This window comes from Macaca fascicularis, chromosome 3, assembly GCF_037993035.2.
Source record: "Macaca fascicularis isolate 582-1 chromosome 3, T2T-MFA8v1.1".
Lineage (NCBI taxonomy): Eukaryota > Metazoa > Chordata > Mammalia > Primates > Cercopithecidae > Macaca > Macaca fascicularis.
Window position 1 is genome coordinate 4,569,594 of NC_088377.1, and position 59,321 is coordinate 4,628,914.

At 49.7% G+C, this 59,321-nt stretch overlaps 1 protein-coding gene, 1 long non-coding RNA gene and 1 pseudogene across 9 annotated transcripts; 2 read left to right on the forward strand and 1 right to left on the reverse strand.

The window, feature by feature from the left end:
* Positions 1–1,263: 1,263 nt before the first annotated feature.
* On the forward strand, positions 1,264–6,447 carry LOC141409794 (uncharacterized). Its single transcript, XR_012431972.1, has 2 exons — positions 1,264–1,486; positions 2,428–6,447. It is a non-coding gene; the product is annotated as an uncharacterized lncRNA (long non-coding RNA).
* On the reverse strand, positions 5,312–51,752 carry UBASH3A (ubiquitin associated and SH3 domain containing A). Of its 8 annotated transcripts, none has more exons than XR_006696987.3 (14): positions 51,626–51,752; positions 49,378–49,431; positions 46,213–46,399; positions 43,074–43,272; positions 39,689–39,858; positions 37,381–37,589; positions 26,217–26,340; positions 20,308–20,407; positions 17,434–17,556; positions 15,540–15,632; positions 10,462–10,606; positions 9,638–9,902; positions 8,626–8,735; positions 5,312–5,939 (listed from the first exon to the last, which is right to left on the reverse strand). XR_006696987.3 is itself a non-coding variant. In XM_045389336.3 (14 exons), exons 1-14 carry the CDS (start codon positions 51,736–51,738, stop codon positions 5,802–5,804), a joined length of 1,872 nt encoding a protein of 623 aa, XP_045245271.2. In that variant the 5' UTR covers positions 51,739–51,752; the 3' UTR covers positions 5,312–5,801. The 8 variants fall into 8 exon arrangements, 5 of the variants coding, with proteins under 5 accessions (XP_045245271.2, XP_045245272.2, XP_073890069.1 ...); XR_012431970.1 differs by having other exon boundaries at positions 9,638–9,744; positions 15,524–15,632; XM_045389336.3 differs by having other exon boundaries at positions 9,638–9,744.
* Positions 38,401–38,498, forward strand: LOC123572609 (U6 spliceosomal RNA; annotated as a pseudogene).
* Positions 51,753–59,321: the final 7,569 nt, after the last annotated feature.

Below are 59,321 nucleotides of genomic sequence, written 5' to 3' on the forward strand. Positions count from 1 at the left end.
ATCCCTGCAACATCATGGCAAGGTATGTATGTGAGTAAATAACAATACAGTGTCCAGCTGCAGTGGCTCATACCTGTAATCCCGGCACTTCGGGAGGCCGAGGCAGGTGGATCACGAGGTCGCCTCCAGGGATGCTCAGGTAGAAGATGCTCCCTGTTCATCTCACTTCAACCCTGGGGCTTCCTATGAGGTCTCGAGACTGAGGAAACTCTTAACTCTAGTGGTAAAAACAGGAGTTCACTATTCTTACGGAATAAGCAAAGCAAGAGGACTAGCTCAGCAGATGTGAGAATAATCCGCCAGGACCTCAGAGGGTCAGCCAGGGGTGACGTCAGCTTTCCGCAGCAAGATGGCGCCCGCCAGCGGCGTCCCTGTCTGTCGCCATCTCTGCTGTCTTCTCGTAACCTCACGTGTTGGCAGAGGAGGTGTCGTTACGTGCTCGCTGGCTTATGAGTCCACGGCCCACACCTTCCAATGAAATATAAGCTCATGCAGAGTGAGCTTGTATCTGACCCACTGCGGCTGTCCCAGCCGTGCTAATGGCACCCAGGCATTCCCTCAGAAACGTCTGCTGAGTGGGTGACTGAGCGGCGGACTCCACACACGGGGGCCGCGGTGAGGAAGGATGAACTCTTCCCAGTGCTGAGCCTGAGGAGGGAGCGTGGGCGAGGAGGAAGGGTGGGCTGAGGCGGGAGCGTGGGTTGAGGCGGGAGCGTGGGCTGTGGATGGAGCGTGGGCTGAGGCGGGAGCGTGGGCTGTGGATGGAGCGTGGGCCGAGGTGGGAGCGTGGGCTGTGGATGGAGCGTGGGCCGAGGCGGGAGCGTGGGCCGAGGCGGGAGTGTGGGCCAGGAGGGAGCGTGGGCTGTGGATGGAGCGTGGGCCGAGGCGGGAGCGTGGGCCTAGGCGGAAGCGTGGGCCGAGGCGGGAGCGTGGGCTGTGGATGGAGGGTGGGCTGAGGAGGAGCGTGGGCTGAGGCGGGAGCGTGGGCTGAGGCGGGAGCGTGGGCTGTGGATGGAACGTGGGCTGTGGATGGAGCCTGGGCTGTGGATGGAGTGTGAGCTGAGGAGGGAGCGTGGGCTGTGGATGGAACGTGGGCTGTGGATGGAGCCTGGGCTGTGGTTGGGCAGACAACAGGGCGGGCTCATGGGCAATCAGGAGGGGTCCTCTGTAACAGACGCCCATACACCCTTGTTGGGAACCAGGTCGCACAGCAGGAGGTGAGCAGTGGGTGGGTGAGTGAGTGAAGCTTCGTCTGTATCTACAGCCACTCCCCATTGCTGTCATTACTGCCTGAGCTCCGCTTCCTGTGAGATCAGCGGTGGAATTAGTCTCACAGGAGTGTGAACCGTGCATGTGAGGGATCCAGGTTGCACGCTCCTTATGAGAATCTAACGCCTGATGACCTGTTACTGTCGCCCATCACCCCCAGATGGGACTATCTAGTTGTGGGAAACAAGCTCAGGGCTCCCACTGATTCTACATTATGGTGAGTTGTGTAATTATTTTATTACATATTATGATGTAATAATAGAAACAAAGTGCACAATAAAAGTAATTGCACTTGAATCATCTCAAAACCATTCTCCACCCCAACCCCGGTCTGTGGAAAAATTGTCTTCCACGACACTTGTCCCTGGTGCCAAAAGGCTGGGGACTGCTGCTCTATGAGAGGGCCTGCTGCTAGGCTGTGAAACCCCCTGAAAAGAAGGACAAATGCCAGGCTCTTGGTAATGGGAGGACATTACCAGGGCAGAAACACCCAATGTGAAGCTCTATGTGGTGAATTTCTATGTGTTGGTTAATTTCGTGCGTGAATTTGACTGGGCCGCAGGGTGCAAAGATGTTTGACCCAGCGTCACTCTGGGGGTGTATGAGGTGGTTTCTGGATGAGATGAACATTCGAATCAGGAGATTGTCAAGCAAACGGCTCTCCCCAGGGTGGGTGGGCCTCATCCAATCAGTTGAAGGTCTGAATGGAACAAAAGGCTAAGAGGAAACTCCTCATGCCTGACGGCCTTTGAACTGAGGCATTGACTTTTTCCTGCCATTGGACTTGAATGAAAACACCGATTCTTTCTGGGTCTCAAGCCTACTGGCCTCCAGACAGGAGGCCAACAGCTCCTACAGATGGTGAGGCTTCTCAGCCTCTGTAACTGTGTGAGCCAATCCCCCTCTCTCCTTTCCTCTCCCAGCCTGTATCTGTATGTTTGTATCTATATGGATGTGGGTCCTGTTTCCTACTGGCTGTTTCTCTGGAGAGCTCTGGTTCCTGCACTCTCTTTTGCTGTTTGTGGCTCTAAGTCACAGTATGTTAAAGTTCGGGTTTAAGAGTGTGCACGCTGCCGCGCCTAAATATGTGGGAATAAGTACAAAAATCCTTTACATCATCAGATGTGTTTCATCAAATGGGCTATTTTCTCTCCACAGGCTAAGCTGCAAGTTCTTTGGAGTCGAAGGACCAGTAACTTTGCCCTCACCTGCCCCCTACTGGTCCACTCACCAGGACACCAGGCAGGACGTTTGTTCCACCCTGACTGTGAGGCAACCCCCTGGGGATCCTGCTAAGACACAGCTGCTGACATGGGAGATGGGGGCGCCTGAGGCCCTGCATTTCTAACACGCTCCCAGGCAATGCCCGTAATCCTGGTCCTCAGGCCAGAGTCTGAGAAGCAAAAAAAAAATAAATAACTTATAGGGCCCCTTGCCTTTCCTCAAAGTCTGGTTATATTTTCTAGGTAATAAGTGCTATTAGTACCTGAAAAGGAGAACAAAATGGTTTAAGGATAGCTGGAGGCAAAGAAAATGCAGCGTCTTCTAAAATCACTAACTCAGAAAAACGGGCTGCCTCTCCGGGGAGACACTTGGGAGGAGAGTGAACTTCGGTGAGCTCATTCGCAGGCATTTCTCCTTCGGGATTTACATTGCTTTTGTGCGTAGCTTCTTTGGAAAATTGCTTGGTTTATTGTCCTCACACAGTTTTGTCTCATTATGGGACACAATGAAAGAGAATGAGTTAATGGTTGAAAGAAATACATTTTGGAGAGAGAAGGAGAAACATGACATTTCCAGATCATTAATTTTTTAATGACTTCTTAGAGAACTTCCTTGTTTGAAGATTTCATCAGGAAGATGGCATACGTGCATGCGTGTTTCTTAATTTATTTTTGTGGCCTTAAGTCCTAGGAAAAAATGGTACTGGACAACTGAAAGTGGCATTTACTTGAAACCACACAGGAGTAAGTACATCATAATTCTGGGAGTTTGCTGTGGCAACTTGCAAAGGCCTTTCACACAGCTGGACACCTGTCACTTTTCGTGAAGAACCCCCATGCGCTGGCAGACAGCGGCTGCACACACATTCAGGAGATTGCAAGAAGTAATTTCCAACAGCAAATGAGACATTAATTATTCAATGCAGATAAACATCAACAACGGCGCTTCATCCGAAGGAATTCCACTGGGATCCAGGGGCTCTGCGTTAAAGCTCAGTTCAGTCTTCTGCACATGGTGACCTCAGACACAGTGTCTGTGCCTCAGGCTCACCGCTGTAAAATCATGCGGCCTGTCAATGGGTCCACGTCACCTGCAGCTTCTTAGCCCTCATTCTGAGGACATGATATGCCCTCTTAGCAGCGAGCCCTGGAGGGGCTGACTTGCAGCAGTGTTTGCCAGTTCCCATGGTGAGTGGGGTGCACGCTCTGCTCTCTGTGGCTGTGCCAGCTTCAAACTTCTTTATGTTCGGACACAGAAAAACTGCATCACTAGCGAAATAAAACAAGGAGCAGACAGATGTGTCTTTTTCTCAGGAGGTCGTGTTTGATTGACTAAAACAGCGAGGAACCTTTTATTGGGTCTGGCCTCCTGTGCGTCCTACACGATGTGGGCTGGTTCCATCACAGCCCACCGTGTTCACCGTCTTTATTTCTGTAAGAGCTCCCTGTGTGTGCTGCCCTCTGCTTGCCTGGGTGCTCACAGCGGGAGGCTGAGGGTGTAGCACAGGTCCTTCCTGCCCTGGTTCTGCATTCACACCATAAAAGGCACTTACAGAGCCACTACCACAGCCCCAAACTGCAATCATGAAATAATACCTGCATTGGATCGGGGGGCTAGAAAAGATGAAAGATCGATGGACTGTCACTGCTCCATGCTAGGATCTCTGCCTGCAGCACGAGGCACCACACGTGTGGGCTGTGGGAGCAGGCGTGACCTGTGGGCTGGGGCATGAGACTCCCGACTGGGGAGACCCCATCCCCTGCTGGACCAGCTTCCTTAGCATAACCATCATGGAAAGACTCCACTTTGCTGGTGGCCCTTCTTTTGGGGCCCCGTTAAATCGGGGGAGCCTACTTCTCCCACTGGCAAAGTCCTCTTCTCTCCTGTACATGATTGGAAACAAGAATAGGAGAAGGCAAAAAAGGCCTGCAAGGGGAGTGTCTCAAATCCCTATGTCTGAGGCCTTGTAGGAGCAGCTCTGCTGTGCTTGGAAGGATTGGGGTATGTTATGGCAGGCTACAGGATAACCCTCAAAGATGTTCACGTCCTAATCCCCGGGACAAGGGAATATGCAACTTTATGTGGCAAAAGGAAATTTGCACTTGTGGTTAAGGCTCGTGAGATGAGAATTCATCCTGGGTTATGGGGTGGGCCTGATGTCAACACAAGGGCCTTTGTAGGAGGGAGGCAGGAGGGTCAGAGGCAGAAGGCGATGTGGCTGTGAAGGCAGAGATCGAGAGAGCTTGGAGACTGCTATGCCGCCGTCCTTGAGGAGGGAGGGTGCAAGTGGCCTCTAAAAGCGAGAAAAAGCAAGGAAAGGATCCTCTCCTGGAGCCTCCAGAAGGAATGTAGCCTGCTGACAAAATTCCGACCTCCGGAACTGTAGGAGAGTAAGCGTGTGTGTGTGTGCATGTGAACATGTGTGTGCCTGTGTGTGCATGTGTTTGTGTGTGTGCATTGCATGTGTATGCCTTCATGTGCGTGTGTGCGAGTGTGTGCATTTGTATGTGCTCGTGTGCATGTATGTGTCTGCATGCGTGCATGTATGCATGTGTGTGTGTGTGCTTGCTTGTGTACCTGCACGTGTGCATGCGTGCGTGTGCATGTGCATCTGTGTGCGCATGTGTATGTGCATGTATTTGTGTGTGTGCGTGCACGTGTGTGCCTGTGTGTGTATGCATATGTGCGTGTGTGTATGTGCGTGTATGTGTGTGTGAATTTTGTGTTCTTTCCATGACCACCAGTTTTGTAGTCATTGGTTACAGCAACCACAGAGACATAGTAACATGAGTGTTGACAGCACTGAACAGCAACCCAGTTTTGAGCTGGTAGACGGTATTCTGGGCCCATTTTATTGACTATTACACCTGTTTTAGCCCATGTGGATATGGCTAAAGAGTGATGGACGCAGAAAAAGAAAAAACGATTGGGAATTTAATGATCAGACCATGGAAAATGAAGTGGTTAGATCCTTCGTGTGTGGTGAGTCTTTAATTCCTGGAATTTAGAGTCCCGAGCAGTTGTGTCCCCAGCTGCAGACACTCGGTGTACGTGCTTCAGGGTGGCGTCCTCACCCAGCCATCTGCCCTGTGCTTCCCACAGCTGAGCTGGTGGAGGATGGGTCCACAGATGGGAGTTACAAAGGCGAAAGCCGGAGGGAAATATTCCGGAATATAAAAGTGCGTCTTGTGCTTTTACAAATCACATTGGGTGAGACTAAGACGCCTCTGGAAAGAGCAGCATCTCCCAGCCTCTGCACGTGGTTTCTGCCTCTCCACTCTGAGGTTATGAGAACATCACCGTGGCTCTCAGTTGCCTGAGATCCAGTTCCTCCAGTTAAATGCTGCGTTCGCCCCGTGGGTGAGGGTCTTCACTGGTGGGTTCACCAACTCCCATTTTCCTTCCTCTTTATTTTCTTCACAGAAGCACATGCCCAGGGAAGGGATCTAGAATGGAGTTTTAAATCACTTGTTAATATCTTACAAGTCCATCAACTTCAGACTATCTCCAAAGCCAATGGTCAGGTGCTCCTCTATTTTGGAGGGTCTGTGACTGCCCAGGCTGGCACTGCCACCATCAAATGGCACCAACATCTGCCCAGGTGGTGCCCCATGGGGGATGTCCCCTAGCCAGGGGACACTGGGTAATTCTGGAGACATTTCTGATTGTCACAACTGAGGATGGAGGTGCTGCCGACACCTAGCAGGCAGAGGTCCTACAAGGTGGTGCATCCTACAATGCACAGAACGACCCCCACCACAAAGGTCTGCAGGCCGAGGTGGGGATTGCTGTCCACCACTTAAGGAGTGACTTATGTTCTCACATTCAGCATCACAAAAAGACACAGACATTGAGTTTTCAGACCCAAAAGAAAAGCACAAAGTGAACCTTTCGACCTCCATCCCTTCATCTGTGAAATGCATGTGTGAGAATAAAGCTTTGTGGTGAAGCCTTTTTTTTGTCTTTTGCTTTTCTTTTTTTCCGTCCTCTTTCTAATGTCTAGAAATTCCTCAGGCAGATGAAATTTACAAAAATGCCAACGGGCAGGGGGATCCGAGCGAGGCTGGTGTTGACTCTGGGGCGATTCTCTCCTCATGCTTGTAGAGGCTGTGGGCAGGGGGCGGTGATGGGCTGGCCGGGGAGGGTCCTGAGTGCTCCCTTTCCAGCTGCCCTGATATGGGGACCTATCTTTTGGCAGAGCCCCCTTTGCATTTTCTGATACGCATGAGCAAGTCCAGCTTATTTTGGGGTGGGGGCAGGGTGGACACCACGTGATAAGAAAGTCCAGGAGCTTGGAAGTTCCAGATTGGCATCTATGGAAGGGGGTGAAGGGTCCAAGGAGCCGGTGGAGCTTTGGCCACAAAGGCTCATGGGTTTGGGGAATTGTCAGCAGCTGCCGTGTGCCGTGCTGCCACCCTTGGTTACAGGGACCCCCAGGAGCGCCTGGGGCTGGGGGCTTGGTATGTGTATATGGGGCTGTGGGAAGGCGGGCAGGGACAGGAGGGATGCACCAGAGCACGTGTGTGGGAGACCCATTTGCAGAAAGAAGCAAAAGCAGCACTTTGGGAGCAGGTGGTGCCGGGGCTGCCCGGACAGTCCCCAGGAAAATCCATGCAGACCTCTACCAGTGTGGCCTGGGGGGGTTGAGCAGCCCTGTTTGGACAATGCTCACCTGGTGGCTCAGGAACCCAGAGCGCTTGGAAACGTCTGGATCATAATTGGGACACACCACCCTGGAGACACTTTGCCGGGGAAGCCTGTTTCTACTCAGGTGCAGAGGAAAATGGAGCAAGAAAGGGGGATTCGGGTGTCTGATGCCAACTTGCTGAGTGACAATGACCCGTGGCAGGCATGCTCCTCGTGTGCATAAGCTCTCATCCAGCTGCTGAGGCAGGTGCAGCTAGAGAGCTAAGCCCTCCTGCAGGTGCCTGGCTGGCATCACTGAACTGGGCCTGGGAGTTGGGCTCCTCTGAAGCCCCCGACCGCTTGGGGGGACTCAGCAACACCCTCTCTTGCCCACAACTTATGGTGAACAAGCTGTGGCCAGTGTGGTCCTGTGGCAGTGCTGTGTGGAGAAACCAGGTCAGGGCCTCAAGCCCTTCTGATGCCAGGCATTGTCCGTGCTGCACGTGCTGCCTGGGCACTGACCAATGGACTCATTACCATGGGGAGTCCAGCCTTGAGTAGATCTGCAGGGAAGGGCTGGGCCTGGGGCGGGATCTACACTCCTGAGTTTGCCTGCCTCAATTCACCCATGGACTGGACGGCACCCTCTCGCTTTGCTGGGTGATAATCAAGGTTGTTCAAGATGCCACTTGTGCATTATCCTCTGTTTGTCATTCACAAGGCCCTTGCCAGCACCTGAGCACTCTGACAGCTACAACTAGCTCAAGCTTGTTCCGTGCTGGGTGACTCCAAGGGCAAGAGGATCAAGGGGCTCCTCTTCATCCACCAGCCACCCTGCCCCAGGTCCCCAGAAGAGGCCAGAAGTGAGTACTACTGTCGTTTCTTCCCTCCTCATCCAAACTGCTGACTCCTTCCTGAACTGTCTGTTTTTCTTTTTTTTTTTTTTGGGACAGAGTCTCGTTCTGTCGCCCAGGCTGGAGTACAGGGGTGTGATCTCGGCTCACTGCAAGCTCCGCCTCCTGGGTTCACGCCATTCTCCTGTCTCAGCCTCCCAAATAGCTGGGACTATAGGCGCCGCCACCACGCCTGGCTAATTTTTGTATTTTTGGTAGAGACGGGGTTTCACCATGTTAGCCAGGATGGTCTTGATCTCCTGACTTCATGATCCGCCCATCTTGGCCTCCCAAAGGGCTGGGATTACAGGCGTGAGCCACCACGTCCGGCAGACTGTCCATTTTTCTATGAGAGCTGCAAGGGGTTATGGTGTGAGCTGACTGGTAAAAAATTGGCAAGTGACCAATGATGAGGATGACTGACCTATCCACCAGCCCCGGCCCGAAGTCGCCCTTCACCCAAGAGCAGGTGGGCACAGTCTCCAGGGGCATGTGGATCCTGGCGGCCCTGGGCCTGCCGGACACTTGTTTTCGTTCTGAGAAGTGGATGTGATAAACCTGTGTCTTCGGGGTGCTTGACTTTGCAGCCGAAGAGCCAAGAGTGGGCACGTACCTTTCTCACGAGCTGGGCAAAATCCCCACATTCCCGGGGCGGCAGCCCGAGCAGTGGCCGCGTGCAGGAGTCCAGCGCGGAGCCGTGACTCACGATGAGGATGACGCCCGCTGTGTGAAACAAGAACACCTCCAGGTCAAAGCAGCCCCAGAGAGCACCTTTTGTTAGACCAGGGTCCCCAAACTGGTGGGGGCAGAGCTACCTCAGAGTGCCCCGAAGCCTGGCGAGACCCCCGGGCTAGAAGTAGTGTGGCTGGTAACCGCTTAGTGAAGCCTGCATCCCACCCTCGCTCGTGGATTCCCCTGTACTCAGCAGCTGCCCACCAGCCTCAGGGAGGCCTAGGAAGTGAGCTGAGCCACCCCCGTGGTGGCCGGCTGCCTCGGTCCCGTCAGCCACAGACTGGGATGTAGCGGTGGCTGCCGCCCAGGCTGACTCACTTGAGAAAGGTCAGCCGTTGGTTTTATCACACGAGCCTGCTACGACTCCTGCTTTAGATAAGAACGCCTGGGACCACGGGCCGAGTGGGCCTCGCTCAGGTGACGCGCGTGTCCCTGCCAGCTTGGGGGAAGGTGTGGGAAGCCAGTGCTTCTGCATGTGCTTCATCCAGGACAAAGCAATACGGGAGGGTTAGGAGACCCGTGTGATGGTCAGGGAAGGGGGCTCCACCTGGAAGTTGGTTGTTCTTTCTCTCTGTCTCTTTTGTTTCCCAGGAAGCTGCCTCGAATCCCTTGGACACGGGTGGTTTGTGCTGACCCTGCTGGCCTGGGTCCCATCAGCACTCAGTACCAGGATTGGGGGGTCTCGGGGCCTGGGCGGCAGGGGAGTGCATGTCTGTGCACGTGGTTACTGCAGCGGTAGCAGCAGCGATGAACACTTTGTTGCTGGAGAATGGGGGGTGGGGGGCAGGGGAAGTGGGGGCATTCATCGGTTCCGAAAATTGGCCAATTTCCATCTCAGAGGTAATTCCCCGAGCCCCAGGGGCTGTTCATACAGAGGATGGTGAGGCACTTACTGTCCTGCGGGCAGGTGTTGACGATTTGCACCACGCTCGCCGTGCACCTGTCCACGTACTCCTGGTAGCTCTCGGCCGGCATGAGGGCAGACAGGGGAAATGCGGGCCTGGAAGGAGGAGATGGAGAGGCTGCTGCCCTGGCCCTTCAGTAGGGATTAGGAGGGCGCGGCTACGGTTAGCTGGGGAAGGAGAACGTTCTTCCGGGATGGCTCTGCCTCCAGGCAGGCTTGTGGTCAACAGGGAGGCTCCAGTTTTGTGCTGAAAACTGGCAAAGCACTGACAGTCAATCTCCAGCACACATTCTTACTCAACACCAGGAGGGCTCTGCGATGGCAGAGTCAGACATGGGCGGAGAATGACAAAGACTCTCTCCTTGACCAAACTCCAGTCCAGCTCTTCTGAACCTTCTTCTCGATGAGGTCTTGACTCTTGGGCTTCTGTGTCTGTTCTTGCAGAGTGAATTTAGCAAGAACCTCTTACCCTCGAAATCTGATCAAGTTCCTTGTCCTCTACCACCCCCACCAGGTGATGTCTGATCACCTCGGCCTGCCTTTAGCAAGAGTCCCCGTTTAGGTTAGTTTAGCAAGAATGACCCACCTTCTCAGGAATTTTCCATCCACCAACTCCCACCCTGCTCTGTGGCTATAACTCCCCACTTTTCCTTGTATTCGGAGTTGAGCCCCACCTCTCTCCCCTGCTGCAAAACCCAACTGCAGCAGTCCCTCTTGAATAAAGCCTTTCTCACCACTTTAACAGTGTCATGAAAGTTTTCCTTAATAAGAACTGGAAAAGCCCCCGTGGCAGAGAACTTTCGAACAGCATACCTGTAATCAGTGTCGATGTTGAAATTTGCCTCTTTCAGCTCTTCCAGGCTCATGAGGGTTGGGGTGGTTTTTCCAGCTTCCCATTTTGTCCATTCAAAGATTCCAGGTTCCACTCGTATCTTGATTTTTTTCTCCAGTTTGAGTTCTGGACTCAACAGAATACAAGTGTTTATCATCCTCAACATCTACCCTGACTTTGCATAAATAAGTCTCCGTTTAGATCTCAGACCGTCACACACAAGTCTAAATCATACCTTTTAAACAGTGTGATTTTCTTCTTGGCAAATACCGTTCTGTGATTAGGAATAGCCATGCTATTTCTGAGGTCAACACTGATGAGCAGTGGGAAGGTATCAGAGGAGTGATGGCCCCCTGTGTGCCAGGAAGGACCAGAGTCTCCCAAGAGCTGGTGAGTGTCCCAGGCAGCAGGCTCATGCTGGGGCTCACCTGAGCACCCGTGAAACCAGCCCACCACCCGCATCCTCCAACATGGCGGATCCACCGATCAATGGACAAGATGTGACCCATCGCGAAGAATGTTGGCCTCATGAGGCCCTTTCCTGATAAACACTTGCACAGATTGGGCAAGAGGTGAACAATGGAAGGAGCCATCTTCTGGAACATTCTGACTCCCTGCAACTCACACTTCCCGAGCATTCTATATTTTGATTAAAGGAAGAGCCATAAAGTAAGGCCACCTCTTTTTGAGTGGAAAAAGGACCTGAATGTTTTCACTGGGAACTCAAATGCTGGGCATAAAATTAGTTCCTCAAATGTGATTTAGGTCCATGGAAGGCGCTCTTTCATCAAGCATGCTTAGAAAAGAGAGTTAAAGCAAGTTAATCAGGCCCCTGAGTCCTCCCCCATCAGCCAGATACCCTAGTCCTCCCACATCAACCAGGGCCCTGAGTCTTCCCCCATCAACCAGGCCCCCGAGTCCTTCCCCATCAACTAGGCCCCTGAGTCCTTCCTCAACCAGGCCCCCGAGTCCTTCCCCATCAACCAGGCCCCCGAGTCCTCCTTCCTCAACCAGGCCCCCAAGTCCTCCTTCCTCAACCAGGCCCCCGAGTCCTCCTTCCTCAACCAGGCCCCCGAGTCCTCCTTCCTCAACCAGGCCCCCGAGTCCTCCTTCCTCAACCAGGCCCCCGAGTCCTCCTTCCTCAACCAGGCCCCCGAGTCCTTCCCCATCAACCAGGCCCCCGAGTCCTCCTTCCTCAACCAGGCCCCCGAGTCCTCCCTGACTCCTCCCTGCAGTGTGTGGTGTGTGTGTGGGTGTGTGGTGTGTGTGGGTGTGTGTGGTGTGTGGGTGTGTGTGGTGTGTGTGTGGGGCATGTGGTGTGTGTGTATGGCGTGTGGTGTGTGTGTGGTGTGTGTGTATGGCGTGTGGTGTGTGTGCTGTGTGTGTGGCATGTGGTGTGTGATGTGTGTGGTTGTGTGTGGCGTGTGGTGTATGATGTGTGTGGTTGTGTGTGGCGTGTGGTGTGTGATGTGTGTGGTGTGTGTGTGGCGTGTGGTGTGTGATGTGTGTGGTGTGTGTGTAGCATGTGGTGTGTGTGTGGTGTGTGTGTATGGCGTGTGGTGTGTGTGGTTGTGTGTGGCGTGTGGTGTGTGATGTGTGTGGTTGTGTGTGGCGTGTGGTGTGTGATGTGTGTGGTGTGTGTGTGGCGTGTGGTGTGTGTGTGTGGCATGTGGTGTGTGTGTGGTGATGTGTGTGGTGTGTGTGTGTGGCATGTAGTGTGTGTGTGGTGCGTGTGTATGGCATGTGGTGTGTGTGTGGCGTGTGGTGTGTGGTGTGTGGTGTGTGTGTGGTGTGTGGTGTGTGTGGTGCATGTGTGTAGCGTGTGGTGTGTGTAGTGCGTGTGTGTGGCGTGTGGTGTGTGTAGCGTGTGGTGTGTGTAGTGCGTGTGTGTGGCGTGTGGTGTGTGTGGCGTGTGGTGTGTGTGTGGCGTGTGGTGTGTGTGGTGTGTGTGTGTGGCATGTGGTGTGTGTATGGCTTGTGGGTGTGTGTGTATGGCATGTGGTGTGTGTGTGGCGTGTGGTGTGTGTGTGGCGTGTGGTGTGTGTGGTGCGTATGTGTGGCGTGTGGTGTGTGTGGTGCGTGTGTGTGGCATGTGGTGTGTGTGGCGTGTGGTGTGTGGCATGTGGTGTGTGTGTGTGGCATGTGGTGTGTGTGGTGTGTGTATGGCTTGTGGTATGTGTGGCGTGTGGTGTGTATGTGGTGTGTGTGGTGTGTGTGTATGGCATGTGGTGTGTGTGGTGTGTGTGTATGGTGTGTGGTGTGTGTGGTGTGTGTGTATGGCATGTGGTATGTGTGGCGTGTGGTGTGTATGTGGTGTGTGTGGTGTGTGTGTATGGCATGTGTTGTGTGTGTTGTGTGTGTATGGCGTGTGGGTGTGTGTGGTGTGTGTGTATGGCATGTGGTGTGTGTGTGGTGTGTGTGGTGTGTGTGTATGGCATGTGGTGTGTATGTGGTGTGTGTGGTGTGTGTGTATGGCGTGTGGGTGTGTGTGGTGTGTGTGTATGGCATGTGGTGTGTGTGTGGTGTGTGTGTTGTGTGTGTATGGCGTGTGGGTGTGCGTAGTGTGTGTGTATGGCATGTGGTGTGTATGTGGTGTGTGTGGTGTGTGTGTATGGCATGTGGTGTGTATGTGGTGTGTGTGGTGTGTGTGTATGGCATGTGGTGTGTGTGGTGTGTGTGTGTGGCGTGTGGTGTGGTGTCTGTGTATGGCATGTGGTATGTGTGGCGTGTGGTGTGTGTGGTGTGTGTGTATGGCATGTGGTGTGTGTGTGGTGCGTGTGGTGTGTGTATATGGCGTGTGGTGTGTGTGGTGTGTGGTGTGTGTGGTGTGTGTGTATGGCATGTGGTGTGTGTGGCGTGTGGTGTGTGTGGCGTGTGGTGTGTGTGGTGTGTGTGTGGCGTGTGGTGTGTGTGGCGTGTGGTGTGTGTGGTGTGTGTGTATGGCATGTGGTGTGTGTGGTGTGTGTGTGGCATGTGGTGTGTGTGTAGTGTGTGTGGTGTGTGGTATGCGTATGTGCATGCAAGCGTTGTGAGGAGGGACAAGGATTGTGGAAGCCTTGCTTGCCCTGGTGGAGCTGCCTCTGGCCTCCGGCTACACTGCCGTCAGGCCTTTGGGGATTCCTGGGTCCTTTCGTGGTTTGGTCAAATAAGCTGATATTGTTCTTTGGTCTTCATCTGGCTCATTGAGAGCCCAGAGGGGCGGCGAAGCAATTAACATGGGAACCTCCAAGGCAAAGTGAAATAAATCTGCATTTCTGTCTTGTGACCTGAGATGCTGTGCAGGGGCCTGGGGTCCTGTGCCACAATTGGGAGGGAAATGAAAGGATGAAGCTGCAAGACTGAGGTGGGCAGAAGGTGTCTCGACATTTTTAAGTGCGTGGAAGGTGGATCATGGATGCTCCATGCTGATAAAATGGATTTCTGTGCCTCATGAAACTAGAACTGGATTATGGGATGGAAGGTTCAGGAGAGCACAGGACAGGAATGATGAGCCTGAGAGGCTCTGTGGGTGGAGTCAGGTCCGCTCCTGGCCGGGGCTTCCTGGGCACCTGGATTTGAAGGTGCTTTGAGGGAGCCTCTCTGATGGGGTAGAGGGGATCTGAGGACATGGGAACTGGCAATGCACACGTGTGCGATGGATGCACTACTGTTCCAACAGCTCCTACCAGTTGTGGCCCTAGCTCTGATGTGGCCCCATGTGCAAGCCCCAGCAAGACCACCATCTTCGGGATGGCTCCTCCATGGCCCCTCCATTCCTGCCCCTTTCCTGCAGGACACGGCTTCCTGTCTGCCTTGAGCACCCATTCCTTCCACCTGGGACTTGTCATTCCAGCCACGGCAGCCCTGCCATGGTGCAGTGCCAAACTCTGCTGTCTCCAAACAGCCCCCCTCGTGGATCTTGACCCTCACTCGGATCACCTCCTTTCTCCTGCACTCACCTCCCCCGTGCTCGGTCTCCTAGCTGACCCAGTTGGAAGTCCATGGGCACGGTCACCCTCTCACTATGCCCTCAAGTCTTCCCGTCCCCTCTGGCTCCACTGTACTCACAGCTCAACCCCACCCTTAGCTGCATCCCACTCTCCACCCACTCCCGGTCTAAGCTGGAAGAGACCCCCTAGTCCGGCTAATGCATCTCCATTTAAACTCATGCTCACAAACTGTGGGTGGGCTCTGAGTGCTGCCCAGCAGTCACCCTGCATCTCCCAGCCCATGACCTGGGCCCCCTCTCCCTGACAGCCATTCATACCTTTAGCGCACTCCAAACTTCCCACAGTCCCTGCCCCCACTTTCTGCTGGTGGCCCGAATTCCTAAGTCTCTGAGAAAGTCGAGGCAAGCCCTGTCCCTGACATTTGCCCTCCTGCTGCATCTGCATCTGTGTGCTCTGTCCTCTCCCCTGTCACCATGGAGGTCACATGCCCTCTCCCATGTCACCCGTGTTCCTGGCCACAGCCAGTCCCTGCCTGGGGACTGAGATCTCATCCCTCTTCCCAGACAAAGAGGAGCAGGACAGGGTTCAGGCTGAAGGCAGAGCTCAGGCCTCTGGGACAGGCTGCTCTCCTCTGGGCAGAAACTTTCTTCTTCCCGTAGATGGGAGCTGCAGAAGGGTCTGCCCAGGGCTTCCTGACACATATATCAGCCCTTGAGGATGCTGGACAGCTCCACTGGCGCAGTGCATTGCCCTGGGAAAGGTCATGCATTTCAGACTTAGAAGGAACCATGGCAGCTGTTCCCAGCTCTGAAGGTTTCTGAATGCTCCTTTCCAGGTGTATTTTTAAAATGTCTAGCTGATGGAGGCCAAAGAGAAACAGTGTGAGGTCAGGCCCTGGCATTCAGCTACACCAGCCCCTACTGGTCTGACGGTCCTAGTATCCCAGATACGCTCATGGACTCAACGTGCCTGCCAGCATCCTTGGAGGGCTGGCTCATACCTGCCTGATGACTTTGGTGTGGGCATTCATTGCCAGTCATCCAATTCCACCTCCACTCCCTTCCCACTCCCCTTGGAGAATAGCCACAAGGTCAAGGCAGTAGGAGAAGCTCACCGAGGTTCTCACTGACCTTCCAGGATGAGTTTGGCCGTCTGCACACAGCGGAGGGCTGGGGAGGCGAACACAGAGCTGATTCTGATACCACTGTCCAGTAGCGCGTCCCCTGGAAAATAGTGAAAAAGGCAGAAAATGACCCTTCATAATCCTAGCCTCTGATGGCAGATGAGCCACGCGCTCCCTGTGGTAGGCAGGGTCCTCAAAGGGCTCCTGGTTTCCACCCCCTAGTGTGACACACCCTGCACAGCCCCCAAGTATGGGCGGAACCTGTGACCAGGATGATCTGTTGCTCCTGGGACGGTTACATCCTATGGCAGAAGGGAGGGGATCCAAGGTGGGTGGGGCTGACCAAGTTGGTGAGCCCATTAAAAGCAGTGATTATCTCCAGCCAGTCACGGAAAAAAGAGAACTGTGAAGTGAGAAGGATTCAGCAGAACATTCTCCATTGCTGGCTGTAAAGATGGAGGGGACCGCATGGCAAGGAATGTGGGCAGCACCTAGAGCTGGGAGCAGCCCCCAGCTAATAGCCAGCAAGGAACAGACTTCAGTCCTCCCACTGCAAGGATCTGAATTTGGCCAACAGCAGAATGAGTCTGGAAGGAGACTTGAGCTCCCAATGGAAATTCAGTCCAGCAGAGACCTTGACTTCAGGCCTTAAGACCCTCAGCAGAGAAGCAGCCCTGTGGGCCTGGGCTTTGGATCTGCACCACTGTGAGTTCAGAAACGGGCCGGGCTTCACATGTGTGGTCATTTGAGAAGACTCAAGACCCACTGCGGCTCGTGGAAGGACAAGCCTGTACATCGCCTTTCCCCCTGTGATATTGGAAGCCCTGCTCTCAGGGAAATATGGGAGTCCCTACGGCAGAAAAATTGCACAGCCCCAAAGCTGGTGAGCGAGGTTCCAGTGGAGGCTCTTCTGGGTTCAACTGTGTCCCCTCCCCTGCAAAAATGTTAGAGTCCTCACCCTTGGTGCCTTAGAATGTGACTCATTTAGAAACAGGATTTTTACAGAGTGATAAGTTAAAATAAGGGTGTGCACCTCAATCAATTAAATTAGGGTGGGTTCTAATCCAGTATGACAGCGTCCTTCTAAAAGGGGAAATCTGTGCACAGAGACATGCAGAGAAGAGGAGAGGAAGACAAAAGATGTCACCTACGAGCCAGGGACAGAGGCCTGGGACCACTGTCTCCTCTCGACTCATCGTCCTGGCACCTCACAGTGGGAGCCTGGAATCAGCTGTCAGGGAGTGCAGTATTCTCACCACTGCATTCAGCAAGTGCTATAACTATAACTCTATGACTCTATAACTCTATTACTCGGGCTTCCCACCCTGCCCAGAGCAGGTGGCTAAACATTTCTGAGCACACCACTGGGTGGGGGCCCGGGAGAGTGGGCCATGGGGGTCTCTACAATTAACCATTGGGGTAACTTGCTTCTCTGGATTCCATTTTCTGAATTTAGGAAATGAAGACTTGATGAACTCAGTGGTCTCTTCTGTTTAAAAAACCTCAGTTACGTAGAAGCAGAACCGCCAGACATGAAACAGAAGCCCAAAATGACAGATTTGGAAATAAAACCAATGAGAGGATGTGGTTTTCCATTGTAAAGTGAGCTCCTTGGTGCATACAGTGGTTGTTGATTTTTCCTCCCCTCTCTCGTTCTCTCTATGCCTGTCTTTCATTCCTCCCAACTTCCTGAATCATCCATTCCTAGATCAAACCTCTGCACTGCCCCTTTCTTGCTGTGTGACCTTGGGCAAGTTGCTTAACCTCTCTGTGCCCCAGCCTCCTCAACAGACTGGAGACAAAGCTAACACTGTATCAAAGGGTGTGTACCTAGGGCTCAGGCTGGGTAATCATTGTTGCTGTTATTGTTACTTTTCCTACTATACAGCCCTCAAACATACCTGCAATTCTGGACTGGAAAATGCCGCAGGATGATAATGGGGGATCGTTTTCAAAGTCTTTGATCCCATGACTCCGTCTGGGCAGACTACAAGGGAAGTTCAGGTCTGGCCTGTAGTATTTCCCTGAAGTATAAAGAAGCATCAGATGTTCAGTTTCATCAAGTTAGAACAGATTTGTTCCACAAAACCCCCAAGACCAAGACCCACTCTAACAGCAAGGTTATTATTGAAATTATTGTCAACTGTGTTGCTTCTGAATATGCTCTGCAACGTGGCTTCAATTTGAGAAGAAAGTGCTGCTCGGCTGTGCACACAACATTTTCTCAAACGCAGAAAACTTAAGTTTCAGCCCCAGGAACTATGCAACCCTCTTTGTCCTCCCCAAATGCCCCACGAAGATTCACTCTTACATTTTGCTGATAAAGAACCTGATAAAGTATCTCCATGACTGGTTTAGCATAACTCAGTAAGTATCTGAAGTTGCCATCAATGATCCATCCCCCTAGCTTTAAACGTATCCTTCTTGCTCAGGGCACAGAGTGCTTGAACTGGAGATGCCTGTGTTGTGCATTCTTTAGTCAATTGCTTGAAGCCAGGCCGGAAGCTAGGTGGGCTCACTGGGACTCTCTCCCACCAGAGGCTGCCTGGTGTCAGGGTTCACGTGGAGTTTGACCTTGAGTTCTAAGATCTGACAGTCTGGTGGCAAATCCTAGCATCACCATCTCCTCACTGTGCAACCAGAAGCAAATGATTTCATCTCTCTTATCAGTAAAAAACAGGGAAAGAGTAGCAGTTTTGAGGAGCCAGTGAGGTAACACCCATACCCCAGCGTCTGGTGCGAGAGGGAGTGGCCAACAAGTCGGGGGGCTGGTCTCATGTCAGGGTGACTGATTATCCTCACACAGGGCACCACGACACACTGCACCCTCCAGTGCACTCTGGTTTGCCTTCACATTCTCCAAAGGGACCCCAAGCCTCCTGGCTACTAGTAGGTTCCAGCAGCCACACTGACCTTCCTGAGACCTGCTTTGCCATACATAGCAGCCCCTGCCCTTTGCATCCTGGAATATGCCAGGCCCTTTCATCCCGGCCCACTGCCTTGCACAAACTCAGAGTGGGGGTGGGGGGCAGTGGGAGGCAGCAGGGGTCAGCGGGGCACAATGGCTATTTTTCATGCCTATGTTTTAGGTTCCATGTAGGAGTTTTCTGAAGACTCCCTCCCTGGGATTTCCACGGGCAGAGACTCTTGTTTGAAATTAGAGGTGTTTATTCAATGCCAGCATTAGCTGTTGGGAAAGGTAGTTTTAAAATCAGAGAGAAAGTCCATCAATTTTATTGTATTCTCAAAGGCATCTGTGATCCCCGCCAAAATGTCAACACACTCCATTTAGGTACTTTGCTGTCATCGACACTTTAGTTGTGATCACTCTGGAGGCAGAGGGCAGAGCTCAGGAAATGACAAGGATGTGGGCCAAGGTCAGGTCCCGATGGGAGCAGAGTCTGTGTGGAATATGGGGTGAGGTGAGGGGCCCCCTGAGGTTGGTCACCTTGGAGGAGGATGTGGCTATACCTCATTGTGATTTATTAAACCTTGTAATATACAAAACTCAGACAAACTAGATGTCATTCTTTACTTTATCAAGGGCCGCTCTACCTTGGGAAAATATCCGCCAGGAGTTTCCTTTCAGTTGGGGATTTCCAGTGCCTTTAAAATATTTTCCCTTATAAGTGACTTGATCTTTTGTCCAGATGACCAAATATTTTTTCTTTTTCTATGAAGTCCAGTAAGTATTTTTGGTGTTGATTGTTTTGTATTGATTTTCCCCACCATGGACATGGTGTGTCAGTTCAATCTATAGCTTCAGTAATTCAATAGCTAAAACAATTGTTTTATTCCAAGAAAGTTTCTTATATGTTTGTTAATGCATCCTGATAGCCGCCTATTGTCTTATTGTTGCTTCTTTAAGCTCTTGTATCTTTACTTGACCTTGTTTTATAGAGGTGACCATATTATTAGCTCTGTGAGTTCTTGGAAATATGTTTGATCATGATGCTATGTGCTCAGAATCTTTTCTAGTGTGTGGTTGTCATCTGCCAATGGTTTTCCCTACTCATTTCCCACTTTCTTGGGTCTGCTGGGCTTCTGGAGGGGGATCCCGAAAGGATTCAGCTAACCTAGCAACTGTGAATTGGTTCTGTCACTATGTTCAATGCCTTAATTTATGTAATGGGTCATGGCTTAGAAATTGTGACACTATAGGCTTCCTATTAGGAGATGAGCACTGATGTGGACATTGATCATAAGTACAGAGGTTGGCTTGTGGGTATGGGTATTTATAAGCACTGTTCTTACTTCCTGGCATTCAGAGGAGCAAAGCTGGGGTGCACTGGAGGCGTGTTCAAGAATACGTCCATCTGTTAAGCAGCATAGCCAAAAATTACAGCAGTCAAGATTAGGTTGGAGAGGTTCAGAGATGAGACTGAGAGGTACAGCGTGTGCCAGAAGCGGCAGGGTCAGAGACCACAGGTTGGGGTGCATTCACTAATGAAATGCTACATATGTGCTGCTGGGATGAAAAGACCTGTTCAAGCATTCACACTAGCAGATCTGCTTCCTATTGAGAACCATTCCTCCATCATCCACAGAGAAGTTGATGGAAGATTCTTACAGACACCACACACACTCAGATGCATACATGGAACACCCCTGGAGGAAGATGTAGCAGGCACGTTTTCCACATATACGTCTACCCATGGTCATTCTACAGAATGGTGCCTCGGGGGATCTGATGCCATGTAAGGTCATTGAGAAGGAGATCTCATTGGTCAGATCTATAGTGTTTCTGTCCGTACACCCGCCTGAGCGTGACCTACCGTCAGGAGTGGAGCATTGCTGCAGCCATGATTTCCCGAAGATCTGATCCACTCTCTCCCCGTGGCGAACCACCAGCACGCTCTTCCTTGCAACGGTGGCCTGGGCAGGAAGCAAGGCACACGCAGTTTAACACTCAACTCACTGGACTTGCACCTACAGCAGCTCTCCCAGTCACCCAGCAACTGGGAGGGAATCTCTTCCTTCGTTAGTCAATAGCTCAGCCCATTTTGCCCAAATTATTAGAATGAAAGAGGATGTGAAATTGGCAATCTCTTCAATTTCTTCTGACGTTTTATTTCCTGGGCATTCTAACATCAAGGAAATGAAAAGAGACAGGATTGGCCCCTACCATGACACATCTGTTTTTCTACTTTTCTGTCTTTTCTTTTTTTTTTTTTTTTTTTTTTTTGAGACGGAGTCTGGCTCTGTTGCCCAGGCTGGAGTGCAGTGGCCGGATCTCAGCTCACTGCAAGCTCCGCCTCCCGGGTTCACGCCATTCTCCTGCCTCAGCCTCCCGAGTAGCTGGGAGTACAGGCGCCCGCCACCTCGCCCGACTAGTTTTTTTTGTATTTTAGTAGAGACGGGGTTTCACCGTGTTAGCCAGGATGGTCTCGATCTCCTGAACTCGTGATCCACCCGTCTCGGCCTCCCAAAGTGCTGGGATTACAGGCTTGAGCCACCGCGCCCGGCTACTTTTCTGTCTTTTCTAAGTCCTTATTCCCATAGAGACGTCTTAGGACATTATCCCCATCTATATTATAATATGTACTGTTATAATATAGATCATCTATCTGTATATCTAGTCTCCTCTCTTGCTGGCACACTTCTTCTGAGAAGCCCTGCAGGACTGCCCTGGTGTTGGCATGTTGAGGGGCCGTCCTTTTATGGCTTCCAGGTGTGAGTTCTGCTTCTGAGCACTGAGTGGAGAAACCCTCATCCATCCGCTTGCTGTTTTCCCATAGCTGGTCATTCTCTGTGTGGCTGAATGCTAGAGGAAAACAGTATTTTACAGTTTATTTATTTCTTCTTGGCATGAGACTGGCTTTGGTGGTGGCCAGCAGCTTCGAGCTGGGGACAGCAGCTCTCTGGCACGTTCTTCCCTGGCCTCAGGCAGCCTTGCGATGGCCTTGGAGCCTGCCAGTCACAGGGCTCGTGCCCGCCCTGTTTCTGGGAGGCCTGTGCTTTGGGGAAGTAGCCCAAGGGTCATGCTTGGGGCAGGGAGGCCGGCTATCCTTTGGGAGGGGCCTCCTCTGTGTGGGATGGTGTTGGGGGGCTCTGCCCTCAGGGGGTGCTGGGCCACCCTTCTCCCCATGCTGTGCCGGGCTGATCAAGTGGAGGTGCTAGCCTTGAGAGGAACCCACTGCAAATGAGATGGAGAGAGTGAATGAGAGCTGAGGATGGTCCCCCGGGAGCAGAGAGCAGAGTTACAGGGGCCAAGCCAGCTAGAGGCCACCAGGACAGCTGCGTGGAGCATAAGCCCTGCACCAGGACCCTGGAGGGAGACACCAGTCTTGGCTGCTTCCCTGGAGGACACTATTGTACCAGCTGACATTGGCCCCACACCGACATTCCCAGCCCCAGAGCCAGGCCCAGATTATCCAGGGGGGTCCATTTCAGAACAAGAGGTGGGGACCCCTGCAGCAACACAGGCCCAGCGGTGCTGCCCTCTGGCACCCAGGACTTGTGCCTCAGCCTCCCTGTGACACGGCACCACAGGAGGGAGCGTGTCACATGCTGGGACATGAAGCTGCAGTCCACAGCATCCCTGCTTTAGGGAGCTGCAGGTCTTCCTGGGCCAAGAGATGAACATGGAAAGATGAGTCATCGACAGAGACGGTGGGGGCAGAGCGCACAGGGCCTGCCACGGGAGGTGGGCTGCGAGGCCTTCTGGGGACCAAGTCCTGCCTGGAGCCGAGGCAACCAGGGAGGGACAGGGCAGGGAGGACCCCTGGGCAGGAGGCAGCTCAGACAGTCGCTATCCCTACCCTGCTCCCTCTTGGCCACACAGCTCTCTCTAGGCTAAAATGACAGGGCGGCCCTTGTGTGTGTTTTCCTACTGAGCAGGGTAAGGAAGAGAGGTGAGGAGCGGTGAGCCTTGTCCACGTAAACCCTCATACACCAGCCCCAGCATCGTCCTGATTCCCCCAAATCCTAGAGAAGAAAACGCAAACGCCTTTAACATCCAAACAGCCTCGGGGAGGAAGGGACTCATTTTCCACCTGGCCAGTGCAGCTGATCATTCCTGTCTGGACTTGCTTCTGTGAACAGTGATCCAGTCTCGAGGGTCTGCGCTAACTGGCCACGGGCTCTGGCAAGAGTGGTCCCCAGTGGTGTCCCTGCACCTTGGGAAGTGATTGGAAACTACTGGGAATGAAAGGACACCAGAAAGCAGGGTGGGGGCCAATTTCACCTGCCTTGTAAGCGTTCTTGGGGTCAGCACCACAGGCAGCTCCTGCCAGATCTTGTGGATGCCTTGTGAAGTCCACACTGGCCTGGACAATGCAGAATTTCCAGCTGCTGAAATTTATCAGGGCCAGACGGTTCTTGATGGCCCTGACTACATTTGGTAGGTGCATAAACTATGGGATTGGTGAACTGGCGAGAATGTTTGCAGTTGCCATGCAAACACTTTCTTAAGGGTCACGGGGCTGAGTCTTCAAAATGGATAGATGGTGAGGCCAAGTGAATAGTATTGTTTTCCCTTATTGGAGAACTTCAGATGTGTGTTTCAGGATAGAAACACTCATCTGGGGAAGAGCTTCAGGGGAAGGTTTGTCTTGCTGTCTTGCAATTGTGAAGTGTGGCTATGCAGAGGTTGCCTACACTGACACCGAGAGGCAGCACCGACTGCCCCGTCCCAGAATGAATATTAAAACATCCTAGCCCATTAGCCTGTAGAGCGTTGATCTGCAAGTAGGTTGCAAAGCACGCATGTGCTTGGAACCTCATTCTGCCCGGTAACAAAGTCCCCGAAGTTTTGGATTTGGGGTATTTTCTTCCTGGAAGAGCTCAGAGCATTTAAAATGCTCTTCTGTGGCACTTTGCCACAGGAATATGATGGTAAAGCAAAAGAAAGGCCTGTGGGGAGTGGAATGGACTGACCCCTGGGACCTGTGGAATGAGGCAGGGCTGCATACGCTCTTACATGGAAGGTACTGCATTGGTGTCCTGGGGCTGCCGTAACAGGCTGGGTGGTGCAAAGCAACAGACATTTATTCTCTCACAGCTCTGGAGGCTGGAAGTCCAAAGTCAAGGTGTTGGCAGGGCCGTGCTTCCTCTGAGGTTCTAGGGGAGAATTTATTCTTTGCCTCTTCCAGCTCCTGGTGGCCCCAGGCGTTCCTTGGCTTGTGGCCGCATTGCTCCACTCTCTGCCTCTGTGGCTGCATGGCCTTCTCTGCTGCTGTATCAGATTCCCTCTGCTTTTCTCTCATCAGCACACTCGTGATGGGGTTCAGGGCCCTCCTGGATAACCCGGGATCATTTCCCCATTTCAAGACCCTCCACTCAATCCCATCTGCAGAAGCTCTCTTTCCTAATAAGGTCACATGCGCAGGTTCCCGGGCTTAGGGCATCATCTCTGGGGCCATGATTCTGCCTCCCACAGGTGCGTTCTACCAGACCTGCGGCCAGTTGTCTTTCTTATTATAGGGAAGGGATGAAATCCTTATAGAGAAGACCACGTGAGGGGGGTCAGTTCATAGGCAGACGCATGTTCTGTTTTCAGCCATTGAAAGCACGGTTTAGACACAGGCTGAGCTACGAGCGGAGACATCCATTCCAGGCTCTCCCCCTCCTTCAATCCAGAAAGTAGGCCACAGCCCTGGGGAGTCTCGGCTCTCCCAAGTCTGGGCCTTTCTCGCATGGTGAACGCTGATCGCCATTTCACATACACCCAGCTTCACATACACCCAGCTTCACATAACCCAGCTTCACATACACCCAGCTTCACATAACCCAGCTTCACATAACCCAGCTTCACATACACCCAGCTTCACATACACCCAGCTTCACATACACCCAGCTTCACATACACCCAGCTTCACATACACCCAGCTTCACATACACCCAGCTTCACATACACCCAGCTTCACATACACCCAGCTTCACATAACCCAGCTTCACATACACCCAGCTTCACATACACCCAGCTTCACATACACCCAGCTTCACATAACCCAGCTTCAGAGACACATTCTCGATTTCTCAAGAAAAGGCCTCCTCACCTAGCCACCAAGGCAGCAAAGACCTGCCAAGGCCACTTAGCTTTGGCCTGATTTGCACCAGCTGCCAGGAGGCGCCAACAGCGACAGGGACTCTACGTGTGGGTTGACTGTTTAGCTTCCACAGTAGGAGTTTTCTCTGCCACAGTCCTGGAGGCTGGAAGTCAGACATGACGGCGTTGCCAGGGCTGATTCCTTTTGAGAACTCTCTCCAGGGCTTGCAGGTGGCGTCCCCTCCCTGTGTCCTCACAGGATCATTCCTCTGTGTGTGTCTGTTTCCTCATTCCTTCTTCTTATAAGAGCAGTGGTCAGATTGGATCAGATTGCATCATCTGTGTTGCCTCATTTAACCTTAAATACCTCTTTAAAGGCCTTGTCTACAAATACAATCACATTGAGTGGACTGGGGGTAAGCACTTCGAGATAGGCATTTCGGAGGCACACAATTCAATCCGTAACAGAGGGTGAGCGTTGACCTTAAGGTGAGCCCGTGACAAGTCCCGGCAGGGCCTTCCTGTGGTTGTTCTGGAGATTTATGGACCAGGCACCAGGCTGGGCCCTGGGGACTAGGGGATAAGCCAGGGTCCTGCGACCCCACCCTCTGGGCACAACAGTCTCTCCGCACCAGGGGCCTGGCCGTGGTGGGCACTGGATGGCCCATCTCATGTAATCCTGCCAACAATCTGATGGGAGGGTGGTTAGGAGTCTGTGTGCTCTCCGACAAGCTTCCTAGCCTCCATGAGCCCCAGTTTTCAGATCTGTGAAATGGGTAGGGGGCAGGAATAGCACCTGCTGTGTCGACTGGGGATAGCAGGGATGAGAGATCCTAAAGTAACGTGTGCAGCACATGGCAGGGCACAGGCGGGCGAATTTGGGAGCAACAAGGACAGAGAGGCACTGGGTAGCAGGGATGAGAGATCCTAAAGTAACGTGTGCGGCACATGGCAGGGCACAGGCGGGTGAATTTGGGAACAACAAGGACAGAGAGGCATTTCCACCACTGTGGCAACCGGACAAAAGCCAGCAGCAGGTGCAGCCCTTCTTGAGGGCTCCTCTGTAAGGAAGGTGAAGCTTCAGATCTTCAAGGATCAGGGACGCGGCGCCACTTGCTTGCCTTCAGGGAGGCGCTGCCTGCTCCTTGGTGTCCCTGCCTGGCGCCTGCACTCCTGCATGTGCCCCGTGAGGGTGGCCGGCTCGGGGTGCCCTGCTGTGTCCTGGACCCTGGCCTGAGTCTGCTGACCCCCCAGCTTATGCAGAGTTTTGCCTCAAAAGATGAGGGGCCAAGGCATCGGGGCAGGTGACGTCTTGGGGGCCGCTTGGCTCATGAATGAGGGAATGGGGTGAGAACTCGGGATTCTGGGTAGAGCTGTGTCCCTGCCTCTTCTGTGCCCCGTGTCCTGGTGCCATGACTGAAGCTGCCTTGAGGAGCTCGAAGGTGGGGCGTTCTGCTATGGAGGGGTGGCTCCCTGTCTGCCCAGAGCAGACAGACCAAGGCAGGAGCCCCTGGCACCTCAGCACCGGTGGGAGGCTCCCTTGCTGACCTACACCTGGGTCTGTGCTCTAGGGCAGCAGGGAGCATGTGTCTATGGAACAGAAGCTACACCCACGAAGCTGCATCCACCATGAAGTTAACACAAAGTGTGGTTTTGCTTAGTTTACTAAAAAGAAAAAAGGGAATGTTTTATTACCTGCAAGGCCTGTAAGCTGCTAAGACTCCTTGCCGTTTGTGGAAGAAATTCCCCACTGCATCTGCTGCTGGCTTCACTGTCCTTTCTGGAGTTCAGGTCCGTGGCTAGACTGAAGGTGTACATCCTGCGGGGGAAGGAAAGCACGGGTTGAACAGAGGTGAGACCGTGTTGTTGCCATGGAGACCCAGCATCTGGTCATGTATGTACTTGAGAATGTCCTGGACAACCTCCCCAGAAAGGTTCCCATGAGCACAGAATGAAGTAGCGTGTGCGAAGTGCTCAGGCCCCAGGAAGTGTGGACGATGTGGTTGCTTTATTACAACGATCACTATCTATGATGGATAATTTTACGTGTCAATGTGACTAGGCCACAGTACCCAGGTATTGGGTCAAATGTTATTTTGGATGTCACTGTGAAGGTATTTTTTAGAATGAGATTAACGTTTGAGTCACTATGCTGAGTAAAGCAGACCACCCTCTAGATGATGGAGCTGTTGGACTCCACGGTGCTGGCTCAATCTTGTTAAACTGCTAAAAGTCCTTATTAAAAACATTTAAAGCTTTTAAAATCAGAAAATGGTCCTTGAATGACTCAACACATCACTGTGGGTGGGTCTCATCCAACCAGGTGAAGACCGTAAGAGAAAACACACTGGGGGCCATGAGGAAGGGGAAATCCTGCCTCCAGTCCACCTTTGGACTAGAGCTGTAACCTCAGTGCTTCCCAGGGTCTCCCATCTGCCAGCCTGCCCTGCAAACTGTGGACTTGCCAGGCCCACAGTCTTGAACCTTCAACTAGATTTCTCTCTCTCTCTCTCTCAGTCACTCTTGGTCTCTCTGCCTTTGTCTCTGTCTCTGTCTCTGGGGCACCGTGACTAGTACACCATCCCATTTGATCCACTTTCTAATACAGTCAGAGGTGTACAGATGGATGTAGCTGGGATTCAGGAATGAACGAGCAGTGAACAGCCACATTGAAGAGCTCTGCTCACATCTGGAGGGAAGAAGATGCATTTAGTGGAAGGAGTTGCAGGCAATGAGGAAATTGCTGTGTTCCAACGAATCGAGAAACGTGGCATGGGGTGGACAGGCACTCGGGTGCTTGGGGACCACTGAGGGGAAAGACGCCAGCAATTAGCAGCAGTGAGAACTCCAGGCTCTGGAATAGGAAGGGGGTGATGGTGGGGTCCCCAGAATGAATGTGTCTGGAAGAAACAGGCAGAGCGGTCAGAGGAAGATAGTGAGAATGAGAAACAGAGACCCAACGGCCGCGGAAATCCTCCTAAGAACAGCAAATGATCGATTTCCCCAAGGGAGAATTCATTCCATAAAAGGAAAGATCTTTGAAAATTCTGTTTAAAAATTATACACGAGCACAGTCCAGTGGCTACGCAGGCATTTCTCAGCAGGAGCTCTGCGGGATTTCTCTGGGTTGAATTAGGCATAAAACATCCTTTGCCGGCCCAACATTTTCTACTAACACTGTGCTCTTGCTTTCAGCGAATTCTAGCATTTTAAATTCCCAATTCCATTGGGAAAATTCAGGATACTTTGTTTCTTACAGTTATTAGAATGTGGAAAATACAACAAATTTAAAAAGATGAAAAAGTATCTGCAATCCTCCAGCTCAGTTAACCATAAAATCTAACCCCATTTCCCTCATCCACCCACATTTGGGAATGCTGCCTTATGGCTTTTTGAATTTGAACTGCTTTTTCAGGAAAAGCAAATTGTAGTCTAGTAGAAGGTAAGGGGAAATGGTGCCTCATTGGTTTAAAATTCTATTTTTTTTTTTTTTAAAGACAGGTTCTCACTGTTGCTGAGGCTGGAGCGCAGCGACACGATCCTGGGTCACTGCAGCCTCGACCTCCCAGGCTCTAGTGATCCTCCCACCTCTGCCTCCCAAGTAACTGGTACAGGCATGCACCATCACGCCCCACTAATTTACTTTTATTTTTTATTTTGTAGAGACAGGGTCTCGCTATGTTGCCTAGGCTGGTCTCCACCTCCTGGGCTTAAGGGATCCTTCTTTCTAGCTTGGCCTCCCAAAGTACTGGGACTACAGGCATGAGCCACTGTGCCTGGCCGGGCTTCCCTTTTTCGTGCAGTCTTTTATTACTAATGAACAGGAACTCCTTCCCCCATTTATTTCTCTCCTGTTCATGTTCTTTGGCCATTTCTTCTCTCAAAGCCTCAGTGTTTTTCTCAGCAAGTTTTGAATGTAGTCTTTGAAGAGGAAGAGTCCAGGAGACAGTTTCTTGGTCAGTAAGTGAAAAAGGCAGGCATAAGTCACCTGGGTACCAAAAATGTCCAAGGGCTAGCAGCATCCAGGGACCCCGGGTCACCGTTGGAGGGACGGGGGCTGGGGCAGGTAATCGGCTCAAGTGGATGACCCACTGGGGACCGTCAACTTTATAAATATCTTCTGAAAAGCACTGTTGTCAGCTTGCTCTTTACAGCGTAGGGTTCTTTATGATGTTTAACCTGCAGAGGTCTTTGAGTTTAAGCATTTGACAATCGTTATTAAAGACAGGCCTGCTAAGTCTCACTTTAAGATCCCTTCCACTGCTTCTGACCCTTCAAAACTCTCCCCAGTCCAGAAATCAGAAATGCATTCATTTAAATAGTTCTATTTTTTTTGAGATGGAGTCTCGCTCTGTCCCCCAGGCTGGAGTGCAGTGGCATGATCTTGGCTCACTGCAAGCTCCGCCTCCCAGGTTCACGCCATTCTCCTGCCTCAGCCTCCCGAGTAGCTGGGACTACCGGTGCCCGCCACCACACTCGGCTAATTTTTTGTATTTTTAATAGAGACGGGGTTTCACCGTGTTAGCCAGGATGGTCTCGATCTCCTGACCTCGTGATCTGCCCGTCTCGGCCTCTCAAAGTGCTGGGATTACAGGCGTGAGCCACTGCGCCCGGTCTAAGCAGTTCTATTTTTAAAATGTTTTTCTGTTTCTATTTAATCCTTGTCTCTGCCAGGAATTGATTTCAGTGTACAATGTGAAGGGATATGAAATACTGTCTATTTAATTAATGTTTTTTTTTTTTTGGGATCTCGGTTCACGGCAACCTCCGCCTCCCAGGTTTAAGTAATTCTCAAGCCTCAGCCTCCAAGCAGCTGGAACTACAGGTGCACGCCACTGCGTCTGGCTAATTTTTTATATTTTTAATAGAGATGGAGTCTCGCCATGTTGGCCAGGCTGGCCTCAAACTCCTCAGGTGTTCCACCCGCCTCAGCCTCCCAAAGTGCTGGGATTACAGGCATGAGCCACCACGTACGGCCAGTACTGTCTATTTCTTACCCATTTCTGTCCCTATCTCTGATGCGCCCTTGGTCAGATGTGACCTCTCCAGGACACTAGACTTGCTCCTCCGATCTCTATCTTGTCCCTCTGATCTGTTTTTTAACCTCCTTTAAGCCAGGACCATATTGTAGATTCATAAACTATTTTCAACATCTGGTTGGGTAAATAACTCATTTTTATTTTTCAACGTTTTCTCTCAGGTCTTCTCTCCTGTTTATTCTTCCAGATAAACTTTTCATGCATTTGGTGAAGTTCCAACAAATGGTCCCTTTGAGATTTAGCCTGGAATTTCATTATACCTGGAAATGACTATGGGACGAATTGCCACAGTTTACTGTTCTCAGCCATGCACAGGGCATGTTTCTATTTTTCCAGCCTATTTGCAAATATTTGCATTTCTCCCATAGAGGTCTTAAGTCCCCACATTCTCATAAAACCAGCAGTAGCTCCTGTGCCTCCACCGAGACCCTTCCAGAGCCAGGAAGGTCATCTTTTCTTTTGCATCTCAGCACCCACCCTGCACTCTCTGAATATGCACCCTGGACCACCCATCCCCTGCACGGCATCTTGATTTAGTTCATGTGTTTCTTGAATCATCTGCACGTTGCACCTGATCTTCTCACACTATTGCCTGCCCTGTCTCCATCTATAAACTATGGCAGGTCCAGGCCAATTTACTTTGCATCACCTCAAGCTGTCAGATGCCAATAGATAGGAAATGCACACTTGAGTTGATCCTAAGTAGACCAAGAATATAGTCTCATTGGAACAATCAAGCGTTTCCTCTTCAAATTAACATGCTCAGAGCAGCGAGGCCCAATTCATAGCCCATTAGCACAGGAAATGTTGGTTGGTTTCCCCTTCCTGAGGGCAAGGCGAGGGCACCCACACCCTCCCTGCGGCTGGCTCTGCAGACGGTAGGGCTTTGCTATCAACTGATGACATCTGTGAGGTTTACAGAGAGAAACGGAGTGCATTTTGCTGGTCTTTCAAATGAAATACGATCAAGATTACACTGTGAACATGGGTGACGGGAGGAGAAAGAAAAGAGCTTAGCATTTTCACGTTTCCATTTTTCTCTTTAACTTAAGAGAGTCTCTTGATCTCTTGTGAAACAGATGTGTTTCATCATAAAACAGACGTGTTTGAATTCTCCCTGGTTCTTTTTTTTTTTTTTTGAGACAGAGTCTCACTTTGTCGCTGAGGCTGGAGTGTAGTGGCACTGTGTCAGCTCACAGCAACCTCCATCTCTTAGGTTCAAGCAGTTCTCCTGCCTCAGCCTCCTGAGTAGCTGGGATTACAGGCGTCCACCACCAAGCCTGGCTAGTTTTTTTAAAAAATATTTTTAGTAGAGACGGGGTTTCACCATGTTGGCCAGGTTGGGCTTGAACTCCTGACCTCAGGTGATCCACCCGCCTCTCTCTGGTTCTTAAAAGGACACAGTTGCCATCTGGGGGCTGCATCACCAGGTTCCTGTGTTCATTTCCTGGGGCGGTCATAACAAAGTCCCACAGTGGCTTCAACGACAGCCACAGATGCTCTGATAGTCCTGGAGGCTGTGAGTCTGAGGTCAAGCTATCGTTAAGGCTGGTTCCTCTTGAGGCCTCTCTCCTTGGCTTGTGGACAGGCATCTTCTCCTCGTGTCCTCACAGGCTGTCCCTCTGTGTGTGTCTGTGTCCTCATTTCTTCTTATAAGGACACTGGTCATATTGGATCAGGGCCCATTCTAATGCCCTCATTTGAACTTAATCACCTCTTTAAAGACCCTGTCTCCAAATAAGGTAACATTCTGAGGTATTGGGGGTCAGGACCTCCACATATGGATGTTGGCAGGATGCAATTTAGCCCTTAATTGTACCTTTCTTACGTCTGAGATACTTGCTGTAAACTTGCTGTGAGGTTTTTGAAGTAATCCTGCTGTGTCTGTCTTCAGTTTCGGGAACGTCCTCATCTTGACTGGGGGATGGCACTTATTCTCCTGAGCCCTCACACTCAAGCCTCCCTGTTCTCTGTCCTCCAGGGGCGCGCCCTCTGCTCTCCTGTACAGAGGATTGGAAGCTGCGGTGGTTTGTGAATACGGTCCTCCATCACCAGTCTCTCCAGGCCATCTCTGATCTTCAAAGCAATGGACAAACATCATAGTGTGAGTTTGCAGTAGGTAAGTCCAAAGAATCCCAGCACTATCCGGCAAGGAGGTTGGGGTCATTATGGTGGTGATGGGTGATTGATGTGTTAATTGACAGGTACTACACATTGGAGCTGCAGACTCGTACCTGGAAGGGCGCCCTCTTTGGTGAGGAGGGGGATTCCTGCTGGTGCACCTGCAGGTCTGTTTCCAGGCACTGTAACGCCAGTGGTTCTGCTGCTTGGATCGCGCAAGTGTGAGTCCTGATCAGGGCTCGAAGGAAGTATTTATTAAACATCTGCACAGCTCTCTGTCCGTCCATGGGTCAGTTGGCCTCTGGACGTTACCGTTTGACCACATTTTCCACTAATGAATACATGAGTGATGTGTGGAGACATTCAAGGATGATTTTCTGATTTTGAAAGCTTTAGATGTTTAATAAGGACTTTTAGCAGTTTGAAAAGATTTAGCCAGCACAGTGGAGTCCAACAGCTCCCATCGTCTGCCTCACTGGCCCGTAAGCACAGGTCACAGCTTGTCAGGGTGCCTTGCTGCTCCTCCAGCCACGATGAGGGTGCTTCCAAAGCAGGACCAATCAGACACCCCACAGCACCTAGCCCGGTGCTTATTTCTCTTTCCTTTCACTGCAGTTTTCATTAATACATTCCAGCATAAAAGCCGGAATGGTTATGTTGATAGGCAGGTGTCTAATGTATTCACTGTGAAATGAAAAGTATCATAGCCGCTGACTCATCTTCTGCAGAGTCTTTGTGGTTCCTCTGTGACAGTGAAACTCTCCCGTCCTGGGCAGACAGCGAAGGACATGCTGAATGATGCAGGGGCACAGGGGAGCCCCAACCTTCCTGAAATTTAGATGGTTAGTTAGGGTACAGCCAGCATCTCCTCTCTATTCCTTAAACTGTGGATTGGATCGGGTGATGAACTGAGCTTGCAAGAAAGCAAGAACTCCCTTGATTGTACATCCCTTGGCCTCCTGGGCCTGAGTCTTCTCAGCTCTCCAGCAGGGGAGTTGCCTTAGGTTATCTCTACAATCCCTTGTGGCACCCACATCCTGTGATTTTGATGTGGCCCCTGGACCCATGGACATGTCTATGTCACAAAGTGTATTTCTCCTGAACTGCTGGTCTGCACACGTCTGGGATGGCCATGGTTGTTGGTTGAACGTGTGTCCGTTTTCTTATTGGATGTGGGAAAGCTCGGAGCTGGGAGCTCACAGCACACGCAGTGTGGACAAACCTCAGCCCTGACTTTGTCTAGCTTTTCCACCTTTATTCTCCCTTTGACCCAGCTTTCTTATATTCTCTTCTTAAAATTTAAAATGGATTAATTTATGTTTTGAGTAAGTAATGCATTTATATGCTTCATATATTTAAACATTATGAAATGTTCGTGTTTGAAAAGACTCCCTCCCATTTCTGTTCCATTCTCCTGGCTCCCACTCCCAACACCCACAGGTAACCATGATTAGAAGTTTCCAGACATTCTCCCTTCCAGGGAACCTTTAGGAATACGTATATGTAGAGATACATATTGTGCACATGTATTTACAGACGGTTATGTGTGTCTCTCCCCTTCCCCCACAAGTATATCATGCCAGACACATCATTCTGCAACTTATTTTTTTCATTTATCAATCAATCTTGCATATTTTTTCAAATAAATAACATAAAATTCTCCCTTTTAATTATCTTAAAGCTGCAAATATTTTATTGTATGGATGTGTCATAATTTACTTTATGGACTTATTTTTAAATTTTAATGATCTCTTCTATAGGCAGTTGAGGTCAGATTTGAAAGCCCAAGTGTGGGATTAGGTATGAGGCTGGAATCCTGTTTCCTCTGCTCACTTGCTGTGTGAACATAGGCAAGTGAGTTGATCTCTTTGTGTCTCAGTTTCATCAACTATAAAATGGAGCAATAACGGTGCCCACCCTGGGGGTACTGGAGAAGTAAATCAGTTAATAAGGGAAATGCATGGCACAGAGTCAGGCACAGAAGGTGATGTTAGTGTGCAAAGCTATTGGGCATCTCTTAAGCTGCCTTAAAATAGATTTAAGTGGATTAGAAGTCAACACATCAATAAATACATGTGACAACGGCTGCATTTTTCATCCCATATTTGCATTTTGTGGTCCTAAGTTCTTATTCATTAGGGTAAGAAGTTAAATGGCCTCAAGAGAAGATGATATGAAATGTCATGTATGCACAGCTGTGGGGCTTTGGCTGGAATCTGCTCTCCTTCAGTGTCAAGTGGCTACTATGTTTAGTGGGGGGGCCCAGGGACATAGGTGCTGTCCCTGGCTCATTATACAAATCTCAGTGTATGAATAATTAGCAAAAAGAAATATAATACCTAAAGAAATCAGCCATAGTCACCAAATCTCCTTCTATAAATATTTCAGACAATACTTTCATTATTTTTACTACTATTTCTTGCAAATTCTAATCATTTCACCAAGAGCTTCTATCAGGTACTATTAAACCATCTTTTCTTTTTTGGGGGGTTTGGATAAAAATGACCAATAAGTAATCATTTATTTCAGCTCTTCAAAATATATTCTTTCTTAATTTACTCAAAATGTTAGTCTTATTAGATATCCATATAACCTCTGACAATTTTTAAGTAGTTTTTAATGACTATTCAAATAAAATGTCACAATTTTCATAGTTTTGCCTTATATATGAACCTCAATAGGAAGGGTACAGAAAAGAATTCCCTGGATGGATATATTCTGGAAATAGATGTCCACAGCAAATGTCCAGCACAGATCTGAAAATCTGTAGATTGAGTAGATGCTGATACATCTGTGTTCAACTTAATGATTTATTTATTTGTCTGGGTGGTGGGGGGAACCCTAGAGAAGCTGTGGAACATTTTAGGAGAGAATTAAACCAATGAGTGAAATATATGGTTTTAAGACCTCCTGCCTGGAGACAGAGGAATGGCCATGATGGTGCTTTTCCAGGCTCTCTTCCCCAGCCACACAGCTCTGAAGGTGCCAGGAAGCCCAGAACCACAACATAGGGTTTTTCTGTGTATTTCTGCCCTGCTCCTCCCACTCTCATCATTCAGTTGTTCCAACCATCAGTCTTGACACCTGCAAGAGCTCTACCCCAACATACACACCCATGAGGCTGAGCAGTTTTTCTCCTTTTTCACCCTGTGTTCTCTGACCTCTGCCTGCTCTCTCCACTCTCCTAACTGGAACCTGGGAGAAGAGAGTGAAAAAGCTCACGAGAGCCACCTTAGCACTTTGTAATGGCTTTACGGTGTGTGTGGCAACTTGGCCAGACTGAATGACAGTCCCTAGACTTCCTTTTTAGCACATGTCTGATCAGGGTGGGCCACAAGAGGCATTCTCATGAGAGCTAGAGGATGGAAGGGAGGCAGTAGTCATCCTAAGCATCACACACAGCCTTCCCAGCTAACCCATCAAATGCTAGTCTAGGTGCTGCTGCAAGGAGATTTTACAAATGTGACTAGAACCCCTAATCATATGAACTTAAATTAATCAAAAGCAAGGTTATTCTGAGCAGGCCTGACTTATGCAGTTGGAAGGCATTTTTTAAAAACTTAGGCTTTCCCCACACTCAGAGACTTCGATAGCAGCTGTATCTGCAACTGCTCTCCCATCCCCTGGGTGGTCCTTCCAACTGCCCACATGAGGACAATAATCTTCAGCTTGCCCGTGGGTTTTCAGCCTGAGTAGGATTCTCCCTTCCTGCCTGTCTGTCCTTGCTTAGCTCGCCACAGTAATTCCATAAGGCAATTCATTGTAGTAAATCCATATAGATGTGTGTATATATACACCTTTCCATGTATATATGTGTGTGTGATATATGTGTATATAATACAAAATATTCTGTATGTACAGTCAGCCCTTTGTATCTGGAGGTGCTGCATTTGTAGGTTCAACCAACTGCAGGCCAAAAATATTCAAAAAATTAATTGATAAAAAATAGCAATACAACAATTTAAAAATACAAATAAAAACAATACTGTATAACATCCATTTGCATAGCATTTATATTGTGTTATGTATCATAAGTACTCTAGAGATGATTTAAAGGATCCAGGGTGATGTGTATAAGTTGCATGTAAATACTACAGTGTTTTCTATCAGGGAGTTGAGAACATGAGGATTTGGGTATCTGTGGGGGTCCTGGAACCAATCCCTTGCCAAATGCAAGGGACAACTGTACGTATATTTGTATGTATTATATATTGTATGAAAGTGACTGGTTCTGCATCTCTGGTTAAACTTTTACTAAATTTGGTATCAGGAATGGGGTGCTGTTCTAACAAACAGGATGCTCTTCAACTTCAGATGGGGTTACGTTCCAACAAACCCATCATAAATTGAAAATGCATTTAATGCACCTAACCTACTGAACATCACAGCGTGGCCTAGCTTACCTTAAACACGCTCAGCACACTTACAGTAGCCTACGATAGGGCAGAATCATCTAACACAAAGCCTATTTTATAATCAAGTGTTGAGTATCTCATGTAATTCGTTAAATGTTGGACTGAAAGTGTAGCATGGAATGACCATATGGGCACCTGAAGTACAGTTTCTATTGAACCCATATCACTTTTGTACCATTATGAAATCCTAAGTTGAACCATTGTAAGTTGGAGACCTTCCGAACTTAAAATGTAGAAACAACTTTGGGACTTGGCAGTGAGTAGAGGCTGAGAGACTTTTGAGTAGCACGGCAGAGAAAGCCCAAATCACCATGAACAGATTGCTAGTGGAAATAGGGATGCTAAAGGTGAATCTTCCGGGGAGAACTCAGAAAGGAATATGAAGCATGTTCCAGGAAATCGGAGCAAGGAGGATCCTTCCCATGTGTGCCAGAGAGTCTAATGAAATTGTCCATGGAAAGCAGGACTTGTAAGCGATGATGTTGGTCACATAGCTAAGGCTATTTCCATACAAAGTGTTAAATGTATCACCTGGCTTCTTCATGTTATTTATAGTGAAGCGGGAGAGGAAAGAGATAAATTGAGGGAAGAACACTGAACAAAAAGAACCATTCTGAAAATCCTTAGCCTCACCAGATGATGCTAAAGGCGCTACAATTAAGGGATTCTCCAACTGATGAAGAAGCGACTCACCAGGAGCCCTACAGCTTCAAGGAAATCACTTCCACCAACTGTGTGTGCTCAGGTGAGGGCGTGAAGCCTCAGCTGGGAGCCCAGCCCTGGCAGGCACCTTGATTACAGCCTCGAGACCCCGAGCTGAGGACCCAGTGAAGCTGGACTCTGACTCTCAACCCGTAAATACAATAAGATAATAATTGCGCTTTGTTTTAGTGGTAATTTATTACACAGTCATAGAAAACTAATAAACGCCCTAGGACTTCACAGTTCATACATGGAGCAGAAGAATACATAAACCCAAGCTCAGGACCTCTGAGTATAATTTATTATGTTTGTGATAAGGAAGTAGTGTTTTGCAATAATTTGGGGATTACCATCTCAAACTACTCTAATGCAGAGTAATTAATTCTTTTTTGAATGTTATCATCAGAAAACCACGGATGAACCAAGATATTTACTATATACCTGCAGGAATAATTTTGCCAGCATAGAGAACGCAATTTTACCAATAATGGAATGGCCTAGAAGCACACTGTTTGCAGGTGGGCACTTTCACACAGTAACTCAGACAGAGATGACGGCGCTGCAGCCAGAGCTAGCACTCACCTGTGCTTAACCCACGTGTCAGACTCGCTGGCTCGATCCGTGTAGTTTTCCGGCAGGAAGCCCCGGCAGCCCGTCCGCTGCGAGATCCCAATCACCCAGCCCTCGCTGGCTTCGTCCTGCTGCGTGGGGTCCACAAAGATGTAGTCGCCAGGACTTAGCGTCAGCTCATCCACGTTCTGGGGTTTGTACTGGAATAGGGCTCTCAGGGTCTAGAAAAGAGGCAAGGGGATTCATGTCTTGAGCAAAGATTTACATTGGAAAATGGCAGCAATAGGAGGCCTATCACCGGCTACCTCCTGCTTTCTTCCCCTCCAGTGTGTTCTGTGTCTTCAAGACGCTGTCCAAAGCTTTGTCTGGCAATACATAGCATAGAATATAATGAAACGCAGCATAGAATTCTTTGGATAGATTTAGAAATACATTTTGGGGCCAGGCGCGGTGGCTCACGCCTGTAATCCCAACACTTTGGAAGGCTGAGGTGGGTGGATCACAAGTTCAGGAGTTTGAGACCAGCCTGGTCAATATGGTGAAACCCTGTCTCTACTAAAAATACAAAAATTAGCCAGGCATGGTGGCAGGCACCTGTAGTCCCAGCTACTTGGGAAGCTGAGGCAGGAAAACAACTTGAACCCAGGAGGCAGAGGTTGCAGTGAGCCCAGATCGCGCCACTGCACTTCACCCTGGGCGACAGGGTTAGACTTCCTCTCAAAAAAAAAAAAAAAATATATATATATATATATGTATATAAAAAATATATACATATATTTTTTGGGGGGGATCTATCCATCTAGGTACTTTTTTGTCTACAAAAGATCTGAAGGCATAAGCAGACCTTCACATCCGCCTTCCTCAGTGTGAGGTTATTGACACCTTCTCGTACAATACAGAACATGGTGGATTCATTCACACGCGCTCTCTGGGTCTGAAAGGAGCGCTGCACACTTCGTTTCTAAACCCATCAATTCATAGGCAGGAAGTCCCAGAGTGAGGTTTCGCTCAAATCATTCTTGAAAGTGAATTGTGCTCACTTTGGCAGCACATATAACTAAAATTGGAACCATACAGAGAAGATTAGCGTGGCCCCTAAATGTAAAAAAATAAATAAATAAAAAAGAATTAACAAGCAAAACATGTATTCATAGATCTTTACAATAGTCCTTTTCTTTCTGCCTTTTTTTTTTTTTTTGGCCAGTCTCACTCTGTTGCCCAGGAGTGCAATGGCATGATCTCAGCTCACTGCAACCTCCACCTCCCAGGTTTGAGTGATTCTCCTGCCTCAGCCTCCCAAGTAGCTGGGATTACAGGTTCATGCCACAAGGCCCAGCTAATTTTTTGTATTTTTAGTAGAGACAGGGTTTTGCCCTGTTGCCCAGGCTGGTCTTGAACACCTGACCTCAACTGATCCACTTGCCTCGGCCTCCCAAAGTGCTGGGATTATAGGCATGAGCCACCACATCCGGCTTCCTTTTCTAATATTGGAAATGCTTCTATTTTGTTGAAAAATGTCTGTGCATCTCTAACTCACATATAAAAGAATGCTGGTTGTAAATTGCACAAGAAAGAGAATGTCTTTAGAGAAGCAATAGAAATTTTCCTTGCTACTAACATATCTCCCTTGGAGGGTTCCAGGGGGTACGTGCTGTCAGGTGAGTGGCCGTTCATTCATCTGCTTCTTTTTTTTTTGAGACGTCTTGCTCTGTTGCCCAGGCTGGAGTGTAGTGGCGCTATCTCAGCTCACTACAAGCTCCGCCTCCTGGGTGCATGCCATTCTCCTGCCTCAGCCTCCTGAGTAGCTGGGACTACAGGTGCCTGCCACCATGCCCAACTAATTTTTTTTTTTTTTTTTTTTTTGAGATGGAGTCTCGCTCTGTTGCCCAGGCTGGGGTGCAGTGGTGCAATCTCGGCTCACTGCAAGCTCCGCCTCCTGGGTTCATGCCATTCTCCTGACTCAGCCTCCCAAGTAACTGGGACTACAGCACCCACTACCACATCTGGCTAATTGTTTTTGTATTTTTAGTAGAGACCAGGCTTCACTGTGTTAGCCAGGATGGTCTCGATCTCCTGACCTCGTGATCCACCCGCCTCGGCCTCCCAAAGTGCTGGGATTATGGGCGTGAGCCACCGCGCCCGGCCAATTTTTTGTATTTTTAGTAGAGACGGGGTTTCACCATGTTAGCCAGGATGGTCTCGATCTCCTGACCTCGTGATCCACCCACCTCAGCCTCCCAAAGTGCTCGGATTACGGGCGTGAGCCACCACGCCCAGCCCATTCATATGCTTCTTCTGAGCCCCTGCTCAGCTCTCTTACCTGGTAGTGCACAAAGCGCATGTCTCGGGAGTAGAGTGCAGCTGTCCACTGGCAGCTGTGGCCCAGGGGGATGGCTCTGGCCAGCTGCTCCAGCGTCCTCTGGTGGTGGGGGTAGAACTTGTGGGCCAAGGTCAGATGCAGCTGCTTGGTGCAAGGCTTCACGGAGCAGTCTGTGAAATCAGGGGAACACAGAGGGTGCCAGGGCACCGTTACCTAAATGCCTCCTTCCTCTGACCTCTGTGCTTCCTCAACAAGGCAAGGGCTGTCAGAACTCAGAGCTCATTCGGCCCGCCCAGAACTCACATCATAAAGGAGATGGCTGGATCCCTGTAGATTTTTCCAGGAAGTAGGAAGGAGGAGGATGTGGAGATGTGGGTTCAGGGTCTTGGGGGCCTATCAGTTTGCAGGCTAGCTGCCCGAATGCACGGTTCAGATGCACAGAGGAAACGACTGCTCCATTCCCGGGCTGTGCGCGTTACCCAGTGGCCTGGACTCGCAGGCCCGAGCTCCAGTTCAGTGGCTTGTTTAATTTCAAGAAGAAAACTCTTTAGGCAACAAAACTATAAACCACACAGTATCTTTAAGGTTCACCTTGTTTTGGTGAAGCAGGAAGTCCTGGGAGTGGCTGAGCCTCAGGTCTTTTTGGGTGTCCTCTGCCCCTGCGGCCCTAGCCCTCCCTGGTCTGCAAGGGGCTCTCGGGTCAGTGAGCAGAGCAGCTGGCATCGCTCAAGCAGCCAGGATCTGATTTCAGTTGAGCCACAAAGGATTTTATGTCCTAGGGAGGCGGTCGGTGTCTTGACGGGAACAGCACAGACTTTGGTGTCGGATAGACCTAGTTTTAAGCCGTGCTGTGCCCCCTTTTGCAGGGCGACCTTGACCGAGCCTCTGGGCCTGGCCCAGTTTCTGCTTCAGCAGCATTCGCTGGAGAACGGCAGCGCCTGCTTGCCAAGGCTGCAGTGGGAAATCAGCCTCCTAACTTCAAGTTTCCTGCTAGAGACGCTGGGTCAGTGCACAGAGGTCCCCTCCCCCACTCCACGGCAAGGCACTGACAAACAGGATCTGCTCATCCCCTAAAATAGGTCAAGGGTGATGCAAGTCTTTCCCTGGAGCCCCGAAGTTGGGGCCCACTGCTGTCTCCCACGTGAGAGGTGAGCCTTTAGAGGCAAATGGAAAGCTCCCACGGTCTCTAGGAAAGCCCGAGCACTGAAGCTGCGCAGCCCAGAGCGGCATGAGTGTGTAGGTGGTGGGGAAATTCCTTTTCTGACTTTTGCTTTTAGCAGTCGGGGAGGACGGCCTTGCCATGTGAGTGAGTGTAGCCTGGTAAAGACCCACTACCGGTTGCTGACGTCACAGTGAGTCACACCGACTTCTGAACGGTTTCCTCCTCTCTGCGGACCTGTGCCTATGGGCACGTTTCACTGGGGAGGGCCAACGCAGGCAGGGTGCCTCATGCACTCGCCCCAAGAGGGACCTCGGCCACTTCAGAGCAGTGACTGGTCACTCATCACTGAGAGAGGACTTCTACAGCCTCAGTGTCAAGCTGAGGGCATAGGGCATGGGCCATGGAAGGGCAGGACAGAGCCTGCTCAGGGTCAGGGCGTGGATGTGAGGTCAGTGCTGGCTCCCACAGGAAGTGGAGCTGCCCAGCGTGAACCCAGGCAGCGTGCAGCAGGACAGAGCTGGGTTCAGGTCCCAGCTCCACCAGGCTGGTTAGGGGACTGGATTGGTTTCAAACAACAGACATTTATTTTCTCCTGTGTCTGGAGACTAGAGGTTCAAAATCAAGGTGTTGGCAGGGCTGTGCTCTCCCTGAAAGCTCCCGGGAAGGGTCCTTCCTGGCTTCTTCCAGTTTCCAGTGGCCCCAGGCATCCCTTGGCTTGTGGCTACATCACTCCAGTCTCTGCCTCGGTCAGCGCATGACTGAGACAGAACAGTGGACATGACTTGATTAAGGTCTCATCCATGTCTCTGTGCGGCCTCTACACTTCCCGGGACCCACCCTAATCCTGTGTGACCTCCTCCCAACCAGTCGCATCTGCACAGGCCCTATTCCCAACTGAGGTCACATTCTGAAGTTCCTGGTGGACATACATTTTTAGGGGACACCACTCCACACACCACAGTGACCCTGGGCAGGCACTTTACCCTTTTCAGCCTCAGTCTTTCTGTTTTTAAGATGCTGCCAGTGAGGTTCACTGGGGGAGGGCTTGGGTGTGAAAGAGCCATCATTTGATAAAGGAGACTAATCCACAAAGACCGGGCGTGACTTTCTAATTATCCAGCAGATTCGATCTCCAGACTCACAAGCTGCCGTCTAAGTGGAAGCCCAGGATTCATGGATGGATTTACAGGCCAGGATCTGTGTTTCATACATGTCTGAGGACAGAGACAGACACACTCCCGGGGAGAGAAAGTGGGGAGCCCTCCCACCAAGGCACTGCAGCCTCATCAGATTTTAGAGTTGACAAATCACGGCAATACTGAGTGCCCTTCTGTATCCTGGGAACTATGGTGGGATGGGCCACAGACTCAGGCAACATGGTTCTTGAAGAGTGAGAGCCCTCATTGTTTTGTAGAGAAAGAAAAAGAGACAGAGACAGTGGACATGACTTGATTAAGGTCACGCCACTCATCAGGGACACAGAAAAAAATCACATCTTCTGACATCAAGTCCACAATCCTTTCCACTAAACCCCAGTGGTAGCTTTGGTCTCCAGACCAGGGCTGGTGTTTGGAGAGAAGGGAATTTTGATGATTCTCAATATGAGTCTACATAATCTTTCCCCGGAGAGGCCAAGGAGAGAGCACTAAGCTCATACTGAAAATACAGAAATAAGTCATGTAGGACTTGTGTGTCTCCCACTCGAGGCCGAGCGGGGGAGGCCCTGACTCCCTATGTGCCCCAGCCTCCAACCCCATCACGGTCACCCACTCAGGCTTGATGCTTGGCACACCCTTCTGGGGCACTTTCCCAGGCTGTTAGCATACAGCTAAGCATTTGAAAAACCACATAATGCGAACAAAGGTTATTCCCGCCTAAAGAGAAGACCAAAGCTGGTCCGGAAGCTTTCTAACGGCTTACATTTTTGAAGGATGTAGTGGCTCACGAAGGGAGGCGCTAGTTTAATTGTTCAGCCTCAGGTTAAGGCCATGTCCAGGCACCTGGCTGAAAATCCAGAAGTGGGAACTGGAAGTGCCTGGGTGAGGACAGGTGCAGCCACTGAGCCTGGAAGAAAGCCCACCCAGCCATCCTACCGTTGCTGCTGGGCTCTGCTCCCCTGGAACCCACCCACGGAAATCCATGTGCCAGGAGCTCATGCCTGCTGCACAGAGCTCACTCGCTGTGAACCCGGCCCTGTGTTTGCCACTGGTCAGGGCTGCCCACCTGCTAAGAGAGATGCTTCCGTGGCGAAGGTCATCGCGAATTCCCGGATGATATCTGCAGGGCTGCCGTTGACGAAGAAGCCGAGGTAGCTGATGGAGGAATGGAGAGCCAGGGGCACGGCCGTGGGGAAGGAGCCCAGGAGCCTGTCTCCGGCCCTCTTCAGTGCCTCGTACAGGCACTCCACCCTCTGGTCTTCACACTAAGGGGACAGAGACAGAGCCTGTGTCTCCACACCTCTCATCAGAAGTCATCTATTGATTTAATTAATAACAATCAGGCAGCAATTCAAGTGAGATTCTTTTCTGTTCAAAGCACTGTAACATAATTTATTGCGTCCCTGTGTGTCTGAGGTTATGGATTTGTTCTATACCTGGACCTCGGTTTTTCAAATATTTCAGGTAAGTTTCTTTGCGGAATGGAGTCTCCTTTAGGTGCCCAGGTTAGAAATCCCCTGGTCCTTGAACTGCATCCCCTCCCTCCACCGCATGTGCTCGTCACCTGCCAGGCCCTTTCCTCAGTCCCATGGCCCACTGCGTTGCTCAGGTCTGCATGATTTGGCTTCTGGAGGTTTCTAGAAGACTCCAGGGCTGCCCAGGCACTGCTTAGAGCCTGTAGTGAGGGGGACTCAGCTGCACTTCCAGCTGTGGTGCTGCCATCTTGTCCACGGCTGAGCACTGAGTCAGGTTCCACAGGGGCCTCCTCTAAGGACTGAGGCTCTGCCCTGCCTCCAACCCTCTCCTCCTCTTTTGCCTTCACCAGCAGTCTCTCCCCTGTGTGTCTCCTGCACTTGGAATTCTGCCTTGGGGTCTGCTCCCTGGAGGACCTGAGCCTGCACAGCCCCTGGCCTGGCCTCCGTGATGGCCCCCATGTGGCTGTAGGACCCTCTTTCTGATGCAACTCCCACCCCTGAGGCCGCAGGCTCTCTGTCACCTGGAGAATCCCTCTCAAGGGTTCAGCCTGCCCACAGAGCCCGACAGGTGCTGGCCCGACAGCCTTGCCCATGGGGCTCCAACTACCATCCTCTAGCCAGACACAGCCTCTCCTGGCATCTGGGCTTGGTGTTGCCCACTGCCCTGGCCAGGCTGCTTCCTGGGCTTGAAGACCTTCCCAGTGCCATTGGCCACATCAGACCACAGGGGAAACCTGACACCACATCCTCCTGGCGGGAGATGGCCTGATCCCTTCTCTTCCCAGCACCGGGCTGCCCTTGGAATTTTCCATAGTCCTTCTTACAAGCCCAAATATGAGGCCAGATCACAGTGTTTAATGCGGCTTCCATCTCCCTGTGGACAGGCCGGCCTGACGTTCCTCCCTGTCTATTTTGTCTGCAGCCCTCAACAGCACTCAACACAAAACCACCCAGTGAACCCATGTCCATTCCGGAATCCGTCTCACATTGTGTTTCTTCGCCTCAGATATGTAATTTTCAAGAATAGTCAGGTTATAAATGTAGCTGTGATCAATATCATACTTCAGAAGATTAGTGTTTTCATTTTACAGCATCAAAGGTACACAGTGAGTCTCCGTTACACTCTTCTGGCTGCGAGGGGAGCTCCACTAACCATGGCCAGGCCAGACCCAGGGTGAGGGACTGGGAGGAGCTGACAACAGAGGGAGGTGTGTGAGTGTGTGTGTGTCTGCCCATGTCTATATGTGTGTGTGTCTGTATGTGGGTATGTCTATGTGTGTCTGTGTGTCTGCGTATGTCTATATGTGTGTCTGTGTGTATGCATGTGTGTATCTGTGTGCATATGTGTGTATGTGGTGCTTACATGTCTGTGCATGTGTATGTGTGTGTATCTAATGTGTGTCTCTGTGTGTGTGTCTGTGCCTCTCTGTGTGTGTCTGTGTGCCTATATCTGTCTGTATGCATGTATGTGTGTGTATCTGTGTGCATGTGTAAGTCTCTGTGTCAATCTGTGTGTGTCTATGTGTGTGAGCTATGTGTGTGTGTGTGTGCGTGTGCTTGTGCCTCAGTGGACTGGGGAAGGAGCTGGGGGCCAAGGCCTACTCTGATTTCTGAGCTGTGTCACACAACTTGGGCTGCCTTGCCTTTCCCCGTTAGCTCCAGAAGGTGAGCCAGAAGGAGTCTGCTTGTCACAAGTGCCATTGATGTCGATGTAGGGTGAAAACTCTCTCGGTTTGCCTGGGGATTTCCCAGGCTTAGTCTTGTGTTCTGGGAATCCCTGCAAGTCTCGGGCAATCTGGGGTGGTGGTTGGAGGCTTTGGAAGGTGCTGCTTCTCCTGGGACATCTTCCAGAAATCTTTTACCTGCAGAGGTTTGCATTCCTCCTTTCCATCCAGCACTGAGGGGCCTGGTGTTGGAATGGAGGGTTCCTTGGGCCCTGATGGAATCCCTTGAAATGGGTGGAACAAATCAGTTTGCCAACAGCAGAGTTGGGGCCAGGCCGTGGTAGTGGAAGTGGGTGTGCCCTTCCTCAGGCCCCTCTGGAGGAGCTGAGGAGGGCAGTGGCTGGCTGTCCCTCCCTTCTCCTTATTTTATCCTGAGCAGCCCCCACATCCTTCTTGTTTTCCCAGTGCCCCTGTGGAGCTGCCCACTGGGCCATTTTGTGCCACCGTGAAGCTACCCACTGGGCCATTTCTTTGTGAATCAGAGGGCTGGTCCCTGAGACAGGGAAAAGTTCCGCATTTGGGGGTAGCCAACAATCACCTGTCCTTGAGTTGACTTATCACACATTTTGGAAGGGCCAACTCTGTTTTAGGGGCTGTGCTAGTTTCTGGGGGTTCAAAGATGAGTGAAGCATCTGCCTTCCCTTGAGGGACTCGGTCTGGTGAGGGATGCAGTGCTGCACCAGACGCATGGCCCATATGATACAAAAGTGCCACTAGACACGTGAACAAGAAAATGGGCGGCAACTTCTTTTGCCTGGGGAGCTAGAAAAGACTCAAAAAGGGGAGAGGATAAATGAGTTGGGTTCTGAAGGATGAATAGGAGTTGACCAGATGAAGGCAAAGAGGAAAATAAAGGACTGCTCACATGAAGGTGCCAGCTAATGATGCCGTTCTAGACCATCCCATTTAAATAAGTCAACTTTGTCCCATCACGGCCTAGTTAGCATAGAAAAATGCCTCCAGCTGCGGTGATGATGAGCATCGAAGGCACACTGGGTTGACTCACCGTGAAGAAGTCACAGAGTGTCACATGCGGGAAGACCTCATGAGCTCTGTTCTTTGCACACTGGCGCTTGCTCTCTCTCCAGAACTCTTGAAGTTTTTCCAGCAGGGGCCCCGTTGGACAGAGGAAAAGGGCATACTCCTGGGGGATGGGGTCATCTAGGGAAGGGTCATTGCCATGATCATGCAGCCTGCAACAGAGAGCAAGCCGGCTTCACCCACTGTCACAACAAAAAGATTTTTCCCCTTCGAGGACACACAAGAGAATGACAATGACAGCAATGCAGAATTATAGGGCACACTGAACACATCATATATGCTCATGACATAAATTAATCTCACAGCCATCCTACCGGTGGGAGGCACCTGCAGCAGGGCTGTGTGTGGCACAGACCTGGTCAGTGCCTGTGCTGCTCTCAGACCCACCTCAGTCTGATTCCAAAGTCAAAGGTGGAAAAAAATGAAAGGAAGTTGACATCAAGACCCAAAACCTGGTCTTCAAATGATCTGTGGGCCCAGCATCTCTTTGATGGTGTGGGAAAATTTTGTGGGAAAACCTCATATTTGTATTTTACCTCAAACTTCAAATTACGTATAAAAACCAAAACCAAAAACCTAGACAAAATTTAGGTAGCTACTATGTTTCTTTAGATTCAGACTGTTATTTTGCTTTATTTTATGTTTGAGATGGAGCCTTGCTCTGTCACCCAGGCCGGAGTGCAGTGGCATGATCTCAGCTCACTGCAACCTCCGCCTCCCGGGTTCAAGTGATTTTCCTGCCTCAGCCTCCTGAGTAGCTGGGATTTCAGGCAGACAGTTATTTTAAATTAAAGGAAAAATGACGGCTGACCCAACATAGGAGTTTTTTGTCACTAACAATAAAAACGAAAATAAAATAGCTCCAAGACAGCATTTTTCTCATCTGTCAAGTTAACAAAGATTTTTTAAAATAAAAAATATAAAAGTTCTGCTCAACGTGCCAAAGGTGAAGCAGGACTTAAGGACGGACTTTTCAACTTTTATGTGAAGCACTTTGCCCATAGGTATTGAGAGTCTTAAAATGCCTACACCCTTTGAACTAATAATTCTACTTCCAGAAATTTCTCCTGAGGAAAGAGCACAAAGTACTGTATAGGCAAAACCTTACACGTGAAACATTTATTTAGGGTTATTTAGAATAAGAAAGAAGAAAAACTCCATAACTGATAGCAAATCTATTTATCGTGCATTCATGAGAAATCATGGTTTTGAAGAATTTCTAATTACTCAGCGAAGTGCTTGTGATATAATTTTCAATTTAGAAAGCAGTATTCAATCACTGAAGGAAACAGAACTTATGCAAGACCATATTCTCTTCAATAAAAATCACAAAGGAAGTTACCTCTCCTCCCCATCGCGATTCCTACCCTCTCCCTTTCCAGGGTTCAGCCCGGGGGTGAAGCTGCTTTGTCTTCTCTCAGAAAGTTAAGTAATGGACTTACAGATAGCACTTGTTTTACATAAATCATAAGCTGTTGTTCAAATTATTCTGCAACTGGCATTTTTCCTCCGCCATGTCTTTGCAATTAATCCCCGTCGATACACACATGTCTAGTGAAGTTCGTCAGTGTGAATTTGTTAAAGGCTATGTAATAGTTCATCGTGTACATATTTAATGTTGCACTTGTTCATTCCCTCATTGATGAACATCTAAATTATTTTATTTTAAAACCATTTAATAACCCTGTAATCAAGATCTTTGTACATGTCTCTTTAGGCTCCTTGCGTTTCTCCAGGGAATCTGCTTAGATCCTCAAGCAGGCTGGTGGGCTGTGCACATTGCCAGGGTTGGCAGACACCCAGCACTGCCTCCCTCAGTGACACCAGTGACGTGTGAGGCCCCCGCTTCCCTCATCCTCATCAACGCTTGGAGTTACCTTGTTTGCTCTAATGCTATCTTAATTTGCCCCACCTCCCTGGTTACCAGTGACAGGTTGGGGTGCTCTTGACTGAGTCTAGGGGACCCCAGTGCCTCCCTGTTTTTTGGTGGGTTTCCCAGTCTTATTGACTGGGTTGCAATGGGCGGGTGCTGGCCATGCCCCTCACAGCAGTGGGCTTGTTTCTGATTCAAAATTGGCAACTGGCTTCAGTGGGGTCTGTGAAGGCATTGCCCATTTTGCCGGTGGCCCACACTTTCTGGAGGAGGAGGGGCATCCCATTGGGAACGCTGCACGCTCAGAGGCCCAGGATCAGTAACTGCCTCCTGCTTTGGGGAGGGCTCCAGCCTCCAGGGACCTGGCTTTTGTTGTTTGATTTTCCCCGTGGCTATCTCAGGGCAGAGGATGAAGGACTCCCCACAGCACATCCAGGCAGGAGAGGGTTTTAGAGAACTGGGGACCCTCCTCTCTATCCCCAGGGCAGAGAACAGGCCCATGGCAGCGGGTGGCTTGCAGAATCACTCATGCAGCTGGTACCTAGTGAGGCCACCTCGAATCAGAGCCCTCACCTGACCCACACACCTGGTGCCCTTCGAGGGCTTCATGACCACAAGTAAACTCCCTTCTCCTCAGAGGCAGCCCCAGAGTGTGGTGGCCACTATTTCTATCAGCAAAGATGTCAATTATGTCTCAAATCTTTCTATCGATAAACACAAACATCCTCCTATCTATCTCAATCTTGTCCATCGTAGTAGGCGGTTGAGGAGGACTTAGTCAAACACAAGGATGCAAAATCCTAGCCTACTCTTCAATTACTCATATAGGTTGAATATTAGCAGTACTAATATATAACCCAGATGTTACCATTTTTACCCTAATTATTTACTTTATTCTAACAATTACCCTAATTTATGTGCTTATCACAACACAACAATCATGTCTTCCCCATTTACTCAACAAAGCACATGAACCTGTACTTCTTGGCAGTCAAATTGGATTGAATCAGATTTGTAAGTGAAAAAAGCCTTGTTAAAAGTTCTCTCCATCTCTTTCCATGGTTAACCAAAGCCCTGTGCCGCTCCCTCAGTGCACTGTGGATAGGCAGGGAGATTATTTTGTTTTACTTCCGCAGAGTTCCCATCCCACCCAGAGGCTCCCGGCTTTTCCTGGTGTCCACCCTGGTGGGAGGGAGCCCTCGAGCACAGGGCAGTCAGTCCAAACACCCCCAGGTCTACAGGAGCAGCTGTACTCACCAGACCAAGGCTTCCTCCGCCGTCTTCCTCCCCGTGGCTGCCAATGCTTTCAGCCTGCAGAAGAGCGGACACAGGCACAGAGTCATGTCGCCCATTCTTGGGAAAAGGGTCAGAGAGGGCTGGTGTAGCCTTGCACACCCAGGATCTTTGGGATGTGCTCTGAAGAGGGCCTGATGCTGAACTTCCAGCTGGCGCGTGCCCAGGCGCCTGTCCCCTGAGTGCTGCCATTGTGGTTTTGGACAATGCTGACCAGCTCACACCTCCCCACCACTTTCCTTCCCTGCCTACCTGCTTCAGCCCTTGGCACAGGGTCTCAGTGCTGAGGACCTGACCTCCGCCTGCTCCTGCAATCCCATTCCCTGGCCTGCCCCTCCCCACTGCCTAGAGCAAATGGACCCACCTTGTGGAAAGTGCCCCCACCTGGGACACACGCTTCCCTGACAAACGCTTCCTTCGCCCCAGCATCACTTAGCAAAACGGCCCGATCCCCAGGCTCGCCTCCCACACCTCTCCCCCGCTGGGAAACAGCCCTTCCCAAAGCACCCAGGCAGGCACTTGTCACGGCTCGCACAGTCCCCTTGCGTCCACGGCTCTCCCCTGCTAGACCAAAGCTCCCTGAACGCAGGGCTGAGTCTTATTCATCACGGTAACCTGGGACGTACGTACATTCCATTGAATTGGGTAGAACTGGACCAGATGAAACAGAATGGAATATAGCTAAGGTAATTTATCAGGAATGCATACTGGAAACGGCGGGCATCCATGAGGAGCCCACCACGTGATGCCCAGTGCTGCTATTTGGGTGGGTACCGATGGGGCTGTGGCCACCTGGAGAGGTTTGAACAGGGCAGCCTTGGTGCAGGGCCCTTACTTTGAGGTGCTCTGGTGTGGGAAAATTAATACACATTTCTCTTCCTCCAACATGTGTTTAATGTTTAAACTGGAAGGAATTTTGAGTAGGAGTCCATGCTACAGGTTTAGTAGTAAAATCCAGCGTGAACTCCTTCAAAGGCATGGAGACCTGGTTCGAGTCCCACCCCTGCCACTAATGCACTCTCTGGGCCCAGTGTTCTGCCTGCACTGGGTGGCAAGCAGTGGACGAAACCTGCCTTGTCTGTGCTGCCTGGACGGTGCCTGGTGGCCGCCCTGCACACGCCTGACCCCACTCCCCATTCAAAGCCCCCCGACTTAGCTCGAACATAACAGTGATGACAAAGCACTGACTTGGGGAGAAGAAAGGGGTTTATCTAGCTTCAAAGTTACTTCACCCAATTTGGCCAAGCTTTCGTTATAGTGTGGAAGGAAAGTTTAGCTCCTTCCCCAACCCAAAGTTACCAAAAGTGTGTTTCTGATACATTTTTCCATGTGAAAAAATGAATGGGTCGGATCTAGGGCACTGGTTTGCCATGAAAGCTGTAACCCAATGTTGGTATCATGTCCTCCCTCTCCGAGAGTGGTAACTCCGAGGGCTAAGCTCTTCCACATGCAGGCCTTTCCCTTGGGTCAGCAGGGTCACGCTCACGCTGTGTCTAGTCTCCTACCCATTTGTTTCGTTATCAGACACTCAGGGGATTCTCCCTGAGGACAAGTGACTTTCCCTGGGCAGCGTGGAAGCACAGCCCTGCTGACAGGTGGTCCTGGTGGTAGAGACGCAGCGGGCTTTGGGGCCTTTCACGTTAGAGTTTGAATGTCTTGAAATGCTACCTTCAGAGTCACTGAGCTGCACACAAAGAGGTTACAACCAGGCCCCAAGCTCCTCCAGACCCCCAAAATGGAGCACCCGGAGTAATACATGGCTTCTGATTTTCACACATTTCAGGGTCTCCCATTCAGCCAGCAGAGCAGGTCTTTAAAAGGTCAAGAATATCAGAGGTATTCTTTTGCCTCCCTCGGCCACACATAAACTAACACTGATAATACACACACACACTAACACTAATAATAGCTGATGAGCTAAAAAAACAAAACAAAACAAAACTCATAATGTTTTAAGAAAGTTTACCAATTTGTGTTGGGCAGCATTCCAAGCTGTCCTGGGCCACACGTGGTTTGGACAAGCTTGGTCAAGATCATCTCATTTACGAAAAGCAGAGGAGGGCCCTGTGCAGAGGCAGTGTCTCACCCTGCAAGGTGCACTGCTTTGGCAGGAAGCCGTGCCCTCCACCCCTGCAGCTCCATGTGAGGGGCTGCAGCAGGGTCTGGCTCCAGCCCCGCTGGCTGGGCCCCGGGGTCTCTGGGCAGTACTCACGCGGTGTGCACCGGGAAGCCCATGGCCAGGAGGGGCTCCAGGAGCAAGGGGGTGCTGCGGCCCTTGAGCTTGTTGGAGACCTTGGCGTAGAGCTGCGTCTCCCCGGCTGCCATCTCTTCCTGCCTGTGGGCCAAGAAGCTCGCCTGCACACAGAAATGAGGAGATAAAGCAAGAGGGGGAGAGGCAAGGCTGAGGCTGTGAAGAAAAACCTCAAGCCCTTTTTGATCTTTCTGACAAAAGTTGATATCCTGTTTGCATGAGATACCGGTTTTCAGAATTCTGTTTGCAGGATGCTGGGTGCAGCGTCCACCAATCCTAACTGTTTCCTCCATGGGGTTCGAGGCTAAAGGTCCAACTGAGCCCCTGCATGGGATCAGCCTCTACAGGGACTTGTCTAGTGTTTGGGAGCAAGAACGCGTGAGAGCGTGGGGGAAGGAAGTGGGAGGAGAAGTCAGAGAATGAGTTCCCTCCTGGATCCTGCTGGCCCCCTGCCCTGACCCACCCTGGATCCCAGTCTCCTTGTCTGCAAACAAGACATTAAATCCCACTTTATCTATTGTCTCTGCTGGAAAACTTACTGGTTCTTTCAGTCATTCGTTGACTTGTTTTTTTATTTTAAAAACTTTAAAAGCTTAATATGTGTACAGAAAAGTTGATGAATCATAGGTGTATAGCTCAAGGAATTTCCATAAATGAACCCACACCCCTAATTCCCCCACGACCCAAAATAAAACAGGGCAACCAGGGGAATTTTGTACCTCTTCCACCTGAGGGGACATTTAGCGATGTCTGGAGACATTTTTATTTCCAAAATGAGGTGGTGGTGGTGGTGCTGGGTGGGGTGGACATTGCGGTACTGGCACTAGTGGGTAGAGGCCGGAAATGTCACAGTGCCCAGGACAGTCTCCCCAACAAAATGTCAGTAGTGCCAAGGTGGAGAAAGCCTGCTCTGGAACATTCTCAGAACCTCAGATGCACCTCTGCCCCCAGCCCAGCCTCCTCCAGTTATCTCCTCCCTCCCCCAGAAAGTAAACTGCTATATCGCTTGTACACGAATTGTGCCTGTTGTTGAGCCTCATATAAATAGAACCATATAGCATATTCTCTATCATGTCTAGTTTCTTTTTCCTCAAATTATGCCTGTAAAATTTATCCACATTATTGCTTGTAGCCACAGTTAGTTCACTGTTACTGCTGTGTAGTATTCGATTAATAAATATACCGGCCAGGCGTGGTGGCTCATGCCTGTAATCCCAGCACTTTGGGAGGCCAAGGTGGGGGGCGTGGACCACCTGAGGTCAGGAGTTGGAAACCAACCTGGCCAACATGTTGAAGCCCTGTATCTACTAAAAAATACAAAAATTAGCCAGGCATGGTGGTGCACACCTGGAATCCCAGCTACTCAGGAGGGTGAGGCAGGAGAATCATTTGAACCCAGGAGGTGGAGGTTGCAGTGAGTGGAGATTGCACCACACTGCACTTCAGCCTGGGACAGAGCGAGACTCCAGCTCAAAAATAAATAAATAAAATAAATATAACATAATTCATTTATCCATTTCTCTGTTGATGTGCATTCAGGAAGTTTTTAGTTGTTTTGCTATTGTAACTAATGTTGCTGAGGACGTTCTTGTATGTGTCTTTGAGTGCCTTGTGCATGCATTTCTGTTAGGTGTGCATCTAGGAGTGGGGTTGTTGGATCATAGAGCATGTGAAACTCCATTAGGAGCTGCCAAGCAGTTGTACAAAGCTCTACATCCTCATTCACACTTAATATTATCAGTCCCTAATTTTAGCCACTCTGTGGTGGGGGTGGTGTGTAGTGGTATCTCCGTGTGGTTTCCATTTGTATTTCCCTGAGGCATAATGATATTGAGCATCATTTCACAGGCTTATTGTCCATTTGAATATCTTCTCTGGGGAAGTTCCTGTTCAGATATTCTGTTCTTTTTTTTTTTTTTTTTTTTTCTCGCTAGGTTGTTTGCTTTTTCTTGCCAATTTGTAGGAACTCTGGTTAGTTTTCTTCATCCTGTTCAAGAGATTGTTGTTGATCCAACATTGATGAAGATCACCTATGTTTCGTTCTAGAAGTTTTGCTACTTTTGCTGTTCATATTTAGCTTTATGATCCATTTGAATTCATTCTGTGTATGGTGTGAGGTAGGGGTAAACTTTCATCTACTTCTCTATTGAAATGGCCATCCTTTGCCCAATGAATTGCAGTAGGAGGCTTATTGTAAATCAAGTGACTGCATATGGATTAGTTTTTTCTAACTGTTATGCTCTCTTGTTTGATTTGTCCCTTTTTGTGCCCATTCTACACTGTTTTAATCACTATAGTGCTAAACCCTCTGGTTTTGTCTTTTGCTTTGTCATAAGCATTTAGAAATCAGGTTGCCATGGTGTGTCAGTGTGTCAACTGGGTAGTGCAAAAAGATTCACACCTACAATCAATTGATTTTCAACAAGGATGCCAATGAAATTCAATGGGGGAAAGGATAATGCTTTTGATAAATGGTGCTACAGGCTCATGCCCATAATCTCAGCACTTTGGGAGGCCAAAGTGGGAGGATCACTTGGGCCCAGGAATTTGGGATCAGCCAGGGCAGTAGAGTGAGACTTCATCTCGAAAAAAAAAAAAAAAAAAAAAAAAAAAAAAGCCATGGTGGTGTTAGTTTCAGCTACTTAGGAGGCTGTGGTGGGATGATGTCTTAAGTCTAAGAAGTCAAGGCTGCAGTGAGCTGTGATTGCATCACTGCACTCCAGCCTAGATGACAGAATGAGACCCCGTCTCAAGAAAAAAAAAAAAAAATTAGTGCCAGGAAAACTGCATAATGGTATGCAGAAAAATGAACCTCAACCCTTACCTCACATTATATACAAAAATTAACTCAAAATGTGAACGCTAAAACTATAAAACTCCTTAAGAAAATCTAGAAAAAAAATGTTTGCTATGTTGGAGTTTGCAAAGTTTTCTTAGGACATAAAATGAATAAACCAACAAAAGAAAAAATTGATGAACTGGACTTCACCAAAGTTGAAAACTTCTGCTCTTTGACAGACACCATAAAGAATATAATAAGGTCAACCACAGACTGGGAGAAAGTATCACTCTACATATACCTGACAAAGGACTTGTATCTAGAATATACAGAATATTTTATAGATACTTAAATAATAAGAAAACAAGCATCTAGTTTAAGAATGGGCAAAATATTGAAAAAGATACTTGCAAAAAGAAGATATATACATAGACATGAAAAGATGCCCAACATCATTAGTCATCAGGGAAATGTAAATTAAAACCACAACGTGATTCCACAGCACACCCACCAGAAGACCTAAAATGGAAACTACCAGGTTTACACAAGGCTGGGGAATAACAGGAGCTCTCACACAGTGCTGGTGGGAATGCGTAACTGTCTAACCACTTTGGGGAACATTTGGAGGGTTTCTTATAAAGGTAAATATACATGAAAATGTGCGTCCACACAAAGACTGGTCTATGAATGTTCGTGGCAGCTCTACGCATAATAGTTCCTTCTATTATTTTTTTGGCTTTATTGCACTGGTTTGGATCCCAAGTCAAATGGTGAACAGATGTGGTACTAGTGCACCTTCTTGTGTAACTCTCCATCTCAGAGGACAAGGTCTCAATATTTCACCATTAAATGTGAGCGTATTATGATATTTATTTATTTGTATATTTTTATTTTTATTTTTTTGAGGCAGAGTCTCACTCTGTCACCCACGCTGGAGTGCAGTGGCGTGATCTAGGTTCACTGCAACCTCTGCCTCCTGGGTTCAAGCAATTCTCCTGCCTCAACCTCCCAAGTAGCTGGGACTACAGGTGTGCACCACCATGCCTGGCTAATTTTTATATATTTAGTAGAGATAGGGTTTCACTATGTTGGCCAGGCTGGAACTCCAGACCTCAGGTAATCCACCTGCTTCAGCCTCCCAAAGTGCTGGAATTACAGGTGTGAGCCACTGCACTCCACTTGATTTTAAAATAATATTCTTTTGGGGCTGGGCGCAGTGGCTCACACCTGTAATCCCAGAACTTTGGGAGGCCGAGGCGGGTGAATCATGAGGTCAGGAGATCGAGACCATCCTGGCTAACATGGTGAAACCCTGTCTCTACTAAAAATACAAAAAAATTAGCCGGGCATGGTGGCAGGCACCTGTAGTCCCAGCTACTCGGGAGGCTGAGGTAGGAGAACGGCATGAACCCAGGAGGCAGAACTTGCAGTGAGCCGAGATTGTGCCACTGCACTCTAGCCAGGGCAACAGAGTGAGACTGTCTCAAAAAAAAAAAATAAAATAAATAATAATAAGATTCTTTCTACTGTATGTATTTATGTGGTACAATGGGATATTTTGTTATATTCATAATAGTGAAATGAGCACTGTCATCAAGCAAATTAACATATCTATCATCTTGCATTGTTACTTTTTTTACTTTTTTTTTTTCATTGTAACCGAAACTAAAATCTCCTCTGGGCAAATTTTCAGTGTTCAATAAGATATTATACCTCTGGCTGTCAGCTGCACCTTCTGTCTCTGGACTTCTTCATCCTGTACATCTGCAACTTTGCACCCTTTGACCCACACCTCTCCATTTCCTGCCCCCACGCCCTCCCCTGAGAACCCCCACTTTATTCTGTATGTAGTCAAATTTTTTTTTTTTTTCGTTTTTAAGATTCCACATATAAGTGAGATCATGCAGTATTTGTCTTTCTCTGTCTGGCTGGCTTATTTCACTTAGCATAGTGTCCTCACAGTTCATTATCCTTTTTCTTTGAGGAATTCAAAAGATGAAATAATTCCACAATCAAATGATTTATCTTGCATTTGAAAGTCTGCAAATAGAGAAAGCTTGTGACCCAGAGGGAAAAAGCAGATTTGGGTGTGAAATATAGTCTCTACTCAAGTATATTTTTCTCTTCTAAATAATAAACCCTGTTTTGAGCAATTGTGTTATGTTTATAACATACTAAAATGAAAAATGCTTCTACGCATTTCTCTTAAAAAAATCTTATTTGTGTAAGCCAGGAGATGCCCTGTCTAGCTTAATCCTTCCTTCATAACTTGAAAAGTTCTCTTCCAAGAACATTAGGGAAGAGTCTACCAGTTTCCTCCCTCACTTAACTGAAAAGAACGTGCCTGTAACTCAAGCTGTTTGCAAATCGTTACCAAAGCTTCGCAGGGCTCCCCGGAGACATCAGTATAGGATAAGGCGTTCATGCCCTGATATCAAGTCTGTTCAGGGCACTGGCTGCGTAACTATCACGTGCTGGGCCCCAGATAAGCTTATTTGTTTGTTTCCTCAAAATTTTAGTTTGAGCTCAATGGAATTGATTTGCAGGTAAACTTTCTGAGAGGATATTTTATAGCAAGGAAGACCAGGCACCCCCGTGAGGAAGAGAGCTCCCCCCCTACCCCCTGGGGAGCTGGCTTGACCTTGGACCGACATCTGACGCACGTGTTAACAAGCCCTCATAGTTGGTTATTGCATGTCCATTTGGTGTTATTGGTCCCCCCAGGGTTTATGATCAGCTCATCCACGCATACAGATCCCCTGTCACACACACATGGCTGTGCTGGGCACGGCAGGGTCTCAGGAGTGAAAGTGCATTCCAGACTCTGTCCCCCAAGAGCTGTACTCCAGCGGGGAGCATCTCCTGTAACACACAGGTAAAAGCAAGGAAAGAATGACATGTTACATTTCCTGTCCTTGCCTTCGAGGGCAAACATTCGTTGAGGGACCGGAGAGAGTAGTCAGAAAAGAGTTCGAGAAACGTGTGAGCTTGAAGGAGACCGCAGATCACAGCCACAAGGCACTGACATGTATGTGGGCAGCTCCTACTGGGAGGGAGAAAGGAAGACTGATTTAATCAAGGACAGCCTGGACGCTTTTGCCATCAGCACATCCCGCCCATTCTGCCTTCGAAATGAACCTCAGGCAGCCAGTCCTCACTGTCGGCACCGCTAGTGCCTGGTCCATGTCATGGCCCTTGTGGCCCATGAGGTTCAGCCTCCTTGTGGCTGTCCTTATATCTCCCATCCTTACCCCACTCTATACCTGTCAATCAGGATTTGCCCCATCCAGACCCCCCAAGGCTTTCCACATACCAAAGGCAAACCAGAGCCCTTCCCGTGCCCCTGGGCCCCGGGATCTGCCATCGGCCCCGCGGGTCTCACCTCCTGCTACTCCCTGTTCCCTGCTGTCCAGGCTCACAGCCCCTCTTGGGGTTCCTCAAACACTCCAGCGTGGCCCCTTTTCCAGGCTTTGGAGTTGGTGGTCACTCTCCCTGGAGGAATTTCACAAGACTCACTTTGCTGGTCACCAAGGTCTCTACTAAAACATCATCAAGGTCCCTGCTGAAACATCGCTCTCCCTAGAGGCCGTCCTGTACCACTCTGCCCTCATCTCTCTCGGACCCTCCCCGGCTAATCTCTTCCTAGCGCTTATCATCTGGGGCCACATGGGAGCGCTTTGTCTTTCTTGCCGGCTGCGCTGTGTCTAGAGTCTGGCTCACGGCAGATGCTTGCTAAATATTGGCTGAATAAATGCATGGATTTGCTATTTGCCATCCACAATGGTAAATTCAGCCCTTCGAAGATGCTCGGAGCTCCCGTCCCCACAGCAGCAGTTAAACCCTTTTAAGCAGTGCTGTGTGCAGAAGCCTCTTGGGACGCAGAGGCCCCCAAGGAAGGAAACATGACCTGTCTTTTGTGGAGCGCTGGCTGCGATGAGCATCTTCAGACTCCCTGTCTTTTGTCTGCAGGGGCAGCTGCAGAATTGAACTTGGGGACTCAGTTACAGGGAGGAACAGAAACCCCCACCAAAGAGCGTGCCTGCCCTCTTGATGGCCGCACGGTCAGCACTGGGCAGAGCCCACCCCTTCTTTCAAGTAAAAGGAGCGCCTGTGTTCCAATCACCCTGTGACGCAAAGTTTCTGAAAAGGTTTGCTCACCTTACTGACTAATTAAAGGGAAGCCACATTTTTCCCTCCCTGGTCTCTGCCACCATACCACCAAGGGCTACTCGATAGGCGCTTGCAGCTTGGGTTACACAGATGCCCACGATAATGCCATTTGCTGTGATGATTGAGTCGACAAGGCTGAGTGACTTGGTGAAAATATTCCCCGATTGGACTAACCTGTTGGCGGCTTGCTTACCATCACACTTGTTTTTATAATGAAAAAGGAAATTATTTCTGCTTTTAATGATGGCAGCTCCAGAAATGGTGAGTAAAATGGATGTGGGGAGAGAAGATGCTTCTCAACATTTCTCAATGTTATAGAGCCTGCCAACCACAGCCTGTTTGGGAGGGGACGTTCTCACCCAGGTTCCATCTTTCAGAAGCCATTTTTCCACTTATTCTTACTCTGTTTATGTGGATAAACTATGTAATTTGCTATATGCTGACAGTAAACAGAGGTATCAGCAAGAATGAAAGCCAAAAAAATGGCCCAATATGAACTTCTTGTTTTTCTAAGATAGTCTTCCAAGCTCTTCTTGCGATAGAAATGAAATAAACATTTTTGGCACGAAACTCTTGTTTAGATTTTACTATGACCTTGGGAAACACGGTTTGTTTCAAATGACTTTGCTAGTTTCCTTTGGAATTTCAAACGTTACAACAGGTAGTCACAAAGGGAATGAAAGCGGATGATCTGAGTATCTGTGTTGA

Bases quoted from the DNA above. Each gene is read 5' to 3' on its own strand.
- UBASH3A (XM_045389336.3), bottom strand. From the start codon at position 51,738: ATGGCAGCCGGGGAGACGCAGCTCTACGCCAAGGTCTCCAACAAGCTC. The intron at 43,273-46,212 runs GTGAGTCAACCC...CTGTCCCCTTAG, and splicing joins CACTCTGTGACTTCTTCACG to TGTGAAGACCAGAGGGTGGA. The intron at 9,745-10,461 runs GTATGCTGTTCG...TCCTCCTTCCAG, and splicing joins AACATCGACACTGATTACAG to GCCCGCATTTCCCCTGTCTG.